Source organism: Bidens hawaiensis, unplaced genomic scaffold (assembly GCF_021521415.1).
Source record: "Bidens hawaiensis isolate Kalapana, Puna unplaced genomic scaffold, B.hawaiensis_p1.1 tig00033264_1, whole genome shotgun sequence".
Lineage (NCBI taxonomy): Eukaryota > Viridiplantae > Streptophyta > Magnoliopsida > Asterales > Asteraceae > Bidens > Bidens hawaiensis.
Genome location: NW_027495705.1, coordinates 90,830 through 153,881, shown reverse-complemented (window position 1 = coordinate 153,881; position 63,052 = coordinate 90,830). Strand labels below are relative to the sequence as shown.

Here is a 63,052-nt window from a genome sequence, read left to right as displayed (position 1 = left end):
CAGGTCCATATTAAGTACTTTAACACATGTGACCTGAAATCCAATAATAAACGTATGAAGTATCGATAGTTCTAGAATAAACAGTTAAAACTAAACAATAAACAAACTAAAACATATACAAATTAACCGACCATCAGGAGGTGGTTGTTGCCTTATGTTTTCAGTTTTGTCATTTAAATCTTCAATCTAGGTTATGACGATGCTCTGTTATTTGACGTGACAACCTATGTTGCAACCATAGTGGAGATATGAGTCACGAGTGTCATTTATTGATTTTGAGATTGATAATGTTATAGTTTGCTTCCATTTTTTTTTCATTTATGAATGAGTAGTGTATAGATTTTAAGATGATATGTTTTTTTATTGTGTTGCAACCTGGCGCAACGCGCAGGTTATAGAAATTCGTAATATTTAAATTATAGTGAATTGCAGTTTGCACCCGTGTGGTTAGCACAGTTCTGTAAGGCGTGACAAATTGAACCATCCGTCAAGTCAACTTCCCATTGACTGTTTAAGAAAGGTGTAATTACTATAATACCCCCTAACATTTATTAATAATAAACAATCCATTCTTTTCTTCCATTACACCAATTGAACCCTAAAGGAACTCCATTTCCACTCACGCCTAAAATTTTCGGGTGTGTGTATGTGCATGATCATCGTCCAGGCATTAGTAAACTTGCACCTCGAGCCATTCGTTGTGTCTTCCTTGGTTATTCACGTGTCCAGAAAGGGTATTAGTGTTATAGCCCTTCTCTTCAACGATACTTTACCAGTGCTGACGTCACCTTTCATGAGCCATGCTCTTACTTTCTCGAGACTTCCACTTGAATTTATGAGTTGTTTTTTGAGCCTTGTTTACACAAGTCACACATTATCCCCACTTTTCCTCTGTCATTTGTTCCATTTATCCCTCCGGTCGACGACACTGCTTTAGTTCCTGCATTTCCTGTGTTATTTTCCTCTACCCCTCCGGTCTCTAGCACCACAGTTCTGATCCAAGTTGCTTCTGGCTCACTGATATAACCCCCACCATTACTTTTCACACATGCTCAATGAGGTAAGGGTCAAACAACAAAAACACTTGATTTACAATCGGGCCATAACTATGGTATGTCCTCAGCTCCTCTACCTGAGACCGATCCACCCACATCCTTAACCGATAAACCATTACCCAATACTACACCCTTACCAAATACTATACCCCTGCTACACCAGATCCACATGTTTATGACCCTCCAGGTGCACCACTTCCCAATATACCTATTGCTTTACTTAAGGAACCTATAAACCACAGTCGTTACCCTGTTCATTATTATGTTGCATGCTCTCACATTTCTACTAAGTCCCGTTCCTATACCACCACCCTTGATTCCTACCCAATTTCTAGGAATGTGACGGAAGCTGTAGCTCACCCAGAATGGAGACATGATATGGAAGACAAGATAAGGGCTCTCATAGCTAATCATACATGTGATCATGTAACACTTCCTCATGGAAAACGTATTGTTGGTTGTCGTTGGGTGTTCACGGTTAAAATACACCCAGATGGTTCGTCACATCGCCTAAAAGCACGATTGGTTGCTATAGGTTATTCTTAGGCATATGGCATCGACTATGACGAAACTTTCTCTCGGTTGCTAAAATTTCGTATGTACGCATTTGTATTGACCCTCTCCGCCATTAATAATTGGCTGATCCATCAGCTTAATGCCAAGAACGTCTTCTCAATGGTGTTCTTGAGGAGGAGATGTATATGGAGCAACTACCTAGGTTCATTATCGGGTAGGAGGCCTCGAAAGTTTGCAGGTTACGTTGTTCGGTATATGGTCTTAAGCAGTCTCCTATGGCATGGTTTAGCTGTTTTTCTAGTGTTGTGGGAGAGTTTGGGATAGTCTGTAGCGCATATGATGGGAGTATTCTTTAGGCACCGGCACAACTGAAGGATTATTATTGTGGTTTATGCAGATGAAATTATCATTACAGGAGATGATGAGGTCAGGACCATCGAACTCAAACAGTTCTTACAGTTCTTTCAGTTCCAGTTTCAGATTAGCGACTTAGGTCGACTTTGATACTTCATTGTCATAAAAGTATATCTTTCTCCACAAGGAATACTTCTCTCACCGCGGAAGTTTGTTCTTGATATGTTTACTGAGTGTGGCTTATTGGGTTGCAAGCCCATTGATACCTCAATGCTTTCAACGGGGAAGCTCTTTCAAGAAAGAGCCCGAGCAATACAGACGATTGGTTGGGAAACTTAATTATTTGATAGCCACACGACCAGATATATCATTTGCTTTAAGTGTCCAAAGTTTGTTCATGAGCACACCGTACACTGGGTTTCTTTTCAAACGATGGAGGTATCTCAAACCCAAACCAGGTCTAGGAATCTTGTATTATGGATTTTCTTATGCGGATTGGGCAGGTTGTCCGAGTTCAGATTTTATGTATTTGTTTAAGGAAATCTTGTATCTTGGAAAAGTAAGAAGCAACACACGGATCCAGATCAAGTGCTGAGTTGGAGTATATAGCCATGGCAGATGTAACATCATAGATGCTATGGGTTCGTCGACTTCTCAGAGAACTCGAGGTTATTTCAAATGACTTGATGCGATTATATTATGATAGTCAATAAGTTATACATATAGCCAAGAATCAAGTATATCATGAAAGGACGAAACATATTGAGGTTGATTGCATCTTATAAGAGATCGAATAGTAGGCACCCAAAAAGATCAACCATCTATTCAGCCGATTCACGTGAAGACGGATTTTTAGCTTGTAGTTATCCTAGTCAAACCTCTCCGGAAAGTTTAAATCGATTTTATTTGTAGCAAGTTGTGCATGATTAACATTTATGCTTCAACTTAAGGAGGAGTGTTAATGTAAATAAATTATTTATAGATAGACCCTTGCATGTAACCTATATTTATGTATAGATCCTTGCATGTAACCTAGGTCCTTGCATGTAATTATATATAGCCCTTTCGCCATCTCTATAAATCGAAAGACTTATCTCTTGTAAACATACACACGTTTCATAAAATCAAATACCATTTTAAATATGTTAATATGTTGTATTTGAATTTTGACGAATTTACGTTTTGGGTTAGTTTCGGTGCCATAACTGGATACTGATTGAATTTGCGTAGGTTCGCCGACGCAACACGGGTGTATTCTTTTTTATAATTTTAATTATGTTAATTTGTTGTATTTGGGTGTTAACGAATTTGTTTTTAGTTTTAGTTCGAGTGCCGAAGTGTAGTCGGGTGGTAGAACCCGTGTGGTACGACAATACGTTTACTTTTTTGGGTTTTTTGATTTTATTTTTTGGTTACTGATACCAAGTTTATATTTAATACTGGCATTCTACATTGTCGTGAATTGGTGGAGTGTCAGAGGTTGGTTGTTGGCATCAGGTTATCTAGTAAAGAAGATGGGTGGAATTGGAATGATGGGTCAAATAAAATCTTCTCGGTGGCTATGGTTAAAAAACGGTTGAAGGGTGAGTAATTGGTAAGTAATGGTGACATTTATAAATGGTGTAAATGGCTCCCACATAAGTGTAACATATTTATGTTGAGGGCCTCTTTAAACCAGATTTCAACTAGGATGGCTCTTCGGAGGAGGAGCATTGATGTTGATGATTATTCGTGTGCTTTTTGTGGTGCATATGAAGAGACAGCGGATCATCTTTTCTCGGCTTGTGCGATTGCTATTGGGGTTTGGCTAGGTATAGTGGTGTGGTGTGGTATTCAGTTTCCTTTTTTGTTCTCGGTCAAAGATGTGTTAGATATTCATAGTCAAATAGTCAAATGGTGGTCTCGAAGGAGAAAAGAAAGGCTTTATACGGCGTTGCTATATTAACGTGTTGGCGGTTATGGAAAGCTAGGAATGAGTTAATTTTTTCGAGCAAAAGAAGAGGTGTGGCTTAGATAGTTTCGGATGTTAAATCTTTGGGGTATCTTTGGTATAGGAGTAGAGTAAAAACGTCTTAGGTAGATTGGAAAGGGTAGTGTAATTTTGATGTAATGTAATTATTTGTTTGCTTTTGGCGTCCACTATTTCCGTCTTGGAGATAGGGCGCTTGGTTTTAATGAAATGAGCTTTTTTTTTTTAAGAAAAAAAGAAAAAAAGCTTCCAACAAAGCCATCATAGTGCAGATTTAATGAAAATGTTTTCCGTTACAACATAGATTCCTCTGAAACTTCAAGAACAAGATTCAAGTGAAACATGTGATACACCCACAGATTCTGCCACCCTACATTATCATTATCATCTCATTTCTTAAAGAATCATAAAAGCCACAAAATCAGTATCTAATGGTATACTTTTGCCCCACAAAACAAAATGACACGTAAACAACATTAATGCAACATTTGATACAAAAAAAACGTATCAATCTCATTTCCATCTTTAAAAACTCAATCAACCAGCTTCATTTGTAATAATATTTGCTTACTTGCAACAATTAATGGCAGGAATAATAAACATACCTTTGGTGTTATTTGCTTGTTTTCTTGCTCATTTAATAATAACTCATGCAAAAGTAACCTCGATTATCGTGTTCGGGGACTCTTCTGTGGATCCTGGTAACAATAATCAAATGGCTACTATTGCCAAGAGTAATTTTCAGCCCTATGGTTGTGACTTTTTTGATGCCCGACCCACGGGTCGCTTTTCTAATGGGCGGATCGCAACGGATTTTATCTCCGAGGGGTTCGGGATCAGGTCTATAATACCTGCCTATTTGGACCCGCATTTTGGTATAGCAGATTTTGCAAAAGGAGTCAGTTTTGCTTCAGCTGGAACTGGTTATGATAATCTTACCTCTGCAATTATGGTAAGTTACTAACTTTTTTTATAAGTGGCAATGGACAGGTTAGGTAACGGGTCAAATTGGTAATTAGTGTGGTCGTGTGGGATACCGATTCGAATAATGGTCAAACATTCATGTTAAGTTGGTCAACGCACTTTCCCTTTCTTATTTTGTTATAGTCTCTATCCTCATTGAAACATCAAGATTTGGTATCTTAGTGAAGCTAATACAATGACTTTGTTTACTCATTAACAATTAAATTAGGTGACAATTTCGACATATTTGATAATGAAAGTGTCGATTCAGGCTATGTATTATCACTAACAGCTTAAAAGAAAACGTGTCAGACAGAAAGCCATCCAAAATGTACCTTTATTAAGTATGCTATAAAGAAAACTTTGCATAAAAAGTGTAAAAAGGAAATTATAACAGTACATTAAAGATTTATAACGATGTGCCAACGCGTTTTCTTTAACCAGTGTCAGCACATGTTTTTTTTCAATAGTGCGCGTTATATTGCTCCCAGAATTTCCTTAGATGCGTGGTGTCTTCTAATGACTTCTTACACTTTTTAGGTATAATCATTTTATTAGGATAACTCTACTCAGTATCTCTGTTACTAAGAAAAAAATATCATTAAATCATATACTTATGTAATCATTCGATACACAACAAGTACTTAAAACAAAGTAAAATAATTTTAGATAAAATGCGTTTGTCACTTATATTCAGAAAGTAATTGCAGTCGGTCATACCGCTATGGAGGCAGCTCGAATACTTCAAGGACTACCAAAACAAAATGATGATTGAATATGGAGGTGCAGAAGCTACCAAAATATTAAGTGAAGCACTTTACCTTATAAGTCTAGGAACAAATGACTTCATAGAAAACTATTATGCACTTCCAGTTAGACGAATGGCTTATTCCGTTGACGAATATGAAAATTTTCTTTTAGTGAAAGCCAGAAACTTTGTCACAGATTTATATAATCTAGGAGCACGTAAAATATCCATAGCCGGGCTTCCTCCAATGGGTTGTTTGCCGTTAGAAAGAACCAAACATTACTTGATATGTATAGATAAATACAATTATGTGGCTCGCGAGTACAATATGAAGTTGCAGCAATTGGTCACAAATTTGAACCAGGAGTTGGGTGGCATACAATTGGTCTACTCGGACATTTATACCATTCTCAATGATATCATCAATAATCCAAGCTCTTTTGGTAAGTTTTTTCTTTAACCTTGACGATTATGATATATATAATTAATGATCAAGTGCAAACTATGTCAGGGTTTGTGGTTGGAGAGAGAGCATGTTGTGCAACGGGAAGATATGAAATGAGTTACCTGTGCAACAAATTCAACCCGTTCACATGTGACATTGCGAATAAGTATGTATTTTGGGATTCGTTTCACCCATCCGAGAAGACGAACTTCATAGTTGCAGAACATGCATTGAACAACACTTTGGCTGGATTTCTGTAGCTAATCTTATATAGATGAGTGAATGGTTCGTGCAACATCACTAGATTGTATTATCCGAGTGCACAAATGCTATATAGCAACATTGCCATCGACATTTCCTACTTTGTTTTGGTTGTTTTAATCCGGTCTTCCATTTTTCCATTATAAAATTGAGATGTTAAGGGAAGAAAAAAGAGGTATGGGATGGTTAGGGTGATACAGTCCACTCAACATATATCAGAGCCTAAAGGCTAAAGAGATATTCAAACTTGAGACCTCTAGCTATCAAGTTATGTTCTGTATCCCTTAAATTGAGACTGGTCATTATTAACTAAAATGCTTATCGTTTAAGAAGGTCACAAATGTCCACTACATCACAAAATATACCGGCCATCAACAAAGAAGTTTGGATTTACGTTAATACCTAATTGACTACAGTCAATAACAAACGTATGCATATGCCTGAAATACTATATCTGTTGTTACGAATTAAAACCATTGCAAGATATGAGATTTGCCCCGCATCGGTTGTATGGGCAATTGATGTGGGGTTTATAAGTCAAATGGTTTCCTCACTCATTAGACTAGACTTTTGGGTTGAGTTCTTTTGTTTGGTTTGTACCATGTGTACATGTATGTATATACAAGTTTGTTTGTGTGTAATATGGATTCCTCAGTTGGTTCGGTTTGAATTTTCTTTTCAAAAACTAAAAATCAATTTGAGTATTCTGGTTCATGTCGCAAATAAACTAATAATTAATATTGGTTCGGTTTGATTTTTCTTTTAAAAGAAACTAAAAATCAATTTGAGTATTCTGGTTCATGTCGCAAATAAACTAATAATTAATAATTTTGCCCACCTTCCATAATAGCATTCCCATTCCATTTCATATATTTTCCCTATAATTTAGCTAAAAAACATTATTCCATAAATTTATCTATCATTTTTCAAAATTCTTCCACATACTATTCCCTATTCATATCCATAAATTAATTCTTTATTATTTTTTTCTCTTTTGTCTTATTATATAATAAATGGTGATTGGGAGATATGTGATATATTATATGGTATGGATAAAAAATGAGTCCCTATATTTAATGATTTACTTTAGTTGCCATATAACTCATCCATATAATAGAGAATGGATTGGAGAGGTGATTTTGATGGTTTTCTTAAAATTTACCCTAAATTATATGAGTTTGACAACTTTAGAGAATGGGTTGAGAATGCTCTAAGCAGACAACACAAGTCTAAGGTGCTGTTTGTTTTTTCAGAGGTAAAACATCTGCAGTCTGCGGACCATATCTGCAGGCATCTGCAGCAGAAGAGGTGGACCAAACATCTGCAGACTGTAAGAAGAAGACTGTTTGTTTTTTAACCAAATGAGCAATTTTTTGTTCATTTGTTAAATAAACGAATATCCTAACAAAAGTTTCATCAAATGTTCGGTTCATATACAGGCCTACTTAAGTTGATTCTGGGATTAAATTGCCTGGTCTGTTTTCTACTACTACTACTAGAAGCTTGTGTTCATGAACCAAATATGTGTCTGCAATGAACATATTTAAAATCAATGATATATAAAAAGTGAGAGATTGATTGATACCATCAGCAACAGCCATCTCGATATCTTCCATGGTTATAAGCCCCTTTTCCATAGCTTCCTTCTGGTCCTGTTCAGTAGATTATTCAGTTCAACAAGCTAATTTAAACATGGTAATAATGAATTAATAATACATAAATAGTGAATGAAAGAATAATACCTGGCGCCATTTCTTCATGAGCTTACGCTTACGCTTGCCGGAAATAGTGGTGTTTTGGGGCTTATGTTTCAGCTTTCCGGTAAGAGGGTCACCGTGCGCCGCTCGCTTACGGTCGGCGATGGCGGCTCTCCGCCGCTTCTGTACCACGTTGAAGACGGCCATCCCGATATCTGCTTCTCGGTGACTAGGGTTTCAATTGGGCGTCCATGGTTCCTTATTTGTATTGTCGATGGAACACGTTACACAATTTCCCCCTCATGTATTACGAGTGAAGTGTCTGATGATGAAGGAACAAAGAAGAAGAAGTGGAGAAGATGTGAGAAGTCACATGTACAAGACTTCTGGGAGAAGAGGGCGCGCAGACGTTTTTTAATGAAACGTCTTCAGAAAAACAAACGCACTGCAGAGCCCAACGTCTGCGCGCCCTCTTCTCAGTGCAGACAAAAGTGGTCAGGAAGAGCTTTTGAGAAAAAACAAACAGCACCTAAGTAAATAAAAAAATGTCATTACGGCCCAACAGCCGGAGCCTCTCCTCCACCGGTAACCATTTTTTCTCTTCTCCGGCAAACCAAATGGCCGGAGCTTCATCAAGATTACTACTTTTTTCATCTCTACTTCACCACCAACGCCCCATCAATCTCCTCCGTTTAGCTCGCCGCCATAATATTATTACCACCTTCCCATTCACTACCCACACCCGCCCTAATCCGACTGCAAGGTTTTACTCTGGAGGAACTAATTATGTGTTCCAGGATAATAATCATAATATTAATAATATTTCCCATGCTTCTCCACCGTCTCATCCATGGCCGGAGTGGTCCCACCTACTTGAAACCCTATCTATTGCAGGCTACTATAACGGATATAATAATATTAATATTATTGAGGATGAGTTTATGGAAAATGAATATTTATCCAAGGAATTTGTAGCTGCTGCGAATTCGTGTTTGGCGTTTGCTCGTCATAGACCTGATCTTTTAGGGTATGCAATACGAATCTCTTTCTACCTTTAGTTATACATTTGCACTGTACACGACTCCAAGCTCGCTTTGAATTAGGAAAGAGCTTTTTTTCAGGTTGGTTCGGGCTCGTTTAAAATATGTTAATTTGTATAATTTTTCAATTATTTGTATACATTTTGAGAAAAAAAAACTTAACGAGCATAAGCTAGGCTCGATCTTGTGTGCATACCTTAAACGAGCCAAAGCTTGGCTCGAGCTCCTCTGTGCAGTGTGAAATTCATAAGAGTTAAAACTTAAAAATACAATAGGCTTGTTAAGGTTCGACGAGCCTAAAGGAGCTTTATTTCAGGCTCAGACTCAGTAAGGGTTGGCTTGTCTCGACTAGCTCGCGAGCGGCTCAGCTCGTTTGCACACCTAGTTATAAGCCCTAAATTACTAGTTCATTAGTTGCTAAGCTAATAGCAAAAACTGAATCTTTTTTTCAGGTGGCTTCCAATGAAGGATATTGAAGCGATGATCAACAACGGATATCCATTTCTGTTTAAAAGTGCGGGTGAAACCAAGAGAAGAATGAGGTCTTTCTTACAGGTTACCTTCTTATATTATGTATATGTAATTATAATCTTGGATTTTTATGTGATCTCATTTGTTATGTTAAACTGAAGACAGGGATCGAATGAAGCATCATCAGTAGACTTGATGAAGTATATATTGAGTTATGCAAGCAATCCTCAAAGAATCATCAACGAGGCTACTGAATCATCTGTTAGCAGAGTGTTGCAAGAGATCGTTAATCTTGCCAATAGAGGCCGCGTATCAGAGCAGTATGATCAAATGCCAAGAAATCTTGGACCGAATATTACAATGAAGAGGGGTGATTGGGTATGCCCAAAGTAAGCTGCGCTTCTCATTTGATTCATTCATTCTTGACATTTTTCTTTTGAGTATTTGTATAAGCATATCTAGGCTAATAGTATTCTGTAAGTAGAGCTATGAATTTAAAACATGACTCAAACCTAACATGAAATTCACATCTTTGGGTTTAGTCTAAACGGGTTCATGACAATTTCTGCTTGAACCCTCAAAACACTTTTAGGTAAATGGGTTGTGTTTAGGTGTTCATGGGTTGACCCATTTAAGCAGCTTAATTATATATGTTTCTTTTAAAATGTATTTTATATCATATATTAAAGACAAATGAGCATCAAGTTTATTTGTTTAAACATAATTATTTTGTATACATTTGTACTTTCTTTCTTTTTTGTTTAATTTTGGATTACTAATATGTGAAAAGGTAAAATAATTTTTTTGGGTTAAACAGGGCGTTTCCGTGTTAACCCATGAATACACATGCCGTGTTTGGGTATGTGTGTGAGGCTGATTTACCTCTCACATGATGGGCCTGGGACGGTCTGGCGTGGGCCGGTTTGCATGTCCGGAACAACACGTTTTGGAACCATAAAAATTTAAATGTGTTGTCAAATTTCTGTACTTCATGTCAGGTTTGACCCATTTAACATCATTAACTGTAATTGTCTAATTTTATAATCTTCATGTTTCGTGCAGATGTAATTTCATGAACTTTGCAAGGAACACAAAATGCCTTGAATGTGAAGAGACAAGACCACAGAGAGAACTGACTGATGGGGAATGGGATTACCCTCGGTAAAAATCACTTCAAACCCTACATTTACAGGTTATGAAACCCTTGTTTTAAATCTGACACAATACCGTTCAATTTTTTTTTTCAGATGCAATTTCTTTAATTACCGAAAAAACACGGTGTGCTTGAAATGTGAATGTAGCCGACCCGATACAGCTCCATTAAACGGAAGCAACTTGGGTTATGTTCCGAGCAAGCATACTCAAGCTTCTGAGAAAGAAGATAAAACACAAAGATGGTTCAAGAAAGTAAAGGAGTTGCATGGTGTCACCGACTCAAAAAATGAAATTTCACTTGATATTCCCCAAATTACCCCTATACATAAAGAGGAAAACCGAGTTATAGATAATAACGGAAGTACTAGCAGCTTTGTTCCATTTCCACCTAACCATTTTGCCAAAAAAGATAACCAAGAACAACCCAATAGCACACATTCAACAACCATAAATCCAACAAATGAAAATCCTTACAGGAATCCAAGTAATGCCAGTTTTGATCAAAATCTTGTGCAAGAAACAAGAAACCAGTTTAGAACAAACGAGCCTAAACGTGAAACGTTGAAGGTTAGTCAACAAACACCAGAAAGTATGAATGGAAAAAGTGGGTGGACAGGAAAGAGTCTTGAGGGGTCAGCAGTGACAGAACCCGACCCGTTAGACATGTCAGAAGAGGCGAAGGCGGAAAGGTGGTTCAAACGTGTTGCACAAATTAAAGATATTTCTGAGTTGAGTCAAATTCCTGATGAAGACTTCCCATCGATCATGCCGATGCGTAAAGGGGTTAATCGGTTTGTTGTGAGCAAGCGGAAAACACCATTAGAAAGGAGATTAACATCTCCTCAGTACAGAAAGAATTTAAGAACAATGAGTTCTGATCCAATGAAAAAGGAAGGCAATAATGATGATTGAAGAATAAAGGTGTATGTTTTCAGTTAGTGGTGAAATGTATTTTGTTATTTTTGGAATTATGTTATAGATGAATGCAGTAGTATAGTCTTGGCAAATGCTTATGTGCTACTGGATAATGGATGTATGAATAGCAATTGCAAAAACACATTTTTCTTCATTTTTTGACAAAATGGTTTTGTTTTTGTACCAAATTAATGTGTAACTATTACATGGGCGGTTATTCATGTCACGTCACGAAAATAAATAGGTTTTGTGTAGTTTATTAAACAAGTCAACCTGAATACATGTTTAATAAACGGGAAGTTTGTTGATGGAGAATGAGATATACCAAAAAAAATGAAACAAATATAACTAAAAAAGACACCAATTACAAAAATGTTTATTTGAAAAGGTATTGGTTGATTCTTGTTGAGAGTTTGGCAACGAGTTAAAATGTGCCCATGATGAGAAGTTGAGAACTTGGCGTGGAAAAATGTGTTTAAAGGTGTTGAAAAAGGAATTTGGTTACACGGATTAATCGTTTAATTGAAGTAGAACTGCTGTCTCTTGATCATTACTAACAACTTCTTGTTTCCACAAACAATCAGATAAAGAAAACCCATGTGTTATCTCAGGCTCGGGACTTGGTCACCGGCAATACAACTATTGCTCCGACTGATGTACCCTGAGACAACGCATTGTCTGAATAGAGATGCCGAATCTATTTTACAGGAACTGTCAAACATGTAGTTTAACCCAAATCTAAGCTTTCTACTTAGCTTGATTCTTGCAGCTGCATAACCAAGTATGAATTTAATTATATTCTGCTCTGTTTATGTAAACTTGTTTAGTACACATTTCATGGAAAATTCAATCAGTTTTGTATCAAAGGTATTATATTATACCGTCTCCAACAAGATAAAGGGAAAACCTATATGGCTATATTTATATTCTCATCGAAAATTGTTCCCTACAGTGTTATTAAAAGCAATTAAAACCTGGCAGTTATACAACGATAAATAGAAAGGTCTATTGCATAATGTGAACTTCCACATGCATGAATCTCAGATAATGGAATCACTTCTGCACCTTGGGAAAATGCAGCTTTATTAGCCTAGGAAGTTCAGCTAGCTCCACCTGAGGTTTTCCCAACAGAATACTCTTCAGTTTTGCATCACAATTAACTATGTTTTTGTTGTTTGGATCCTGAATCACAAAAGCAGCAGCATATGCATTAGTAGCAACTAACAAAAACACAAGAACCTTGGTTAATGAATTAACAAAAAAACTAGACAAAAGGTTGGACTTTATGTTTAGGCAGGGGTGGCTCGTGCGACAGCGAAAACAAGTTAGGGCTTTAGGCCCACACTTAATTAAGACCCAATGATATATAGATATATTATAATGGGTAAAGTAAACCCAAAGTAATGTATTGGTGTGGTTGTAGGCTTGGTTGTTACTGAAGTATAGGTTATGAGTTCAAAATAATAAGCAAAAAGAATTTCCTTAACAATTGTCATGAAAAGGCCACAAAATCTTGTTTCGGTTTAGGCCTTCACATTCGTTGAGCCGGTCCTGTGTTTAGGTTTAAGTTTTAACGCAACGTCATTTGGTTGGATTTTAGTTTTTTTGTAAAACAAAAGGTTTCATTGATGTTGATACTCAATGATAACTCAAACCATGTGTATTAACCAGGTCATGCATATCATTAATGGATGCAGCCCCTTAATCCTGCAAGGGGTCTACGATTAGATTATTAGCTTATACGAGTGTTTGCTTTGCACATTCTAACCCATGTTAATGTGTAACCTAAAAAGTCTTTTGGTCTAGTGTAAATCTTAACTACACAAATGAATGATCACACAAAAGAAGCACATAGTTTAACCCACTCCCGACAGATGGAACTTGGTAATATTAAGTTTAACCAGGTCCGTATATATATATATATATATTCAAAACAACATATTGAAACTTCAATCATTAAAGGCACTTTGTGGCGTTATTTGCACATTGTATCAAGAGTATGAGCTTTTGGCTCCAAAAAGTATACTGCAATATGACAACGAAACTAAATTGATAAGATTAATACATACCTGGAGATTGTTGTCTTTTATGTAGGACCAAACATGTTTAAAAAAGCCTAGTTGAGAACTTTGAGACCGTCCAACAAACTCTCGAAGTGTCGAAGGCAAGTTAACAAGATCGATCAAGGTTGCAAGTTTCTTCGGGTTATCAGTGGCAACCTTCTTAATCCTTGGTGGTAACATTATCACTGTTCAAAGTACAAAAAAACACAATTCACAGCAAGTGCTCATAGTTATGGTAAACAGTAACTAGAATTGCATAATTGCATATAACTGGTGCAAACACAGTAAAAAAAATTTAATTAATATTTTATTGGCAAGTTTTCAGCAAAGAGTGGAATGCATTTCTGTGGGGCATTCATCGAACACCTGGTGTGCATTTGATTTTAATTCTGATATATATTTAAGAGTATAAACCATGAATGAACAATCACAAATTAATTACAATACAAGCGTGCACATATGATATACTATAATCTAATGAGTTGAAAATCATAGTTATATGAACTACTAAGAGGATTTTTACCGCAGTAAAAAGAATTAAGCAGTTGTAACAGTTAAGTAGAGAATGTTTTCCGAAGCATACCAGAGATTTTGACGGTTGGAAAGCAACCAATTGAGAGGCTTATATTATATATAAATAAATCGGCCGGTTTTAACTTTGCAGTCCGTCGCTAATAAGAAGAGAAGCAAGCGTGTGGTTATTATTTGCGTTATGTTAGTCTGAAAACTAACCACTAAACTTTGTGAATTTACATATCAAACACAAGAGAATTAGGTTTTCATTTTATGTACACTTACCAGGCTTGATCTTGAAACTTTGATGATTTGCGGTTTGGTTAGTTAAAGAGTCACGTCACTGTCACGTAGTCAGTGGGCTTTAACTAACCAACATTTTGAATAAGGGTGTTCTGATTTGACTAGATATTATTAAAAAGTAAATAGATTGATGGAAATTGGGTGGACCCCACGTTTTTGAGCCCTCTGGGCGTTTGTGGGATGACGAGCAAGGGGCACCAAGTTTGACGCTTGGTAGGTGTCTTTCATAAATTTGGAGACATATACACATGTCTTACACATAAAATGAAATTAATAAACGAGAAGTTGAACAACTTTCATAAATTTGGAGACATATGCACATGTCTTTTACATAAAATGAAAATAATGAACGACATATTCTTACACAAAGAAATTTTATGAAAATAAAGAATTAAAAGAAAAATATTTTCCAGAAAATAAATAAAGACTTCATGTCTTTCATAAATTTGGAGACATATACACATGTCTTGCACATAAAATAAAATTAATAAACGAGAAGTTGTTGAACAACTTTCATAAATTTAGAGACATATGCACATGTCTCCAAATTGGGTGGAGACATAAATTGGGTGGACCCCACGTTTTTGAGCCCTCTGGGTGTTTGTGGGATTTTGACGCTTGGTAGGTGTTGTGGTTTGGTGGTGGGTTAGGGTTAATGGGTGAGGTGGCATGGTTGGCGGCTTAGCGCTCCCAATCCACCACCTTAACACTTGGTCTTATATATATTTCAGAGAAAATGGAGGCACTTTCGGTTAGAGGTATTAGATGACATAAATTGTGTATTTTTGTGACGGAGTAGAAGAGACCTCAGAAGAGTTGATGTTAAATTGTGAGTGCACAAAGTTGATTTGAACTCTGGTGATGCAATGGATGTACCAGCCATGCTAGATCGATCCTCTATAAATCAGATGCTAGAAAGGGTAGCAATACTGAGGCTAGGAAAAAGAAGAAGTGAGGCGGTGCAAGCAGTGTTGGCAGTTACTTTTTGGATGTTATGAAAGGCTCAAAACGACATCATTTTTAACAACAAACCTCTTACATTAAGCAAATTGGTGGGAGATAACAAGTCATCTTCATTTTTTTTGGATTACTCGTCAAGATAACAAAGCTCATAACTTCAATATTCAAATTTACGACTTTAAATCTATTATATAAATTAGCTATCAAAATGCTTTTAACAGCTAATATAACATCATGATCATAACTCGTATCACCAAACAATGTTTTCCTACTGCCATCATACACACAGCACATTACAAGTAACATGATTGACAAACCGCTTTAGTCATACGGGTTACTGAAGTTCTTCAAAAGGTCGGGGATGTCATAACCGAGCATATCATCCACTGTCTGGATCAATTTCGGCTTCAGTTTCTCAAATTTGTCCAGGTTGTAACCGCTCAATCTCTCCCTGAAGCTTTCAACAAATGGAAAGTCTCCCGCTGGCAAGTGGTGCTCCCTTTGAACCTGTTTACAAAAGTCATTAAACACACAAGCATGTACATAGTGGTGTGTTTAATTCATAACCAGTGTCCTATGAAGAACTGCATTAACATATTTACATAAAGTTTCCATGAGAAAAGCAAAATTAAAAATATAAAGATGTTTTACTTTTCTTTCCCCACTCTTTCTTTAATTTTATCTACTTTCCTAATTTTCCTTTTTTAAAGTATAACAATGGGCATGTAATGTATATACATGCATTATATTAATACCATGTTTTTTTATCTCAAACATATTGAAAATCCACATGCACTCAAGTTATCTTATAAAACAAAAGTACAAGGGTTAACACAATTCTCAACATAATATTGGTTCTAAAATATATATTTATATGTAGAGAGAGAGAGAGAGAGACCTTTGCAAAAACATCTTGCAGGTTATCGATGAGCTTCTGTTGAGCTTTAGCCTTACCCATCATAGCCGGCATCTCTTTCCTAAGATGGCTGATGATGTAAGCATGAATCTTGGCTGCTCTTGCTCGTTTCACAAATTCATTAATCTGTAAATAAGATTGAATTATATACAAATATATAAATGCATATGATTAGAATCCCTTGTGCTTAGAGAAGGTAATTTCAGCCCGTTTACTTAATACGGTTTGATTTAGTTATTTTATCTCTAACGAGTCAAATAGGTCGGTAGTAATTTAATACTTTTAGACAAAGGGCAAAGTAGTATTGATTTGTTTATCCCCACATTTTCATTGTGGGGCCCATCTTCATGAAGAAAGAAGAAGATATGGGACCTTCAAAATGAAAATAAGAAAAATGCAATAAAAATGAATCTCACTCTGCGGTCACAAGCCTTCTTAGGTATGTCTTTTAAGTCACTAAGAAGATCTTCCTGTTCTTTCTCAAACAGCTCTGTCCCAATTGGCCCAGCAGTTACAGAATTTATGGGTTTGTCATTAAAAGAACTGTCGATATAAAAGAAATATGCCATAAGTTTCAAACTACGCAATCATGTTGTATTCGAAAAATCAAAAATTGGACATATAAAATATTAAGTGAAAAGAAACTTTATTGTTAAGTCTGCTGAATGTCTGGTACAAAACATAAAAATGAAACATATATGGCAAATTCTTTATATACAAATAAAAGATGTGTTACACATTACATGCAATTTTATATACACTATAATGCTAAGTTTAAACTTCAACACCCTATGTTTTACTATAGATGTAGAATTTACCCTCGGAGTCTATTATTATTGACTTTTAATGTGATAATCGGTGCCTGGTTGAATTTTGTAGATCGATGTGTGTAAATGAAAAGCAAACCAGATAATATCAAGACAAGATTGCAATGAATATTTAAAATACTATCACACTTATCAAATTGAAGAATTGTGAATCAATGTTGACATTATTAGACGAACATACCCGATGTAAACGCGCATAACCTCGGGAGTGTTTAAGACTTTACCAAGTGACCACATTAGGGCTCCATACACCCTCATCAGCTACAACATAAAAACAAAACAAAAAAAACCCCACTTATAATCAGCAAAACATCAGGCCAATTTAGGGAAAGTGTTATAGTTAATATCAAAAAGCATTTCATACTTGTTGAGTGTCAACTTGATCAGCCTTGTTCAAGACCACACGTATCTTGTCATCATTTCCTCTTAGGGAAGCTATAACACGTTTAAATTCATCACTAATGTCAAGTTTATGAGGATCAAAGAGAAGCAATATCATGTCACACTTGGCAGCAAACCAGGATGTGACACCTGTGAAGTCATAGCTTCTTTGCGTTCTTTGTTTTTCTCCTGATAATACTCCAGGAGTGTCCACAAATGTAATATGCTCGAGCAGCTTTCATTAAAAAAACACAGAATATGGTTTAGCATGAAGAAATAATGACTATATCAAACACGCATAAGTTTTGGCAAGATAACTAACAGGATGTGGCATTTGAGAGCATTCGAATTTTGACAAAAATGCTGTTCCAAAGTTAGTTAGACCGCTATACGGCATGTCTGCTTGAACAGCAACAGTATTTCCTGGAATACTTCTTTCATCAGGTCCATTCTGTAGAAAACAATATATAAAAATTGTAGTTTTAGTCTCCACTGTTGTGATGCAAAAAACTGGCCATAAGTTTGTCTGCCATCAAGGAATTGGTGTATAGATGACAAGAATAACAAATTATAAAGAAAAAAGTTGGATAAACAGTACTTCTGATAATTGAGATTTAAAACAAAGTATTTACTGTGCAATAACTAAAGTTTTGAGATTTGCATTTAGCTATCAAAAAGATTTTCAACCAAAAAAAGGTCTCAACTGTTTAGCTTTAGTAAAAGCCATAGATCGCAACATTACTTTTTATTATATCGAGTATGAACATGAGAATTTTGGTTGAAGATGGGACGTACTAAAACATGGTCGAGTCTTTTTTGTTTTTCAAACCTAATGTGCAGTAAATTTGTTTTTCTCGAAGAGAAGCTTACTACTTATGGCTTTTTTTTCATGAGCAACAAAGATTCTTTCATGTTGCATTTGATGTGTATCATATGCCATAGCATTTTATTAAAAGATACTCAAAAAACAAAATATCTACAATCCAACACATCCACAGATGAATACAATCAATGTAATCATACCAAGAAAGTAAAAGGGATATTCAAGGCATACCATAACAACAACAAATCTATCTGTGGTAGGCTCAGGTCCAATATGAGCTCCTGTTATAAAAACAGATAATAATTAAACATGTGATTATAGTGAGGCAGAAAGAATGGAATGAGTGAAGATTAAAAACTTGCCTGGATAACTACTTCTAAGCAAATGTTTAATGAACGTTGTTTTTCCTGTTGAGTATTGACCTAAAAGCATCACCATTGGTTTGGCATCAAAATCACTGTTTGTCTAGAAACATAACAAGAAACATTAACATGGAAACAAACCATAGGTGGTCATAATTCAAATGAGGAAACTGTATACGAAACACAAAGATTAAAACTATTTACCAATAAGGGGAAATCAAAATCATTAAACTGATATGTGACTTCTAAAGGTTTCAGCTTCTGAATGTACAGCTTCTTCAAGCCATCAATGATTGATGTAACAGCGGTTAAGGGAACCTAAGCAAGCATAAACAGTATGGAATGAAGACATAAAGTTTAAAACACAACCGTAACATGGCTATTATCCTCTAATGCTAATTAGTTTTTAAGAAATAGAAATTAAAATAAAACATGATAATAATCAAAGTAATGGCTAATTTTAGAAGCAGCTACAAAATATATTAAGTGTATGATAATGTGAAGATAGCTTGTATCATTAACGGCTAATGATAGATCTCAAGTATTGAAATATGTAAGCTCTATTTTGCATGATGCATGTTATATTAGAAGACTCTGTTGCATCTAGGACCAGGATAAGATGCCCTTTAAAAAAGCATCATATATGTGTTCTATGTGTTGAAGACAGGTATTTCTTTTATAAGCATGTATTAATCTAATTTCCACATTTTTAAACCTTACTCTACATAGTGAGAAAAATAAAAATAAAATAGGACATAACACATACCTTCTTTGCAGATTTTGCTGAAGTAAACCAACTAGATGATGCTGAGGGTGGTGACAGCTGTGAATTACCTAAATCAATGTTGAACATGAAGATCAAAAGGTAGAGACAAATTTTAATAATAACTATAGCAGTAAAAATCATTACCATTTGATTCAGATTCACTTTTTGGACGCCTTTTCCTCTACATAAATTGATAAGCAAGTTAGAATTCCAATGAAGAAAATATTTAGTTTCTAGGATCATAGCGACCCTACTGCTCTTTTTTTGTTAAATGAGAGAAAGGCATACATACCGCTAGTAAGACATCCAGACCGTTCATCACCGGTGGTTTCAGATTTTCAAAATCAACTGCGTTGTAAAAATTCAGTATTAAGAAAACCAACCAAATGTGAATATTACACATTAAAACTGTATTGTAATGAGAGAAAAAATGTGATTGCACTGCCTGCCTTCAGAATTTAATAGGTCATTACTTATTACATGTCCTGCTTGTGCCATAGAAATCAGCTGCAATTACCAAACACACCAGAGGTCATGTGTATAGAAATGATAGACGTAATAAAAAAGATAATGCCAAAAGCAGCAATTTACCTGCATTGCAGTAATAAACTCTTTAATGCCAAGAAAGCCTTGTCGTTTAGAGTCCGCAATTGCCCACACCTTATGTATTCGTATAAAGAGGTGGAAAGGATAAATAAGTAAGGATTCAAAAGTAGAATAACAATTGGCTAATTATGAGAAAATAGTAGAATATACTTAAAAGAAGAAAAGAGTGTCATAAAACAGTAGAATACTTTGCAAAATCTAAATTTTGAGATAGTCAGTCCACCTACTAATGTTTCTATCATGTAGTTACAGACTTATAGTTAGAAATTAGAATAGCTTTAGAACTTTAGGTAGGTCATTACTGCTTTGTCAAGCCTATCAAAGATCCTTGATTTCAACTTTCAAGAAATTGTAAATTTATCTATAGTGCCCGTGATTCATCTACCACTTAAATAGGTTGTCAAATTAACGAATCCTCATGAACACAACACCGGAGAACATACCAAGAACCATTATGGATCACTTGTGACATGTTCTTATGTGAATTCTAAATATAATGAATCACATTCCAATGGTGTTGGTTGTTAAAAGGTTGCATGATCTATGACTATGTCCTACTTTCATATGGGCATTGCTTCTGATGTTAGGTAAACTAGATGGGTGTTCATCCTTCTAATATTGAACACATGAACAGCTGCTATTCGTTACACATAAAAAAGCAATTTTAGCCTTCAATAACAATCTCAATAAAAACATCACATGATGCAAGGTCCCATAGGTGATCACTTTTCTATTATGTTCAAAGAAGATGTTTGTGTGACGCAAATTATTTGCTTCAATATCGTACTCAGTACTCAGTATATCCCACCAATAGCAATGCTATGGTAGGGTCTGAGGAGGGTAAGATGTAGACAGCCTTATTTGCTTCAATATAGTGCCATCTAATTTCACTTCGTCAAAAGGGAAGGGTAATCATATCTACTATCTAGGCACTGACACTTAATCAAGTATTTAGGCGTATGCTGTTAGTGTCATAATAGAAAGTGCAGGATGCCAGGATTAGCATAGAAATAACACAAATAAACGATAAAATCCCAAACTTGCCTGCATTTGTTGTAACACAAATAAACGAGCACTTGTTATATAACAGCGAACTTATCGAATAATACTTGTTAAAAATATACAATCAATAAAATCCCAAACACTTGTTTTATCACAAATAAACTCGCACACTTGTTAAATAGCAGCAGCTAACTGTAGTACAACAACGATTCAATAATCGAAAACACAAAAACCGATACCATCGTTTCACACCAGCACATACAACTTAACACTAATCAATCACATACAAATCACAAGCTAGAATCATCAACAAAAACAGTTCCTTTCAACACAAAAAACAAAATTAGGGCACAAACACAAACCTGCTTGAGATCCTGGCGAGATAAATTAGACATGACAAAGAAATTAGTAGCATCAGCACCAGTAAGACGTCCATCACCATCTGTAATCAAACAATACAAAACCAAATCTATATAAAAATCAACACAAAAACAGCTGAATCAAACAACAAATAACGAGACCTGAATCGGCTACAGTGAACCACTCGCTGTAGATCTTCTGGTGGTCTACAGAGCACCGACTAATCGCTGCTGAATCAATCTCCATTGAACTTGAATTGATAATAGCATGCAGATTAATGGATTACTGATTTAAAAAATATCTATAAACACAAATCCCTAATATCTCAGATCTGGCCGACGGTGAGAGAGGTTTTGTTTAAAACTTGAGTGGTAAATAAGATATTTTATTATTATTGCTTTGCTTTGGTGGTGGTGTGAGCGCCAAACCTTTGGCTTTGAGTGATATTAACTACAATGGGATGATGATTATTAATTAGTTTAAGTTATGTTTATGTTGATTGTTGAATATAATATTGGCATTATATGGTATGCGTATGGTTTGTTTTCCACTTTCCGATTTCGTCTTTACCTTGGTAATAAACTAATAATATATATTTACCCGATTAAAATCAAAACAAGATCTACTAATTTATAATATTTATCAAATATTGTTTTTATAAATAATTATTATACTTTTCTCCTTTTATAACAGATATTATAGTTTTCCAAACTCTAGTGCGTTGGTGTACTTTGGGACACCGTTTAAGATTCGAGCATGGTGGAATAGATAAAAGTCTTGGACTTTCTTTGGATTAAGAATAAGAGAAAACGTGAACTTTCTTGGAAGGATTGGTGTAGCTTTTGTTTGTAATATCTTTAGTTCGTTGTGTTGTTTGATAGTACGTTAGTTTCCTTTTGTTTTGGTGTTGTGTCTTTTTGAACGATTTGGTGTATGTATTAATGAAAAATGAAAAATCTGTGTGTTGGCGGTTCAAAATAATGCGAATGTATCATAATACAGGTCTTAATGAGGTATGTTGTATGTTGTTTTACTAAAATGAGTATGTCTTGATATTATGATTTTTATTGGCTAAATATAATATACTATCAAACTTTGTGAAATGTATGAGATTATCTTTGGTTATTAAACGGAATGGGAATCGACAAACTTGTAGCTTTGACAAAATTATAATTTTAGAAAAATCTACGGTGACCTTATTTTTAGACTCATTGGCAATGTATATATCAAGAGGGTGGTGATAAGATTTGTTTCATGTCAACATCAGATTATGGTATATGATTGTTTTTAATTGGTTAGTTTGTTATTGGTGGTCCCTAGTTTGTTACGATAAATTAATCTTTTTAACTCTTTTTTATCCCAATATACCTAATTATTTCTCATCATGACGCTTGATCCGGACCATTGCACATTTCGTTCTGGCCGAACTGTTTGATCCGGACTCATGTTCTCAATAAACATACATGCCCCCTTAATTCAGTGACATTCTTTGACATTAGACTTGAGGTTTAATTATATCTCATGATACTTTGTAAAGAATTCATACAAACCAAATGTAGTACAAAAGTAATCAAACTACTTCCATAGCATATTCAATCACATACGACACAATATGTTTCTTTGAAGCACTAACGTGTCAAATAGTCAATGTCATTCAATCTTCATGAAATTGAAGTTAAAGTTTGAACTTGTTAAAATTTTAGGCATGTGAATCAAGAATACGAACACGATATTTGTAGAACTCACTACGACTCTTTTATTAAGAAAACGACAAACGAGAAAAAATTAATAATTATCTAACACATTGAACCTAGAGTATATATAAACCCACAGTTCCTAATCCTATACTAACTCAAATACAGAATTTGAATATAAAACAAATAGGATTAAATAAAAAAAGACTAACTTATCTTATAATAATAAACTAATTATTATATTAAATATTCTCCAATATTCTAGAAGTCATCAATCTGAGTTTGTGTTGTACACGTTTAACACTCCCTCTCAACACCAAACTTCTTCTAACCATGACACACACGAAGCAATTCGACAATAAACAACCTGTGACTCAACACAACAGGTCACGTCTTCCGACATCGGCTCAAATGTTGAATTCCAACACTCCTTCTAGATTCATACTTATTCTTCTAAGGTCCTTCACATCCCACAATAATCGTAACTCTTTGGACTCGTCACACATCTTTACACGAAGTTGCGTCTCGGTCGGTTATTCCTTAATCCACACAAGATCTAGGACATATTCAACTCACATCCAAAATAGTAAATCTGCACAATCACACCAGATTGTTTCTTCTTCTTCTTGGACGAACAAGAATAGATTGCTTTGGCTCCAAGCTATCTCCACCAACATAATTGCAAACCTGCTGAACATATCAATATGTCTATGTTGATTTAGTCTCAATATTACAACTACAATTACCGAACAATCTCCCATTTATGGTCCTATTTAGCAGCCCAAAACTGCTACTATTTGCTACCGTTTGACCACTGGTTTCAGCCCAGTAATACCTCCCATGCAGCTTCCAAACACCTCAATTTGTTGCAGCTCCGTACTCTATGATTTCGTCATGAAAGCGAACCCGAAAATCTGATGTTTTTATCTCGTTTAGACAGCCCCACAACGCTACCACTCGGGATTGTTGGATCATAGATCCAACCCACTAAACTACCCGACATACGGAGATTTTATCATCCCGACACACGATCATGGCATAACATCATTGCTCGGCACACGGTGATTTAACCATCCTGACACACGGTGATGGCACAACATCACTGAAATCATTAAATCGATGAACGCCAAAACTAAGTTGACACAACCTCGTTGCACTCCGTTATACCGCGGACGTTACGATTTTCAAGCGGAGATCAATAACAAAACACCAACACCGACTAACGGTTGTTGGAAAGCTTTTCACCTTTATTCGACTAACGAATTCAAAGAACCTGAACTAGAATATTATTTGACAAACAAAATAATTTTTCTAACAATTACCAACTTGCACGAGAAAGTTTCACCACTTAAATAAAAAACCACATTACCGTGCAACCCATGTTCACTTGGAGACAATTCACCAAATAACTGAATAGTTTATCACCAATAGCAACCATCTTCGTGATGGACGCAGCATCGCTCGGAACCGCGGACACACCTTTAATCGAAAATTTACTCACCTCGATCTGAACCGTGACACACCTTTGTTCGATCGGAAACCTACCCCGAGTGAAACACATGTACCCTTCGATCGGAAATTCACTATGATCGAACCTTGCAATCATAACCAGATCGAGACACTGGATCGGAAAACACCGAAAATTCTTTGACACAACGGAACCAATAATTAATCAAGAACTAATCTTAATCAACAAAACAAGAGAAGCCTATGTTGCACTTCAATAAATTACGAAGACGGAGATACTAAACTTTAACTGATGGATATCAAATTCTTATTTGACCAAAGGAACTAGAATATTATGTAACAAACAATAATAATTCAACTCTTAGTAATGCCACTATGGCAGCTTTAAGAATTAATCAAGCAACTTCCTTAGATTCCTTGTTATTTTTCTTTCTCTGTTCCACCGACCAAAACACAACACCAAGACAGGATCAAACAATTAAACTTCAATGGACGAACAAATCTTGATTGACACACAACCAACAAACTTCAGTGTAGATGAACAAAACACTTTTTTCTTTTCGTCTTCAATAACACAGCCACAACCCACAGCAGGGGTTGCTCCCAGTTCTCAAAAAAACGGCTTTCAAAACCATGGCTCTGATCCCACTTGTTAAACTTTTAGGCAGGTGAATCAAGAATACGAACACGATATTTGTAGAACTCACTACGACTCTTTTATTAAGAAAACGACAAACGAGAAAAACTTAATAATTATCTAACACATTGAACCTAGGGTATATATAAACCCACAGTTCCTAATCCTATACTAACTCAAATACATAATTTGAATCTAAAACAAATAGGATTAAATAAAAAAAAGACTAACTTATCTTATAATGATAAACTAATTATTATATTAAATATTCTTCAATATTCTAGGAGTCATCAATCTGAGTCGGTGTTATACACGTTTAAAAGAACTCACTTGGATCGTTTTAAGTTTGAGGTTTCTACCTCTTGATTCGTGTGCACTCCTTGTCAACTTTCTAAGAAGTCAAACAGTCACTATTGTATATTTTGTGGGCTGTGGCAACTGGCAAGTGCATAGTTTATTAACTATTTGGTTAATTTTCATTGCTTGAACATCTAAACACACTTCAAATATGTTTTACTTAAGTGATGGGATTTAATTGATCTCAATGAAATATTCATTAGAGAATATAAACCTCTTGGTAAGAAGCTCGATCTTTATAACTAAAATTTACATAATTCGTTTAAATCACTTCTACTTGCAGTCTTAACTCTCCCAACAAATAAGGATTAAAGATTCCAAACACAACGGATGGTTAACCTAGCACCTAATGATTAAAGATATAAATTTCAACTTGGTGATGATTCTGGAGTGCTATCACTACTATAGTACTATACTACTATGTGGCTTTATGTTTGGATGACCATATTTATGCACAGTGTTTGGTTTATCCATGAAAGGCCCCTCAAGTCGAGTTATTGACTTTTGAGTCAACAAGGTAAATAATTATACTCTATGAATCAAATAGTTTGACTATTAAGTCTAAATTGACATGAAAATAGATACCAACACATCACCCAAGATTATTTATCAGTTTAATTCAATATCACATAAATTTGTTTTTCTCGTCATGCCACTTAACTATTTTGTTCTTAGCTTTATACAGCTAACATGTCACTATTACAGAACATAAGAATCAAAACAACGATCCATTATATAGACATAGAGTAACGATTCACCATAAAAAATTTCAGGACAATCTAATAAAAATTCAATACTCGTACATAAAGAAACGCCCTCTTTAAAAAATAAAAATAAAACATCACGCCAGCACAAGGCTTGGTTGACCATGCTACGTCATAGTCGATGGCCATTTGTGTAAAAACAAAACTCAAGGGCTACAATTCATTACTTTGGTAAGGTTTTGGTTATCCGGGCTAATCTGTTTTAATAAATTAAATAGGTTGGGTTTTGGTTGACATGTTTTAAATCATTAACCTAAGTTGATAGTATTCAAATTGTTCAAAATTTAACACATCGACCCATTAATCAAATATATGAGTTTTAATCAGGTTCATCAATTTCAACCGCCAACCTGACAATAAAACCCCTATGTGGATACCACATAACTATTCAACTTTTTTCATCAATATACTATTGTTATATAATATATCAAATATATATTTATAATAAAAAAAAAATCAATAATGCCATTACATATTAAAGCTGCTTTGTGGTTAAACAATAAATTAACTATAACAATATAGCAACTTGAATTTGTGAAACATGTGTTCATTTTCAGGATATACCACTTGATTGGAATCTACTTAATCATGATGTATAAATAGTTTAATCTATGAACAAACAACACGAAGCAGAGAAAAGAATGAACCAGCAATCAACATACATGACAATAATCAACAGACTTCTGTATTAACTAACCACGTCGTCTTTGCTACTCCTTTTAGACTTTTTTTCAACCCTCTTGATGCGCTTTTACATACATTGTTCACCTTGTTCTTCATTGTATATGCAGCCGTTGATGTTAACTGATCCACGAGTAACCAAACGTTTGCATTCTTTTTCCAACAGCTATGCTAACATTCTTGGTCTTAAAGTTGTTTTATTAAGAGATACCAATTGTTTTTCCAAGCAACCACAAGACCAATGACAACTCTATTGTCACTATAGTGTGTAGTGAAGTTCTATCCAGCATAAACCCGAATACCGTTATCCCAGCTCTATCATTCTCAAAATACGTCACTACAAAAAATTTCAAACCAAAGTCATTATCATTTATTTTAAGCTACTTTTTTTATTTTTTTATTTTACCATTGAACTTGTTACTTTTTAGCTAAAGAATAACTTGCTAATAAACTTACCTAAGGCTTGTCTTTTCTGAAAAGAGATTGTGCTATAAGCATACGCGGGTATGAGTCTAGTATTGTCCAACTCATCTTCTTCACTGCCAACCTCATCATAGTCAGAAGACGATGCTTCACATGGAAACACCGGGACGTCAACAACAGCAGCAACAGGTGGAGTCTCAGTATCAGCTTCAGGTGACTCAAAGACATCAATTGTTGCACATACATGCCACTTGGCGGCCAGACATGTCACGCCTTGTGCCTTGTGTGTGATCCTAGTCGCACTCCTCAGCAGTATCATTAGGCCCGCGAGCAGGCTTACAGAAACCAACTACAATACAAGAAAAACAGAACAACCATGTTGTTAGGTGGCTTAGACCGGCCTATATATGCCTGCGTCTAATTGTGCAACATTCTGTCTTTAATGGGTAAAAACGGTCATCTTTGAGAGTAGCGGTTAATTATTACAACAGTGTAATGTTTTCAATACAAGGCGACATTCATCGCATAACAGTATAACACTACATTACTGCGATAAAGGCTGTCTACATCTTACCCTCCTCAGACTCTACCATAGCTTTGCTATTGGTGGGATATACTGAGTACGATGATGATGATGATGACATAAATTGTTTATTAATGATTCGTGTATTTTAAAAATGTTACTTCTTAGTTCTTACATACAAATGCCTATATTATGTACATAATATATATAATTAAGTTAATTTGTTCATATGCTTTTTAACTTTTAATGTTTATCTACACATATGTACGTTATGTGTAAGTGATATAACCTTCACATGATTTAAATATGTGTAGGTTCTATAAATAGAGCGAAATTAATTAATACTTTTTTTGTTAATTTAAGGAGAGATGAAGTAATATTTCATTTCAACCATTTTCTTATGTTTAAAAAGTTTTAAGAATGAAAATGAATGACTTGTTATGCTTTTGCTTCTCGAAAAAACAAAAGAGTGTTTCGGGTCAACCCATTGGCCCATAACCCAACCAGCATACTTTGCTACCTCTAGACTTTTAACTAAAAAATCAAAGCTACAGAAACACTTACTGCAAGTTCACCGGATTTGAAAATGCTGAGGTCAGCAGTATGGCGAGTGGTATTAAGAAGTGATGCAAACTGACGGACTGTGACAATGATGAGTGAAAACAATATGAAAACGCGATAACGATGACTTGTAATTTTCAGGTGCCTTCTGATCCTGAGATGCTCCCTCAATACAGACTCAACATCAGATCTACTTGAAAAACTAGAGCAAAATCTTGTAGCCGGAGAATTTGAAGGTAACAAATGAGGCGAAAAAGCACACAAACAAGAAAAAACACCACAGTTCGATAGAGCCATGAGCCGAGTTCCAGGATGCACGCTACTGAGTCACTCACTACAACATTCCCCAAAAAAGGAATGGCTGTGGCACCTGAAGTGTACCACCAGATCTTGTATGCGCTCTCAGCAGTAAAACATGGGATCACGAAGATGGACAGGATTTTAAGTGATCTCTGCAATTATATAGTCATAAAAATCAGGAGCAAAATAAGAATGAAGCAGAGAAAATGAAACTTAAAAATCTTGGGTTTTGAAAAGTGCATGGAGCTCCGGTGCATTTTGGTCCAAAAAGTGGATCACGTATGCAAGGCGTATAGGCTCGCTAATAACTTGAATCGAGCCAAGTTTACACGAGCTTGAACCTGGGCTCGAGCCTAAATTTAAGCTTGTTTAACAAACAAGCCTGAGCTCGAGATTCAGTTATTGGCAAGCTTGCCCGCGAGCCCATTTAGAAATAAAAACTTTAATTAAGATTTTTTAGAACGCCGATTTTCTTGTGTTTTTTTAGGCCATCACACTGCCCAAATTGGAGAGCCTCGTTGCCCTCACTCTAGCCAAACTATCTTGTCTTAACCGTGCCCATGCTGGCTTCAAAGTTCCCCAGGAAACCATACGGCCGGCTGCTACTTGACAGCCGTCGTGTCGCACAAGAGCAGGACTCTCCAACGTAACACACGGTGGGACGAAAACCTGGGTGAGCTCGAAATTCGAACTGGCAACCTCCCAAGGGCTACCTCAAATCCTTCATTGCATAAAAATATCTAAACAATATATATTTTGTTATGTATAAAAACTATCATCAGAATATAAATATATAATTATGGGTAGTTTTTTCAAGCTCGACTCATGGGTAGTTTTTTCAAGCTTGAGATCGGATGGGGCTTGGCTCTTTTATTATGTAGTATTTAAATTTATACATAAATTTATACATTTATGTATAAATTTAAATACTACATAATAAAAGAGCCAAGCCCCATCCGATCTCAAGCTTGAAAAAACTACCCATGAGTCGAGCTTGAGATTTAGAGATTAGGCTTGAATGAGCCGATATTGAGCTTGCAGAAGGGTTCTTAAAAAAAATAAAAAAAAAATCTAAAAATTATTTATAAATAGTTAAAATAAAAAGATATGCTAATCAACTCTGGTCACAATTGTTCAATCAAAGGTGTAATGTATGGTCAGATTTGTTCAATCAAATTTAGAAAACCCATATTCATTAGTGCTAATTTGTTTAAGAAAAACAAAAAAAAAACTAGTTAATTACATAACTAGATCAAAATTTACACAAATCATAACAAAAAAAAGTCAAAAACCACAATCAACAACAAAAGATATAACCAAAACAGGGTACTTACATTAAGCTGTGCAGTATAGCCCATCCTCACCGTCTCACTCTCATCACACAGCTTATCAAAGAACAAAAACCTCCGAAGCCCATACACTCTCACAAACTGCGAAAGCGAAACAAACGAAAGCGTCGCAATCCCACTTAACGACAACTGAACAAGCGTGCCTAGCATCACAGTCACTACACGCAAGGTAGAAATGAGAGAACCCAGGGATTATGAAGGTGAAGACGATGAACATGAACCATGACAGAGTTGCAGTCCAACCGTTGGACTGGTCAACGCACATCCAACGTAGCCATGACCGGAAACTGTGGAGCTCGTCGTATGCGTGTGAGGCGGACCGTGCGAAGGCTCGTTTTTTGGAGAGCAGAGATACTCTTCCGTCTTCCACGGCCATTGGGTGTGATTGATATGACTGCGATTGATGATTTGATGTTGGCTCGATTTTTATAATATGGGTGAAAGTTTAAGACGTGTCCCTCAGGTTAAATACGTTGATACTTTACGCTTCAAAGTTTTTTTTTTCTTCTCAAGGAAGTAGTAGTTTACTAGTTTAAAACCAGGGCCTTTTAGAAAAATCTGAATTCGTATTTGAAATATACGGAAATCTGAATCCGAGTTATCCGAAAATAATGATTTGGATTTGGATAATGATTTTGAAAATTTTCAGATAGTTTGGATATCTGAACTATCTGAAATATTTTTTTAGGTATTAATAATAAATATTATTTATAAATTTTGGATGACTTTCAAATATGTTAGATATCAGAAATATTTGTAGACGTAGTCCTTTAAAAAAAAATTATAGTTATTATTTTGTTGGATATTTGGATATCCGTTTCACTATCCGATTGGATGTCTAAACTTTGGGTATCCGAAATTTCATATTCGAATAGTGAAATCCACCGTCCAAAAGGTTCGGATATTCGACTTTAAACACCACTACTTAAAACTAATAAGAGAGTAACACATGTTAAGATTTCTAACATTACATGATTTCCAATGGGTTATCATTTACTCAATCTTTGTATCTTCTCAATATGGTGAGTTGAAGATAAAAAGGAGAGGTCGAGTTAGGGGGTGAAAATATTGGTCGTGTGTACAAGCTTAAAGCTTATAAGGATTGAAGACATGTAGCTAATGACAAGGGGGGATTTGTTAGTGTATTTATTATATGTCATTACCTATATAAAGACACAGGTGAAGATTAATTGAAAACACAACGACAAAAACTAAATCTTGAAGAACTCCAGCAATTGTCAAGGACGAGTTTGTTAGTACACTAAACGTGGCAAGTGACGATGGTTGAACCAAATAGTCGTTTAGTCTTTGTATTATGTTTAAAATGGTGTTTAAAAGATTTATATAGTTGTATAGATACTCATACGCTTAGAATTAGTGATGGCATGTGCCATTTGCTTAAACATGAGCATGTAAAGGCTTATACGCTTTGAAACAAATGATACACACCCTCATACACTTAGCATGGTAGAGAATGGAGGTCGTTGGAGGCGTATGGGTTTTTTTTTTCTAACAAATAGTTCACTCTTCAAGCGTATGAAAGAAGAGAGCACATTCTTACAAGACACCAATTGTAAAGAAACCCTGCCGGAATTTCTAATCGAGCTTCAACGCGTTATTATTTACATCGTGTGTTCCTTATCGGTCGTTTTCATGTATCGAATATTTTTCTGCACGTTACGGTTAAAACATAGAATCAAATCGTGTTTTCGGATCCTTATCATGACCTACATCTTTCATTCTAAATACAAAGGATGTGATTTAGCATGAAGAGATAATGATTACATCAAACATAAATAAGTTATTTCACGAAGCTACAACATGTGGCATTTTAGAGCACTAAAATGTTGACAAAAAATACTGTTCCAAAGTTAGCAAGAGTGGTTTTACAATTTTATGCCAAACTTTATAACCCCTGGAAGAACTATAAAGAATTAATTACATGGATGGTCTATGTGATAAGGTTCCAACTTGCAAAAAAAAGGAAAAAAAACAGGTAACATATAGAGATGGTAATGGGTCAGGTTGGAAACAGGTTTAGGTAATCTCATCCCCGTACCAGAACAAAAACCCGTTGGATATCTATACGGTCGTTAATCGTCGGGTATCGGGTATGTATGGGTTTCGAGTATATTACATACCGTATTCACTTATAATAAGTCGGGCTGTTATATACAATATACACTTAAAATAAAACCGGGTTTCTTATATAATGTATATATGGTTTCAAGAGTCATTATACGTTACTAACTCGGTCAACCGGGGAGTTGCAACTATTCGGCTTAGCCGGGAGTATTCAGGGATTACTCATTGAGTGATCGGTTCCTATGGGCGATTTTTACAACCATGATTATATATACTTAAAATTTTAAAAGTAATATCTTACAGGGTCACATACCTGATACCCATGAAAAATATCAAAAATAATCTCATACCCGGTCACATACCTGATTACCTGATCATATACTCATCCCATATATTTTGGGTTTTAGGTATTCCCATCATGTTCGGCCGTTCGGGTTTCATTACCTCTTGTAGTAATATGTAATTTTATAATTTTAAAGAATGTCACATAATAATAAACAAATCTTCTTTCGAATGTAACAATATTGTTCGTGTCAACTCGTAAATATACGGGATGTGTTTATATTCATACGTATAACTTTATTTTGAGTTGGTGTAAAATTTATGCGTTTATATATGGTTTGACCTAGTATCGTTTGGTTTTCTAGCTTCTTGCGGATGTTTTGAAATAGAATTCACGGTTCAAACAAGAAAAAAAAAACTAAAAAAAGAGTAATACCACGATATTTTCTGTGAGATTTTCATGATATTCTTTTTAACTAACGGAAATCTCATGACACCTTTTTTTTTATTTTTCTTTTTTGCTATAAATGTGCAACTTCCAAAGCAAAAGGTATCTGTCGTTATTTTGATATTTTCAGTTTAATTTTATTTGTGGGGTGGAAACACATATATTGTCGTTATTTTGATATTTTCAATTTAATTTTATTCATACATGAAAGTGATGAATGACCATGGTATGTTTGGCATGAAGCGTTTAGGAGCTTTTAGGAGCTACAAGCCTCAAACTTTTAAGAAAAGGCCCATACTCAATTAAAAGTCTTGTTTGGTTCAAGGAGCTTGAAGCTTTTAGGTCAGGAGAAAAAGCTTAAAGCTTAAAGCTTCTACTAGTAGCGTTTAGAAAGAGCTACAAGCTTTTAGTATATTAATTTACTGAAATAACCTTTCAAAATAAATACATTTACTATTTTTGTTTATAGTTATGCCTATTTTAGTAATTTTATACATTTTATTAAAAGCTTCAGCTACTGTGCCAAACATCTAAATATATCTAAAAAACTACAACTACCAGCTTCCAGCTACAGCTTCCAGCCACCAGCTAGCAGCTTTCAGCTATTGCCAAACATGGCATAATCGAATGGAAAGAGCAACCAAAAAATAAAGGAATTTTGTGTGGGTAAGTTTTGTAGTTAGAAATAAGAATTGATAACTTTTTACCTTGTTTTCTGTTTCAAGTCTTCAACTATTAAGTGCTTTTATATAATAACTAAAACTGAATTTTAAGTTTACTGGTAATAATAGTTTTTTTACCTCACAAGTTACTCTTCTTTGGATTGCCGGTTAACTAGTTGCTAACATGTTACTATTTCTTGAATTAAACGAGTCTTACCTCATCGTACTGTCGTACCTTCGAGTGAGCGTTCACGGACGTCGTCCTTAGGTGAGGGCCCAACCGGAGGCGAGTGTATCCTGATGTGGTGAATTTCACCAGTAGCCCATTTAAAAACTTCGCCATTCAAAAAAAATAATAATAGTTGCTAATTAGAACGCCAGCTGGAATCATCGGGTTAGGTTTGATTGACATGAGAACAACTGTTGGAAAAGTGAAAAGAACAATGAAGAGTTGCTATAATTTGATAAGTTTCTTGATCTTTAAAAGGGCATTTTACATTATGTGTAATTTTATTAAGGGGATTTGTATAACTTAGGTTTTGGTTAAGCTTTACGAATGGAAACAAAAAATATTTTTAGCTTAAAAAACCTTTTCAAAAGATATAAAATTTTAATTAAAAATATTATAACTCGAAATATAAATCAAAAACAAAAAAAATGTAAAAAAACTAAAATATTTCTCTCATCGTCCTCGTTAAGAAAGACACAATGTTGAGGAAAAAAGATCATTATATCTTTTTATTTATCATTGTATTTTTTTTTATTTTCGTCATTAATTGTGTATTTTTTCCTTAACATTGTGTCTTTTTATATTGTGTTATATTACTTAACATTGTGCTCGACATTGAATTATATTTTGCGATTTATTCTTTCTTTTTTTATTTATAATTGTATTTTATGTATATTTTCGTTACTCTGTCTTTTTTCCTCGACACCGTGTATTTTATTATTACTATATTTTGAATGATAAAGAAAGGGGAAACATTTTTGTTTTGTTTGTTATTTATATTTTCAGTTATGATTATATTATAATTTTTCTTGAACCTTTTTAGGGTTATTTGTTAGATCATAAATCTTTCTCATAATTCTCGTTTTTATCTTCATTTATATTTTAACTTTTTTCTAAGAATCTTACGCATATGTATGAAATCAAGTAAACATGGGCAAATATGCAATTCTACTACGGGCTCATCGGATATTCGTTTCACCTTTTAACTTATCTTTTTTCCGTATCATTCTTTATTCACATCGGTAGGTTCGTAAACCTTTTATTTAGGTCGGCTTATTAGTTGAAGTCAAAAGAGGAGACGGTCAAGGGTAGTCGTTCCTAAGCCTTGCCTGGTTGAGATAATTTGTATAATAAGTTACAAACACTAGTTGTTTCTCTCTATATATGATCTTATGTACTTGCAATCGTTTGTCACTTGATAAAAAATATCCTAGTTGTCACCCGTTGATGTATGTTAGTGTAGACCGAACCACGTTAATTTCTCGTGTCCTTATTTATTGCTTTCGTGTATTCGGCTGTGTGTGTCCATATCCTAACGCACATTACTTCTTTTACTAACACGGTAATGTCAATGCTAGAATCATCATAGTTGAAAGTTTCTAAGATCATTTTTTTTTTCTGAATATCATTAAACAAGCATTATAATAAAATACAATGTCGACGCATAATATAAATAAAATACTAGCATAACAAAATATATAATCTCTGTCTAGTACTACAAGTGTACAACAACTTAGCGTGCATTTAATTAACAAACAATAATATATTTCTATTTATTTCGTGACCTCTCATTTAAACAAACAATAATATATTTCTATTTATTTCGTCAAACTTATTCTTTGATTAAGAAAATAATATCCGCCGACACTTGTTTCTCTCTACATCCTTTCCATTTTTTAATTTATACTATTTAAAGAATAAAAAACAAAAAACGTAACAGTTTTTCGGCGGAGTATATGTTGATTCAAATATCACACGTAATCTGAAATAGGAAAACAAAAAGTATGAGTGAGTGGTCACATGTTAAGATATGAGTGGTGGGAAAGCAACGGCATGTGACATGAATATGATAGTATCTATGGTTTAAGTTGTATATGGGTCATGTGTAGGACAAAATATCTACAACTGTCTGATTAGGTTGCCTACTTAGATGTCAATGTTGTCAACACGGTTGTAATTTTTATGTTCTTCACTTCTTCTATCCACCCTAGAATCTAGATCATTTAAACATTTTAATTAGTTTTTTTTGGACTCAACATAGGATATTTAGACTAGCCGTATAAGTTATGACTTGTTACACCTTTTAACACTTGACTTTGATATGATATTAGATTGATGAATTAATGAATACGAGTATTACATGGTTGATTAATACTTAACAAGGTGGTATGGTCTTTATCAAAGATATTGACTTAATTTAATAAATTCAACCGGAATGAGTCTTAGGCAAAGTTGATTATATAAAATGGCCGTCGACCACCTTGCCTCACCCCAAGGGCGGCCCTGTTATTTTAAGAGGTATATAACTTGTTGCTTATTGTACAACATACTATGCATAAATTTAAGAAATTTTAAGGGTAATGTTGTCTTTATAGCATAATATGGTTACTTTAGTTTCTTACATAATAGTTTCAAATTTAGTCCTCCAACTTTAATCAAATTTTGTTAATTTATAGAATTATTACACATTTACCCTTTATTTAAAACAAATTACCTCCACGACTTTTAAACGTTCATAACTTTTTCACACGTTAAAATTTTTTTAAGAAAATTATTCTATAAAAACGAACATTTTATTCTCTTTCATTTGAGTATGATATTGCTAGAGTTTATTAATTTAAAAAAAAACCATTTACGTGATTACCTTTGTAACGAAAATGGGCCAGGTCGGGCGGTTCGAATCATGGATCAAATCGAATTAGAGTCGGAACATGTCAATACAAAATACAAAAGCTGGTTAATTTGGTTCAGACCGATATTTGTCCAAGTCGAAAGGGGTCATGTCAAAAGGGTATCGGGTGGAAACGGTGTCTGGTTCAGATAGGTTTTAGGTCAAAACGGGTTGGTTTGAAAATCAATTTGCTTGAAATTGTTGTACATTTTAGGCATCAGTTACGTGATGAAATTGTTTACACGTATAAACACGTGTCCAACACCACGTAACAAGCGTTACCCAACCTTGGTAAGGGCCCAACAGTCAACACCACGTAACGCACAAGTAATCAACGTGAGTTACACACATGATGTCAGTTAAGCATGTTTAATGCATGTAACATGTATTCAGGTGCCAGTTATGCATGTTCAACTGTCAGTTACACACGTACTGGCTTTGCACGTGGTAAGTGTCTAATTTCGAGTTACGAACGCACCGTCATCGGGTTTGCGCACGTACTCCGCTGCATAGCACGGGCACCTGACTAGTTTGTTTAACAGGCTAACTGTTTAATAGCTAGGGTGACACGCGTTGGTGGCTAAACAGATTTTGATTCAAATGTAGAAGACGTCAGTGACTCAGGGGCAATTGGGCCTACAAAATAGAAGGATGATTTAGTAGAAGTTCGAATCAGTTTTAGTACAAAATTAAAGTTAACTAGTATCAAGACCCCCCGCGTTGCGGAGGGTGTGAAACCGTAATTCATAATTCCATTAAAGAAAGTCTTAGAAACCGTAATTCGTAATTCCATTAAAGAAAGTCTTAGATGACTCAGAAACGCTAAGTCTTAGATGGCTCGAAAACCCTAGATCAATGGGTGCATCGAAATTGGCATGTCAAAACAATGAACATAGCAGTTTGCTTATATATCGTTTCAACGCCATGAATGTCCAACTCTAAAAACTGAACTATGATTCAACAATTAAGTAAAATTTTATAATTCTCCTCATCATCTCCAAATGTTTAATTCAACAAAGATCATCATCGCCCAAAAAACCAAAAGGTGCAAAGCATTATGTTAAAACACCTTATGTGCAAAGTGCATAAGCACATAAAACCATCACAGCCATTTAAAACTCAAAACGGACAGACACGCATTTCATCGAGCACCGCACAATTGATGCAACACACTACACGTTCTAGTTCTGTCATCGCCATAGACGCAAGACACTGCCAGCCGCGGGTCAACACCCTGCTGCGTACAGGCGGTTATTTCATCCAATAGCTCATGTGCAACACATCTTAATGTCATAATAGCAGCAAGGCACTACACGTAAACTTTTAGTTGCAGGTGTTTCTTTAACAACGATTTTTTTGTTGCATTTGATCGAACACCTTGCAGGCAGTAATTAGATACCAAGAAATGAATTAGGCGATGAGAATTAAAAGTAGGTGCAACTGAACATAAAATGGAGGCTCAGACATCATCATAGCCTTAAACATACAACTTTCATCATTATCAACAACAATTTTAGTGGTTCAGATGAGGAGCTCATCATCATAACCTTCATAGAGGTGATGGTGCTCTAATCTCTGTTATTAACTTCATAGATGAACACGTGGGTTAATGAGGTGTAAAATATAAAAACACACGTGTAAGGTTATGGATGTGTACAACAATAGAAGCTTGTCTTTTAATATATATACTAACTAATATGCTTTATAGTGTCTACAAAGGAAAAAACAAAAGACACTAATATTGGATTAATAATACAAAAGTATTAAGAAAATTAATTTTGATAAGGAGAATTAAAAGGAGGAATTAGATATTGTTGTAACATAGTATCCTCCAATTGAAAGAAAATCGAACCAAAACCTAAGGAGTCTACTGTCTACGTGGGATTCCATCACCACCAACGCATTGTGAGTAAGATATACAAGGTGTAGAATTTTAGAAGGGATACAGTGTAATTACTAATTAGATCATATCACGCTGGATTATCGATCAACGTTTAATATGAGTGAAGTATGATTAAAAAGAGTTATTAATACAGTTTTATATCATTTAATGTTTTTTTGTCATTAAAGTACAATTTAAGTGAATTAAAATCCTGGATACTGAAGAAGGTTCATGTACAAAATAATTAACATGAGAATGCAGGAAAACAATACCACTATATCAAAAATGAGAACGTAGAAAACAATATTAACTAAAATACCAATCTACATAAGCAATGTTTTAGAATAACGAAGAAAAAACCCTAATACTACAACAAAAGAATCAAAATTAGCAACAAAATAATAACATAAGAAACAAACTTAATAACAATAACAAATTGTAAATCAACAAATACTTATAATGTCACATAATTAGAAATAAGCAAATACAAACAAAAAACAATAGCAAACATTTATAAAAAATCTAATAATAACAAATTATTATCACTGTTTTCACGCTAAGAATAATTTGTATTGGATCCTGAATCTTAAAATTCTTAACATAAAAAATGTTTGGTAAACACGATCAATTTTTCCAAGTTCGGTAACAAAGTTTTGGGCTTTTGGTTGAAGACATTTTGGGCCTTCTCTAGTGTACCCATGGGTTATCCGTATTGACCTATTGTTCATCAATTTTCGGCTCTCGTTAGCCCATGGGATGTTAAAAGTGTGTTATGTTTTGGGTTCTCTTTAGCCCATGATTTGTTAGAATTTTTTAGTCTTGGGCTAGCCAATGGGTTGTTTAAGGACTTTGCTGAACATAACTGGTGACTAGAGAATCATTATCATTGGTGTTACAAAATCTGAATATTTTATACTAAATTATTAATTAATAATATTAAGCAAATTTAATTATTTTTAATTAAATCACAATCGTTTGGAAATGTGACTAGAATCATTTATCACTCGTAGCGTCCCTTACTAAATTTAACATAGTAGAGTTGAATTGCAGGTAGCTGAACAGGTAAGCCTTTGGATATCCGTCGAAGTGATGGTCTTGGATTCAAAGTCCTTCAATTTTCCAGGAAGCTTAGGTGCATAACAACATCATATTCATTTTTTACTCATATTCCACGTATTATGATTGATCAACTATTTTATTGTTTATATATCTTTTTCTATTTAGGCCTAATAACAACCGTAAAGAAGAATATGTTGCTTTACCGGGTTATGCTAATTTATTTATTGGAATTTTACGTAATGAGTAAAAAAGAATATATTCCTTTAGTTTTGGCGTTGTAGTTTTTCTTTACCTTTTTTATTTTCTTAGATACTCGAAACCTGATGCACCCAACCCGAAAAAACACGAACCCAAATAACCCGAACCCTAAAAAACCATGAGAGATTTAGGTTGGGTTTCGGGCTCTATAGTTAAAACTTTAAAACTTAAAAAACCCGACCTAAGAAACCCGAAGAACACCCCTAATTGGATTTAAGCGATTCTTATAATCAGGTTATTTATTTTTTCGTGAACGGAAATTACACACCCGTGAACTTAAAACGTCTTAATACCATTGGCTATGCGCCCTTTGGATACGCATATATGTGCTAAATGAACATGAACGATATTAACCTTGTTGTACATGTAAATTCAACTAAAAAAGAAAATGAACAATTTGATACTAATATGTCGACTCGTTAAGGACACAAGGAAACATGTTTGTCCGTTTTTCATTTATACTATTCATTCACGTGTTAAACGAACTTAAACCAACTTTTTGTTTCCCCATTTAGTTAATTTTTAGCCCAAAACTCGTGCGTACCAAATTAATTTATTCATATATTTTTCTAATTTGATACCATTTATATACACATGTATAGGTTTTATTAACATAACAACCTTACTTATATATATTAGCGAACAATTAAGCTAATTTAAAGGGTGACAACCGATACATAACATGTACACCGCTTTCTTTTAATTTTTTTATGATCCAGAAATGAATGGTTATTTTTTTATTCTGCATATTCTCGCAATTTATTATGTTCCATATTGTCCTCTCCTGAGCTTTTATATGGGTTTTAGATAGCTCTAAATCTAATCTATGCAAACATAAAATGAAACTAAAGAAAAGTTACTATTTGATTTGTTAAAACAAACTAAAACTATATAGCAACTTATCGATATGCTAAACTGTGTTCCTCGTATCGTGCCTACTACATGTAAACCAACTAATATTCGGTGTTAGATATAAATTACAATGGACCAAGTGACCAACCAAAACAACTAATATGGAAATTTAGACATTGTGTTAAGGCCAATAACATTACTTTGCATTTGATTTCGTCATGTTTTGGTAACTCTTTGACCCCTTTTTTCAACACCGTGCACACGTAAGCATCTAGTTAATGGGTTTTTGTTGATGCAATAGGTCTTGGGTGGTGAGAATGACCTACACCAACAACCAACCACCCAGACTACATGTAATTAATAAAATGTGTGATATTTGTTTTTATATGTTTTAAGTCTAGCAATTTTTATATAACTATCCAAACAAAGTTACATATAATTTTATAGGTATTGGATCATTTCAGAAGTTTTTTTTATAGTGAGAAGTGCGAGAAGTGAAGGTGTAACTCCATTATCCCTAATTTCACTCACTTTCTAATGTGTAGGTGCGTTGTGTAGGTGCGTTGTGTATGTGTAGGTACGTATGTTTGTATATGTGTATGTGTGTAGGTACATAGGTTTGAATGTGGCTCGATACATTTATATGTTTGTAGGTAGGTTTGAATGTGTAATTAAGGCATAAATACAACCAACCTACATATATGTATGTAACATCATATGAAATTGAGTGAAATTAGGGATTAATGGAGTTATACATTCACTTCTCACACTTCTCGCTGTAATATTACTTCTCGCATGATCCATCCCCTAATTATATAAACATTACAACTATTATTAAACACTAATCAAACATGAACTTTGTTACGGATTCTTATATTATAAGATCATATCTACATCTACATAACACGGATGGTTTATCCTTCAGGAAATCATCATCCTTGCTTTTGTTATTGGTTTACTAGCTTGCACAATTTTGTTTAACAAACTAACATACTTGCCTACTTGAATACTTGGTATAGTCAAAACTAACATTTCCTACAAATAATATTTTTGATTTGGAAAAGGCAAAGATCAACACATCTCTTCCCATAGTCTAGATTGTGTAGACAAAACACAACACGCTCAAGTCCAACTGTCTATACTCTCTTTGATAAAGAAACATGATTGTGTATTCCGTATTCGTGTGGCTTATCATAATAAACTTTTGTATCAATTGATCTTTACCATGTTAGAAAGACAGTATAGCGATCTATACAAAGAATAAGAAGTGAAATAATCTCCACATTGATCAATAATTCAATATCACATTAAAGTGTGATAAACTGTCATGAGCACTAAATAATTTATATAGTAAATTAGTAAAAAAAAAAAAACTGAAGATGATAGACCAACTGCCTAATAATTGAACAAGACAACGTTATAGTTTTAGGCATATATATATAACTAGCTTTTGAACCCGTGTATTACACGAGATTTGTCATATAATAAAAATAAAAAGATCCATTATCTGAAAGAAATGAACAAAATTATAGGTAAAAAGAAGATAAAATATATAAGAAGTCTAAAATCTCAAATTTACAAATTTGATTTTTTTTATATACAATATTTGCAAAAATTGTTTTGACCAATTACCCGTGGATCCCATGACTCATGGATATGTAGGATAAATAATATGAGAAATTAGAGAATTGGAAATGAAATTATAACTCATTTGTCAAAATTATTTTGGCCATGACCAATGGATAGTTAGGATGAATGAAATGATAGATTAGAGAATTAGAAAGGAAATTATAACCCATTTGTCAATATGGTTTTACTTCATAACCCATGAATAGATAGGATAAATGAGAAGGGATATTAGGCCTATAATGAATATGGGATTGCCACATCATCCTTATTATTTTATTTTATTTTATTAGTATAGTTAGATTAGATAAACATAATAAAAAAATGAAAACTGAATATTAAGATAGCTATAAATCCGTCCTATATGACTAGGAAAGGATCTATCCAACTTACAAGAAACAGTAAAGTCGTAACAAATACAAGTCACCAAAACCTAACAATATATCTTTCTAAAACAAATAACAATATAATAAAATAAGAAATACTTCAAAATCACGTAAAATATCTAGTTAACCAACTCCACCACATCTTCCTCTTGTGTTTAATAACCCGTCGGAAATTTGCAGCTGCCATAACCTGTAACATTAATCAACAACAACCAACAGTTAATAATAATTCTATTTAATTTATCTAAATTAAATCCCAAAATATAACCATAATGAGAAATTATAGGACATATACGTACGAGGAGGTTGAGTAACCACATAAGCAGCTCCACCAAAATCACACGACCCGCTCGCACGTGCTTGTTTCTGGTAGTAACTATTAAACGCATACGAAGCGTGCGCCTCAAGCGTATTCGGATTATAACACTTGTCACCCGATTGAATCGGACGGCAATCAGCACCTCCTTCTCCACAAGCGTAATCCAACGCATCTTGTAACTTCTTCTGCCCTACATTCCCGTTAGCCACACACCACGTATGCCCTACGTTACCGTTACTTGACGGCAAAGGCTCCGGTGCAGTAGCCACCTCAGTCTTGCTACCGTTACTAACGGCCGAGGGACTATTGGCTAATTCTTCCACACTAAACGGCACATTATACACCTTTTGCTCATTCGGGTAAAACAACCCGTAATTACGCTCAGAAGTCGGACCCGTCTTCTGATTCTCGTTGAATAAAGCAAATAGATAAACAGTTAACGGCTCGTTAGGCCGCAACGGTGATCCACCGCCAGTGAGCACTCTACGGACCAGGTTTCCGTTATACTGTGCCGCATTATCCTCCCCAGCTCCGATTTCATTCGAATCGCCCTTCGATGGCCATCCGGTTTCGGAAACCACTAACTTAACGTCGCTAAATTGTAATGCATCCATTGCTGCGTAAACAGCGTCCACCTGTGCTTCAAATAATGATTTGTATTTGATTCCGGATTTCGGGTCCGGAACTCCTTTGTTGTCTCGTAGCAGAGCGTAATCTAATGAAATGGTGTCGCTGTTCGATCCGTAAGCGAAAAACGGGTAGATGTTTACCATGAGGTATGAACCGGTTTGTTTAAGGAAGCTAAGCATTGGTTTTATTACCGGTTCGATTAAATCCGGTTTGAATGAACCGGAAGATGAAGGATACGAGGTTCCTAACGCGCTTAACGCGATAGGCGAAGAAACGGTGATGTTAAGTTTGTTTTTGGCTAGTGAAGCGTAGACGTTTTTCATGGCGGGTACGAGGAAGTTCGTAATGTTGTTTGGATCGACGAATACTTCGTTACCAACCGCAATTGCTTCAATTATTGTGGATGGATGGTACGGCAGGACATTTGATTGCACCCAATTATCGGTGTAAGATTGATCCGCGGCTGCGGATTTAAGTTGTTCGTTCGGGAGGCAGACGGTTACACCGATTTTGGACCCGGATAGGGCCTTGAGGACGGTCGAATCGGTGTCGAAAATTTTGATGTGGTTGATGGAGTTGGATTTTAGGAGTTGGACGACTTTGGTTGGATCGGGTAGGTTGTCGGCTATGCGGCCGTAGTTGACGCCGATGGTGCCCGTGGCGGACGTGGAGGTGATGAAGAGGAGGAGGAAAGTGATGGTGATTATTGTAGGTGCAGCCATTGTAAAATTGAAGATATGGAGGTTGTAATTTGGGAGAATGAGTATATATAGGAGGTAACGGGTATGTATGAAGTTGGTAAAACCGATAACTACTCTATAGAAGTGGGGCTGGTAAAATGGTAAATCGTGGAGTCAGTCGTTATCTCTTACGGTTGCAATTACAATTACGAAAGTTTGATAGACAGTTATCCTTGTTACGTTAATGATTTGTATAAAGATTAAAACGAGTAGTTTAACAAGAAATATTACTATTTGAAGTACGTTTATGTTGATTTAAAATAAAAACATATAATTAATCGTGCAAATCTTGTATTACATTGAGATTGAGATATTTCTTTCTTTTTTAATTATACACAACTCAATTCTTATACGAAAATAACTTAGTCCTTCAGAGAATTATACATTAATCATATGTATAAAGGTAACAAATTTATATCCGGGAATATATGGTTTTTTTTGTTAAAAGTTTATTAAATGATTTCTATATTAAGAAAAATAATTATTTTCTGAAGAAGGTTAACGTACAAATGAAATTAGCGTGTTAAACGTGAGAATCAAGTCGAGTAATATTTCTTGATTCTCACATTTAATTAGCACGTTAATTTTATCAGTATTTGATCCAAACTTTTTATATGTATATATTAAATGACGATACTATTTCCAACATTGGTATAACAAACTTCAACAAGGATAGGTCACCATTCAAAATTGTGGTTCAACTTTATCTTTTCTTTCTTCAATTCGGTTATTTTACGATTTTACAGGTGTTAAAATAAATAGGTCTATCTAAGTTGAACAATGGTAAGGTGGTTTGATATATAATACTAATAGGAACTTAAACTTGAACCATGAGTAAAAGAAGTCCGTTTCAATATTTAGTCGGCCATCATTACACCTGTTATTTTTTCTTCAATAAAAGATTACGTGAGAAGCAGTTGATAGTAAATTCATGTGATCGTACTTTAGCTATCCATTGAAGTATTGAACATTGTTGGTGACTTGGTGTGACGTGCATGCATGGTTATATGGGCGTTATATTCATAGACTAATATTATATTTGTTTTTCTTATAATTAATATTACAATTATATAACCAATCCAATACTCCAAGACCGGCCATGGCATATGGCAGGGTAGTCGACGGTCATAGACCCGACTACCCGCTAAGCTCGAATTTTTTTTTTTAAATTATATGTATTTTGATGAAACTATATCTATACTTAATGTTTTAACACAATTACATAACAACTAACTTGGTCTAGTGACAAAGAGGTATAACTTCCAACCAAAAGGTTTTGAGTTTTAGCCTTATTTGAAACATGTTTTAGCCTATAAATACATTAGTTTTTTAAACAACCCAAATTATAACCAAATAAACCAATTTAAAATTTTAAATTGTTTAAACCTAACAAAATACTATTTTTTACTTTAGGCCCAAAATATTTGGCGAGAATTTTTCAGTTCTCGGAGCAAGCCCTACAATACTCATTTGGATTTTTTGATCAGCAGGACCCATTTAACTAGCTAGAAAAAGAGAAATTAATGGATATTGTTATCAGAATGTGAAAAAACAAAAGTGGTTAAACTAGCAACAAAAAATTAGGAAGAAGTGGGTAAAGGCAGATAAGAAAACATAGAGAGGAAGTGTTATGAGTGGGGTAGATTTGGGCCAATCTTCTCTGTGTTTGACTTATGATATATGTATACAAACTGGTTAGAAACCATGATTGGTTATCTTCTTTGAATATGTTTACTTTTAAAACTTAGAAATAAACAGATTGTTAAACAATAAAGACATCACCACCATCGTTCTTTTTCATGGTGGTGAACATTTACGTGTTCTCGTACAAAATTTTTACCTGTTTTTGTACAAAAATTTTGAACCAAGACGCATAGGTACGTTGCATATTTGATAAAGAGTTAGAAAAGTACTATTTGATATCAAATTGCTCAAAGTTCCAATCAAGTTGAGGCTCGATTGTTTTGGGTCCGGTTCAAGAGAACCATGGAGCAGAAAATTAGAGATTAAATAGGTTGGCCCGCTTTGTTTTAATTAAAGCCCATATTAGTTTTCTTGGTGAACAAGTTGTAAACCCTAATCATGTATCTATATATTTAGACTTGTACTTGTAATTCCCCATCACGAGTAAGGCAGTAGCAATAATAAAATACCCTGGTGCAGCATGTGGACGTAGGTCAGTTTAGACCGAACCACGTTAAATCTTGCGTGTTCATCTTCGTTTTTATTTCTCTTGCAGATTATATTGTGTTTGTGTGTGTTGAAATACCCGAATTCCTAACAGTGGTATCAAGAGCCGAGGTTACGGTTACACACGAGTGAAACACAACGCGAGAGAAGTTGTTTGGATCAAATTAGGGTTTCGTTTCGGCAGCCGGCCATCAACCCAGTAGTTTGATTATCGGAAGCATCAGGTAACCCCGTTTACATCAAAACAAAAAGAACGAAATATATATATTGCAATTTGCAATATTTGTTATTTATTCTTGATTTGTGGTTTTGAGTAAAAGTTACCCACCACCAAGATATTATAATATACTATCATTCAATCATGAGACAAAGATACAGCCACCAACGACGCCATTTAAATTAAAAAGTCAACAAAAGTTTTTTGTTGTGTTTATATCATTCCAAGAAAAATAAAAAGTGCAGTGGCCTTTTTATTTTAAGCATCCATCACGAATCTATATTGCTTTGTTTTTTAAGCATCTCTAATTAGAAAGAAACCTCGGAACAGGTTCGCGTTTCTAATTCGTTTCAGTTTCTAATTATTGATTAGGTTTGGGGTTGGTTCGTGAGTTTGCAGCGGGTTTTGATTATTGGGTTTTGGTGTTTATCCAGCAGTTTAGCTGGGTGGTTTTTGTTGTGGTTGTCGGGGGTTATTTTTGTATTCAAGTTTCGCTTAGTCATTGTCATGGTAGAAGACGGAAAAGTTATGATACAAAAGTTTGACGTACAGAAATTTGGTTGGTGGAAGATGCAGGTTGAAGCGCTACTTTGTCAGAAAGACTTGGATGTAGTGCTAGAAGATGAAAAACCAGAAAAGATGTCAGAAGCAGATTGGAAGAAGTTAGACAAGAAGGCTCGGACATGTATTACTTTGTCGTTGTCGGAAGATGTGGCATTTAACATCATGAAGGAAACCACAGCGTGTGGCATGATGGATGCACTATCCAACATGTATGAGAAGCCCTCTGCAGCAAATAAGGTCTATCTAATCCGAGAGCTAGTGACTACAAGAATGAAAGAGGGTATGTCTATTGCAACGCATATTAATAATCTTAATTCGATCATGTCCCGCTTAGTGTTATTCGACATTAAGTTTGATGATGAAGTTCAAGGTCTTTTGTTATTATCCTCTTTGCCCGACAGTTGGTCTCAAACAGTGACTGCGGTTTGTAGTTCGTCTACACAAATTACTTTTGATGGGATTCGGGATTTGATTCTTGGAGAAGATTCAAGACGCAGAAGTTTAGGTGAATCACCAAGTAATATATTAGTCACAGAAGGTAGAGGTAGGGGAAAACAACGAGGCAGTGGGAGCAGGAAGAGGAGTCAGTCTAGGACTCGTAAAGATATTGAATGCTGGGGTTGTAAAGAGAATGGACACTTTAGGAATCAGTGTCTGAATGATAAGAATGAAAAGAAAGAAGTCAACACTGCAGAAGAACTTTCAGAGGATGAGTTTTTAGTTCTTAGTGTTGAGGATAATGTTGATTCCTGGGTCATGGATTCTAGTGCTTCATTTCATTCTACCCACATCAGTGAAGCATTGCAGAATTTGAAGGAAGGTGATTTTGGTAAGGTTAAACTGGCGAACAATGATGTTCTTGATGTTACGGGCATGGGTGACATGAATTTAGTTACTTCAGCCGGTTCATGGACCTTGAAGGATGTCAGAGTGATTCCAAGCTTAAAGAAAAAGTTGATTTCTATTGGGCAGTTGGATAAACAGAGACATGAGGTTAAATTTAGGAACGGGCAGTGGAAAGTTGTTAATGGAAATCTTGTCATTTCTCGAGGAAGAAAGAGGGGTTCATTGTATATGGTTAGTTTATCATCTGAGGGAGTGACCGACCTAGTTCAGAAGAAGACCAAAGTCCGGTTCACAGAGTCTAGTGGGCAGAAGAAGATTTGTTTTGCAAGAGATAAATCCAGAGCCACATGTCAGATTCAGGTTGAACGTGCTAAAAGAGGTTCAGAAAAACCAGTCAGAGGTTTTCGCGGCAGTGGGAGCACTGGCAGTCAGTCAGTCAAAGCTTTAGCCAGAGTTACCAGACAGTGGGTTAAGAGAACCAGTATTTCAGCAGTTAAAGTCTCTCCAGAAGATTACCTGCTTAATATGGAGAGTGTTGTTTGTTCTCAATGTATTCCAGGATTCGACAGTTCGTGTAAGTGGGAGCCGGTAGGGACAGAGAATGAGTCGGTGGCAGTTGTAGCCATGACTGATGTGTTGGAGCTCGGGGGAGCTTCAACGGGTGTTCAGGTTAACTGATGAGAAGACAGATGCAACCAAGAAGATGAGAAAGATTACAAGAGGTACAAGCGATCATCGGTAGGCAGTTTGAAGTTTATCAAGCCTCAAAGTGGGAGATTGTTGGGTTTAATGTGGAGGCTCGATTGTTTTGGGTCCGGTTCAAGAGAACTATGGAGCAGAAAATTAGAGATCAAATGGGTTGGCCCGCTTTGTTTTAATTAAAGCCCATATTAGTTTTCTTGGTGAACAAGTTGTAAACCCTAATCATGTATCTATATATTTAGACTTGTACTTGTAATTCCCCATCACGAGTGAGACAGTAGCAATAATAAAATACCCTGGTTGCAGCCTGTGGACGTAGGTCAGTTTCGACCGAACCACGTTAAATCTCGCGTGTTCATCTTCGTTTTTATTTCTCTTGCAGATTATATTGTGTTTTTGTGTGTGTTGAAATACCCGAATTCCTAACACCAAGACGCATAGGAACGTTGCATATTTGATAAAGAGTTAGCAAAGTACTATTTGATATCAAATTGCTCAAAGTTCCAATCAAGTTGAATTCTATTCAAAGATAGGGCTCATTTAATTAAGAGCTAGGGCATGACATTCATACATTTATTTTATACTAGCTGCGTGCCCGCGCGATGCGGCGAAGGTATGCACGCAAACATGACATCGGATGCGTAACCGGTGTTACTGTCTCTGTATGTGCGTGATTCACAATAGTGCATGCATAACCCGACGATAGTATGCTCATATTGCGGCACTGGAACTTTAACCAGTGTTAGTAAGCACGTCACACAACAACTGTGCACGCTTAGTCAGGTGTTGGTGTGCGCGTAAGGATACATTGAACTCGTTTTGACCCACAACCATTTCGCTTGACAATGTTCTAATCGAAATTTGTTAGACTTGACCCCTTTCAACCCAAACCCGTCCCGACCCAAACCACATTAACCTTTATATATCGACTCATTCCAACCTTAACCTTTTAGACCCATAACCCGAACGGCCGAACGCCCCGTTTCGTTTGCTGGTCTTTAATGGTAATTGTAACACGTTAAGTTTTAAAGTGAAAAAAGTATAGCAATACCATACTCAAATTAAAGAGAATAAAATTCTCGTTTTTATGGTATATATTTTTTAAAAAAATATTGGTGTGTGAAAAAGTTATTAACGTTTAAACATCGTCGGGGTAGTTGGTTTAAAATAAGGGGTATATATGTAACAATTATATAAATTAACAAAATGTGATTAAAGTTAAATGGCCATACTTGTTATTATTTTAGAATACATTAAAAATAAGCCGTAACATGATTTTAGTTTTGCTAAAAGACAAAATTGTTAAAAGACAACATTACCTCTAAAGTGTCTTAATCTTATGCATTGAAGATTGTACCTAAAGCAATGAGTTTGATACCTCTTAAAAATTAAGAGGTCACTCACTCATACTTTATACATAGTATAGATATAATTACAATCATAACTGTGTACAAAAATAATTAATAACAATAGAAAAATTACTATTAAATACTATGAGTCAACTTCTAGTTATGTGCCTAACGAGTGAAAATGCTTTTTTTTTAAAATAAAGTGCATGAAGTCCTCACATGGACAATCTAGAATTATAGAAATGATCAGACTTTCAACAAGAAGAGATGGCAGAATTTTATGATTCTGGAAAGGTTAAAGATGCAGTCCTTCAGTTAGGGGTTATGGCGAATCACCGTTTAATGTTGTAACTAATTTTTTGTTTCTTTGTTAGTAAGTTTTCCTGTGACACCCGGTAAATTCCCAATCCCTTAAACTAAGTAATCAACCTAATAATTAGGTGATTGTAAATATTAAGCGCGCCATGTTAGTCAGCGCGTGCATTTGTTATGTGCGCCCTGCGCGAGCGCGCCATGTTAGTCAGCGCGTGCATTTGTTATGTGCGCCCTGCGCGAGCGCGCCATGTTAGTCAGCGCGTGCATTTGTTATGTGCGCCCTGGGCGAGCGCGCCATGTTAGTCAGCGCGTGCATTTGTTATGTGCAACCTGCGCGAGCGCATGTTAAGAACCAGCGTGAGCATATGTTATATGCGCCATGCGCGAATGTTTTGGCTTTATGTTTTCATGTAACTTAAACGTTATGTTGTCTATGGGTTGACCATCCCGCATGATGCTAAGGCGGGTGCATCCTACATCGTTTATGCGCGTGCGGAAGGGAACTAACCTCCCCGCATGGCGGGAACATTGAGAGCTAGTTTGTCTGAAGCTCCAAGATGGAATTGACTTCAACATGACTGATCACTATGTTGAAATACCAAGACCACCTGGAGAATCTACAAATGAAACTCAATATCCCCAACTGCGAGAAGGTTACGCACCTACCCGCAGCAAAGAAATGTCCTTCACGCAGAAAGCTATGCGCACAAAGTGATGCGCACAGAACACTGTCTATTCTCCAGACATAAGGAGATTACTCCCGCCCAAAAGGAAACAGTAGCGTGTTTCAGAGATTTTCCACTTTTTACTGTACACTGACAAAAGTACCTGAAAAAGCACACTGTAACATGAAAAGTCAACTGTCAGCCACCCTATTCTCACCAACCCCAGACCTGCATGTCCTGTCCAAATCAAATCAAGATCTTTTGTCCACTCCTCCACTTTTAAGTAAACAATAAACAATAATAATTTCCATACTTTATCATCATTACACCTAGATATGAAAAGATTTCAATCCCCTAAAGCAAGGGATTGTGTTCCCTTGAGTTTGCCTATAAATATGTAACCTAAACTATCACTCAAAACACACTTCAAAGAACTACAAACTTGCACTAATCCTCTCCCAAGCATCCGTTGTTTCCAGCTCCGATCCTGTTACTAGACCTTCGATTCCGAGGCCAACACCAAGAAAACCCGAATCTCGATTAATCCCTTAACAAGAACCACAGGTGAGTCTCACAGCCCCTATTTTCACTGTTTTCACTATTTTTAAACTGTTTTCGGGGCGAGGGACACGTACTTAAATAATGTTTTATCATGGTATACTTACAAGCTATGCAAGCGATTATGTGTTTAAGTTATGTTTCATGATGAGTAATGCAAACGGTTATCTAAGGTTTTCGAAGTATGTGCGCTAGAACTCGAGTAAGTGATCACTTTACCATTGGAACTCTAAGGGTAGGGACTGCTGGTTTGATCCACCCACTCGTAGGGGTCGCACCTCTTTGCATGGACGAGTGCCTAGTATGGTCATGGGGCAGTACTATGGGTTTGAGCCCGCTCGTAGGGGGCGCCTCTTTGCATGGACGAGCGCCTTGTTTTCCGGCACAACGTCCGCGCGTAACCCGCGGGACGGAATTATTATTTTAGCTCGTAGTGGCAGCGCCACTTTGCATGGACGAGCACATGTTCCTGAAACGTTCGCGCGTAACCCGCGGGACGGTATTACTTATTTTAGCTCGTAGTGGCAGCGCCACTTTGCATGGACGAGCACAGTTCCCAGAAATGTTCACGCGTAACCCGCGGAACGATTTTATCAGAATATGTTGATATAACTATGTTTTACCAAGCATGTGTTTTAATGATGCTATCAGAATTATGTTTCAGAATGATTTGTATCAAGATTATGATGCAATACGATTTATCAAGTTACTAAGACTTGTGAACTCACTCAGTTTATACTGATTCAAATGTTTTTACGTGTCTTTCAGGAGATAACTAGGTAGCGCATGGAGTCACACTTAGAGCACCTCACGCTGAACATCTAAACTAGCTTTTTGGAAGATTTTAGTTCTATCCCTTCGTTGCGCGTGGTTGTTCCCGCCGCGCATGGGGATATGGCGTGGAAATCTTCAACAATTTTTATACTTGGATGTTTTTATGTAAATTTTAAACAATGTAATGTATTTGTATTAAACTTTTCATGCGCAATGAAAATCTTACTTTGAATGTTTGCAATGGCCCGTGCTTAAGTATCAATCCCCACTCGTGCGCGCCCGGCTGTTTCCGCCGCTCAGGGCCGGGTGTGACAGATTGGTATCAGAGCACTGGTTATAGCGAACTAGGAAAAGAAGTTTTAACCTAGACTATAACCGTTGGGGAATCGCATGAAATATTTTTCAAAGAAAATATTTTCAAAAGAAACTATACACACACTTAGGAACACGGGTCACACTGTCTAGTAAATAATGATAACATTATGTGCTCAGAGTACATGCGCTAAGTCTGATATATTTTCACTCTTTTAAAGCAAGAATGCCTCCAACTAAAGCCAAAGGAATTACCATGACACCCGAGGAACTCGCGGAAATAATCGCGCAGGCGATTGCGACACATGAGGCCAGCAAGGCCGAATCAAGTCAGGGTCGTCAGAATGAGACCCCAGAACCCGAATCAGGAGCCTTGGACAAAGGATGCTCCTATAAGACATTCATGGCCTGTAAGCCTTGGCCATTCAAGGGAACCGAAGGGGCCATTGGGCTCTACAACTGGATTGACAAGATGGAGACAGTTCTTTCCATTAGCGGATGTAGTGAGAACCAGAAGGTCCTTTACGCGACCTGCATGTTCCAAGAGGCAGCTTCGTCTTGGTGGAAGCTTCAAACGAAAACTTTGGGGCGAGAAGTTGCTCTCCACAAGACCTGGGAGGAACTGAAGGAGATGATGATGAGAAAGTTCTGCTCTCGCGCAGAAATCCAGAGTCTACAACAGGAATTCTGGAACCACACCATGGTAGGAACGGATATCGACGCCTACAACAACCGGTTCAACGAACTTTGCCAGTTGGTGCCAGACATGGCAAACACGGAGGAAAAGAAGATCGAGAGGTATATTTTTGGGTTACCTCCTGTTGTTAGGGTTCCGCTCAACGCCGCAGCGCCTCCAACCTTTGATGAGGCGGTAGCGCGGGCCATCACCCTTACAAGGGATACGATCCGTGCAGGTATGTTGACTACGCGCGGAATCGAGCAGCGAACCTCTGATCCCAAGAGGAAATGGAACTCTCACCACCGAGGGTCCGACTCCAAGCAGCCACCGTTCAAGAAGCAGGAAAGCGCAAGGGTTTACGCGATTCAGGCCGCGGAGCCACCACGAAAAGGATACAGCGGGCCTCGCCCATGGTGCAACAAATGCAAGTACCACCACGAGGGTGAATGCGCAAGAATCGAATGTGCCAAATGTGGAAGACCAGGGCACAAGACGATGAATTGCCGTGTCAGAGAAGCTGGAGCAAGCGACAACTGCTACGCATGCGGGAAGCCAGGGCATTTTAGTCGGGATTGCCCGCAAAAGGGGAACCAAGCTCGCGGGAGAGCTTTTGTGATCGGCGCAGGCGAAGCTAAAGAAGAGCCGAATGTGGTAACCGGTACGTTTTTGCTTAACGGACATTTTGCATCTGTCTTATTTGATACTGGCGCTGACCTAAGTTTTATATCCGCTGAGTTTAAAGACTCCCTAGGCCTAGCAACCAGTAGGCTAGACACGCCTTATACTATAGAACTAGCCAATGGTAGGCAGTTATGCGCGAACGAAAGAACTGAACAATGTGTTATAGTCATGGGAGGTCACGGGTTCAATATTAACTTGTTGCCAATAGACTTGGGAAGTTTTGACATTGTGGTAGGTATGGATTGGTTAGTCGAGAACCGCGCGGAAGTTATTTGCCATGAGAAGCAGGTTCGGATCCCACTGTTGAACGGAGAAACCTTGGTAATTCAAGGGGAAAGAAGGGGAGTTGCGACGAAACTGATTTCGTGCCTAAAGGCGCGAAAGTGCCTAAGGAAAGGGTGCTACGCCTTCCTGGCGCATGTCGTAGAGAAGAAAGGAGATGAGCGAAGAATTGAAGACTTACCAGTAGTGCGCGAATTTCCAGAAGTTTTTCCTGAAGATTTGCCCGGATTACCGCCGCCGCGACAAGTCGAGTTTCGTATTGATTTGGTCCCAGGAGCTGCGCCAGTAGCTCGAGCGCCTTATCGATTAGCTCCATCTGAGATGCAAGAGCTATCCAATCAGTTACAGGAACTATTGGATAAGGGTTTCATGCGCCCAAGCTTTTCACCTTGGGGAGCTCCAGTACTATTTGTTAAGAAGAAGGATGGTTCGTTCAGAATGTGTATTGACTACAGGGAGCTGAACAAGCTGACAGTCAAGAATCGGTACCCCTTACCGAGGATTGACGACTTATTTGACCAGTTGCAGGGATCCAGTTATTATTCGAAGATAGATCTACGGTCAGGATACCACCAACTTAGGGTCCATGAGGAAGATGTGCCGAAAACAGCCTTCCGAACTAGATACGGCCATTATGAGTTCTTAGTGATGCCTTTCGGGCTAACTAATGCGCCAGCTGTGTTCATGGATCTGATGAACCGCGTGTGCAAACCATACTTGGACAAGTTTGTGATTGTGTTTATAGATGATATTCTGATTTACTCACGGACCAAGGCCGAGCATGAGCAACACCTGAGATTGATTTTGGAATTGTTGAGGAAAGAAAAGTTGTATGCGAAGTTTTCCAAGTGCGAGTTTTGGCTTAGAGAAGTTCACTTTCTCGGTCACGTTGTAAACGAGAAAGGAATTCACGTTGATCCTTCCAAAGTCAAGGCCATCGAAAACTAGGAAGCGCCAAAAACCCCAACTGAGGTGAGGCAATTCCTAGGACTAGCTGGCTACTATCGACGCTTCATTGAGAACTTCTCCAAAATAGCTCTACCTCTGACCGCGCTAACTCAGAAAGACAAGAAGTTTGTTTGGGGCGAAAATCAGGAAACAACATTTCAAATGTTGAAACAGAAGTTATGTAGTGCGCCAATTTTGTCTTTGCCCGAGGGGATGGATGACATTGTTGTTTACTGCGACGCTTCACATCAGGGACTTGGATGTGTCCTTATGCAACGAGACAAAGTCATAGCGTATGCCTCACGCCAACTCAAGACCAATGAAAAGAACTACACAACGCATGATTTAGAACTTGGAGCGGTTGTCTTCGCGCTAAAGATTTGGCGCCATTACCTCTATGGTACAAAGTGTATAATCTTTACGGATCACAAGAGCCTTCAACATATATTTGATCAAAAGGATTTAAACATGAGGCAACGAAGATGGGTGGAGTTGTTGAACGATTATGATTGTGAAATTAAGTACCACCCTGGAAAGGCGAATGTGGTAGCAGACGCGCTAAGTAGGAAGGAGCGAATAAAAACGCTACGAGTCAAGGCTCTAAGGTTGACCATTCACGCAGATCTCTCTACCCGCATCCGAGACGCTCAGCAAGAAGCCTTGAAACCAGAGTTTGTCAAAAACGAATGCCTTGGGGGTATGGTTAAGAATTTGGAACTTAAAGAGAACGGCAATCTATATTTCGCTAACCGCATATGGGTCCCTCTCAAGGGAGGATTGCGCGAGCAGGTATTGAACGAAGCTCACAAGACGCGGTATTCCGTACATCCTGGCGCAGACAAGATGTACCAAGATGTTAAAACGCTGTATTGGTGGCCCAATCTTAAGGGCGCCATCGCGACGTATGTCGGTAAGTGCCTGACGTGTTCAAAAGTAAAGGCTGAATATCAGAAACCATCAGGGTTGCTTCAGCAGCCAGAAATTCCCATGTGGAAGTGGGAACAAATCTCTATGGACTTCATCACCAAACTGCCAAGGACACCTGGGGGTTATGACACAATATGGGTTATTGTGGATCGGCTAACTAAGTCAGCGCACTTCCTGCCGATCAAGGAAACCGATAAGATGGAAAAGTTAGCCCGACTGTATATTCGAGAAGTAGTTTCAAAGCATGGAGTCCCAGTGTCCATCATTTCTGATAGAGATAGTCGGTTCACATCAAGGTTTTGGAGATCGTTACAAGGGGCTTTAGGTACTCGTCTTGACATGAGTACGGCGTATCATCCTCAAACGGATGGGCAAAGCGAGCGAACAATCCAGACATTGGAAGACATGCTACGCGCGTGCGCAATCGATTTCGGAGGTAGCTGGGATACTCATCTCCCATTGGCTGAATTTTCTTACAACAACAGTTATCACACAAGCATCAAGGCTGCGCCGTTCGAAGCTTTGTACGGGCGCAAGTGTAGATCCCCACTGTGCTGGGCTGAAGTGGGTGACAAGCAAATGACTGGTCCAGAATTGATCCAAGAAACAACAGACAAGATTTTTCAGATAAGGGATCGCCTTAAGACAGCGCGCGATAGACAGAAGAGCTACGCAGATGTGCGAAGAAAACCATTGGAATTTCAAGTAGGGGATAGAGTACTGTTGAAAGTCTCTCCATGGAAAGGAGTCCCCCGTTTCGGCAAGCGAGGAAAGTTGAATCCGCGCTTCATTGGACCATTCGAGATCCTGGAAAGGATCGGTCCGGTTGCTTATAAACTCCGTTTACCCGCCGAACTCAGTGGAGTTCATGATACGTTTCATGTGTCCAACCTCAAAAAGTGCTTATCTGACGAAACGTTGATTTTGCCGTTGGAAGAGATTCACATCGACAAACAGCTGCACTTCGTAGAAGAACCTATAGCAGTAACCGATTGGAAAGAACAAAAGTTACGCAGGAGCAAAATCAAGTTAGTAAAGGTTCAATGGAACTCGAGGCGTGGGCCTGAATTCACTTGGGAAAGAGAAGACCAAATGCGCAAGAAATACCCACACCTCTTTCAGAGCATGGCTTCTGCCAGCAACGTCTCCTAAATTTCGGGACGAAATTCGTTTAACGAGGGGAGAATGTGACACCCGGTAAATTCCCAATCCCTTAAACTAAGTAATCAACCTAATAATTAGGTGATTGTAAATATTAAGCGCGCCATGTTAGTCAGCGCGTGCATTTGTTATGTGCGCCCTGCGCGAGCGCGCCATGTTAGTCAGCGCGTGCATTTGTTATGTGCGCCCTGCGCGAGCGCGCCATGTTAGTCAGCGCGTGCATTTGTTATGTGCGCCCTGCGCGAGCGCGCCATGTTAGTCAGCGCGTGCATTTGTTATGTGCGCCCTGCGCGAGCGCGCCATGTTAGTCAGCGCGTGCATTTGTTATGTGCAACCTGCGCGAGCGCACCATGTTAAGAACCAGCGTGAGCATATGTTATATGCGCCATGCGCGAATGTTTTGGCTTTATGTTTTCATGTAACTTAAACGTTATGTTGTCTATGGGTTGACCATCCCGCATGATGCTAAGGCGGGTGCATCCTACATCGTTTATGCGCGTGCGGAAGGGAACTAACCTCCCCGCATGGCGGGAACATTGAGAGCTAGTTTGTCTGAAGCTCCAAGATGGAATTGACTTCAACATGACTGATCACTATGTTGAAATACCAAGACCACCTGGAGAATCTACAAATGAAACTCAATATCCCCAACTGCGAGAAGGTTACGCACCTACCCGCAGCAAAGAAATGTCCTTCACGCAGAAAGCTATGCGCACAAAGTGATGCGCACAGAACACTGTCTATTCTCCAGACATAAGGAGATTACTCCCGCCCAAAAGGAAACAGTAGCGTGTTTCAGAGATTTTCCACTTTTTACTGTACACTGACAAAAGTACCTGAAAAAGCACACTGTAACATGAAAAGTCAACTGTCAGCCACCCTATTCTCACCAACCCCAGACCTGCATGTCCTGTCCAAATCAAATCAAGATCTTTTGTCCACTCCTCCACTTTTAAGTAAACAATAAACAATAATAATTTCCATACTTTATCATCATTACACCTAGATATGAAAAGATTTCAATCCCCTAAAGCAAGGGATTGTGTTCCCTTGAGTTTGCCTATAAATATGTAACCTAAACTATCACTCAAAACACACTTCAAAGAACTACAAACTTGCACTAATCCTCTCCCAAGCATCCGTTGTTTCCAGCTCCGATCCTATTACTAGACCTTCGATTCCGAGGCCAACACCAAGAAAACCCGAATCTCGATTAATCCCTTAACAAGAACCACAGGTGAGTCTCACAGCCCCTATTTTCACTGTTTTCACTATTTTTAAACTGTTTTCGGGGCGAGGGACACGTACTTAAATAATGTTTTATCATGGTATACTTACAAGCTATGCAAGCGATTATGTGTTTAAGTTATGTTTCATGATGAGTAATGCAAACGGTTATCTAAGGTTTTCGAAGTATGTGCGCTAGAACTCGAGTAAGTGATCACTTTACCATTGGAACTCTAAGGGTAGGGACTGCTGGTTTGATCCACCCACTCGTAGGGGTCGCACCTCTTTGCATGGACGAGTGCCTAGTATGGTCATGGGGCAGTACTATGGGTTTGAGCCCGCTCGTAGGGGTCGCGCCTCTTTGCATGGACGAGCGCCTTGTTTTCCGGCACAACGTCCGCGCGTAACCCGCGGGACGGAATTATTATTTTAGCTCGTAGTGGCAGCGCCACTTTGCATGGACGAGCACATGTTCCTGAAACGTTCGCGCGTAACCCGCGGGACGGTATTACTTATTTTAGCTCGTAGTGGCAGCGCCACTTTGCATGGACGAGCACAGTTCCCAGAAATGTTCGCGCGTAACCCGCGGAACGATTTTATCAGAATATGTTGATATAACTATGTTTTACCAAGCATGTGTTTTAATGATGCTATCAGAATTATGTTTCAGAATGATTTGTATCAAGATTATGATGCAATACGATTTATCAAGTTACTAAGACTTGTGAACTCACTCAGTTTATACTGATTCAAATGTTTTTACGTGTCTTTCAGGAGATAACTAGGTAGCGCATGGAGTCACACTTAGAGCACCTCACGCTGAACATCTAAACTAGCTTTTTGGAAGATTTTAGTTCTATCCCTTCGTTGCGCGTGGTTGTTCCCGCCGCGCATGGGGATATGGCGTGGAAATCTTCAACAATTTTTATACTTGGATGTTTTTATGTAAATTTTAAACAATGTAATGTATTTGTATTAAACTTTTCATGCGCAATGAAAATCTTACTTTGAATGTTTGCAATGGCCCGTGCTTAAGTATCAATCCCCACTCGTGCGCGCCCGGCTGTTTCCGCCGCTCAGGGCCGGGTGTGACAGATTGGTATCAGAGCACTGGTTATAGCGAACTAGGAAAAGAAGTTTTAACCTAGACTATAACCGTTGGGGAATCGCATGAAATATTTTTCAAAGAAAATATTTTCAAAAGAAACTATACACACACTTAGGAACACGGGTCACACTGTCTAGTAAATAATGATAACATTATGTGCTCAGAGTACATGCGCTAAGTCTGATATATTTTCACTCTTTTAAAGCAAGAATGCCTCCAACTAAAGCCAAAGGAATTACCATGACACCCGAGGAACTCGCGGAAATAATCGCGCAGGCGATTGCGACACATGAGGCCAGCAAGGCCGAATCAAGTCAGGGTCGTCAGAATGAGACCCCAGAACCCGAATCAGGAGCCTTGGACAAAGGATGCTCCTATAAGACATTCATGGCCTGTAAGCCTTGGCCATTCAAGGGAACCGAAGGGGCCATTGGGCTCTACAACTGGATTGACAAGATGGAGACAGTTCTCTCCATTAGCGGATGTAGTGAGAACCAGAAGGTCCTTTACGCGACCTGCATGTTCCAAGAGGCAGCTTCGTCTTGGTGGAAGCTTCAAACGAAAACTTTGGGGCGAGAAGTTGCTCTCCACAAGACCTGGGAGGAACTGAAGGAGATGATGATGAGAAAGTTCTGCCCTCGCGCAGAAATCCAGAGTCTACAACAGGAATTCTGGAACCACACCATGGTAGGAACGGATATCGACGCCTACAACAACCGGTTCAACGAACTTTGCCAGTTGGTGCCAGACATGGCAAACACGGAGGAAAAGAAGATCGAGAGGTATATTTTTGGGTTACCTCCTGTTGTTAGGGTTCCGCTCAACGCCGCAGCGCCTCCAACCTTTGATGAGGCGGTAGCGCGGGCCATCACCCTTACAAGGGATACGATCCGTGCAGGTATGTTGACTACGCGCGGAATCGAGCAGCGAACCTCTGATCCCAAGAGGAAATGGAACTCTCACCACCGAGGGTCCGACTCCAAGCAGCCACCGTTCAAGAAGCAGGAAAGCGCAAGGGTTTACGCGATTCAGGCCGCGGAGCCACCACGAAAAGGATACAGCGGGCCTCGCCCATGGTGCAACAAATGCAAGTACCACCACGAGGGTGAATGCGCAAGAATCGAATGTGCCAAATGTGGAAGACCAGGGCACAAGACGATGAATTGCCGTGTCAGAGAAGCTGGAGCAAGCGACAACTGCTACGCATGCGGGAAGCCAGGGCATTTTAGTCGGGATTGCCCGCAAAAGGGGAACCAAGCTCGCGGGAGAGCTTTTGTGATCGGCGCAGGCGAAGCTAAAGAAGAGCCGAATGTGGTAACCGGTACGTTTTTGCTTAACGGACATTTTGCATCTGTCTTATTTGATACTGGCGCTGACCTAAGTTTTATATCCGCTGAGTTTAAAGACTCCCTAGGCCTAGCAACCAGTAGGCTAGACACGCCTTATACTATAGAACTAGCCAATGGTAGGCAGTTATGCGCGAACGAAAGAACTGAACAATGTGTTATAGTCATGGGAGGTCACGGGTTCAATATTAACTTGTTGCCAATAGACTTGGGAAGTTTTGACATTGTGGTAGGTATGGATTGGTTAGTCGAGAACCGCGCGGAAGTTATTTGCCATGAGAAGCAGGTTCGGATCCCACTGTTGAACGGAGAAACCTTGGTAATTCAAGGGGAAAGAAGGGGAGTTGCGACGAAACTGATTTCGTGCCTAAAGGCGCGAAAGTGCCTAAGGAAAGGGTGCTACGCCTTCCTGGCGCATGTCGTAGAGAAGAAAGGAGATGAGCGAAGAATTGAAGACTTACCAGTAGTGCGCGAATTTCCAGAAGTTTTTCCTGAAGATTTGCCCGGATTACCGCCGCCGCGACAAGTCGAGTTTCGTATTGATTTGGTCCCAGGAGCTGCGCCAGTAGCTCGAGCGCCTTATCGATTAGCTCCATCTGAGATGCAAGAGCTATCCAATCAGTTACAGGAACTATTGGATAAGGGTTTCATACGCCCAAGCTTTTCACCTTGGGGAGCTCCAGTACTATTTGTTAAGAAGAAGGATGGTTCGTTCAGAATGTGTATTGACTACAGGGAGCTGAACAAGCTGACAGTCAAGAATCGGTACCCCTTACCGAGGATTGACGACTTATTTGACCAGTTGCAGGGATCCAGTTATTATTCGAAGATAGATCTACGGTCAGGATACCACCAACTTAGGGTCCATGAGGAAGATGTGCCGAAAACAGCCTTCCGAACTAGATACGGCCATTATGAGTTCTTAGTGATGCCTTTCGGGCTAACTAATGCGCCAGCTGTGTTCATGGATCTGATGAACCGCGTGTGCAAACCATACTTGGACAAGTTTGTGATTGTGTTTATAGATGATATTCTGATTTACTCACGGACCAAGGCCGAGCATGAGCAACACCTGAGATTGATTTTGGAATTGTTGAGGAAAGAAAAGTTGTATGCGAAGTTTTCCAAGTGCGAGTTTTGGCTTAGAGAAGTTCACTTTCTCGGTCACGTTGTAAACGAGAAAGGAATTCACGTTGATCCTTCCAAAGTCAAGGCCATCGAAAACTAGGAAGCGCCAAAAACCCCAACTGAGGTGAGGCAATTCCTAGGACTAGCTGGCTACTATCGACGCTTCATTGAGAACTTCTCCAAAATAGCTCTACCTCTGACCGCGCTAACTCAGAAAGACAAGAAGTTTGTCTGGGGCGAAAATCAGGAAACAGCATTTCAAATGTTGAAACAGAAGTTATGTAGTGCGCCAATTTTGTCTTTGCCCGAGGGGATGGATGACATTGTTGTTTACTGCGACGCTTCACATCAGGGACTTGGATGTGTCCTTATGCAACGAGACAAAGTCATAGCGTATGCCTCACGCCAACTCAAGACCAATGAAAAGAACTACACAACGCATGATTTAGAACTTGGAGCGGTTGTCTTCGCGCTAAAGATTTGGCGCCATTACCTCTATGGTACAAAGTGTATAATCTTTACGGATCACAAGAGCCTTCAACATATATTTGATCAAAAGGATTTAAACATGAGGCAACGAAGATGGGTGGAGTTGTTGAACGATTATGATTGTGAAATTAAGTACCACCCTGGAAAGGCGAATGTGGTAGCAGACGCGCTAAGTAGGAAGGAGCGAATAAAAACGCTACGAGTCAAGGCTCTAAGGTTGACCATTCA

At 37.2% G+C, this 63,052-nt stretch overlaps 5 protein-coding genes and 1 pseudogene across 7 annotated transcripts; 2 read left to right on the top strand and 4 right to left on the bottom strand.

Annotated features, from left to right (window-relative positions):
* Positions 1-4,331: 4,331 nt before the first annotated feature.
* On the top strand, positions 4,332-6,363 carry LOC143584726 (GDSL esterase/lipase At4g26790-like). The gene is made up of 3 exons (XM_077066710.1): positions 4,332-4,846; positions 5,568-6,048; positions 6,117-6,363. The coding sequence occupies exons 1-3, from the start codon at positions 4,478-4,480 to the stop codon at positions 6,308-6,310; spliced, it is 1,044 nt and encodes a 347-aa protein (XP_076922825.1). The 5' UTR covers positions 4,332-4,477; the 3' UTR covers positions 6,311-6,363.
* A 2,262-nt stretch (positions 6,364-8,625) lies between these two features.
* Positions 8,626-11,759, top strand: LOC143584725 (zinc finger protein VAR3, chloroplastic-like). The gene is made up of 5 exons (XM_077066709.1): positions 8,626-9,035; positions 9,501-9,603; positions 9,685-9,908; positions 10,582-10,680; positions 10,767-11,759. The coding sequence occupies exons 1-5, from the start codon at positions 8,626-8,628 to the stop codon at positions 11,584-11,586; spliced, it is 1,656 nt and encodes a 551-aa protein (XP_076922824.1). The 3' UTR covers positions 11,587-11,759.
* A 366-nt stretch (positions 11,760-12,125) lies between these two features.
* Positions 12,126-14,378, bottom strand: LOC143584723 (upstream activation factor subunit UAF30-like). Of its 2 annotated transcripts, none has more exons than XM_077066708.1 (3): positions 14,176-14,353; positions 13,659-13,837; positions 12,126-12,771 (listed from the first exon to the last, which is right to left on the bottom strand). In XM_077066708.1, exons 2-3 carry the CDS (start codon positions 13,830-13,832, stop codon positions 12,643-12,645), a joined length of 303 nt encoding a protein of 100 aa, XP_076922823.1. In that variant the 5' UTR covers positions 13,833-13,837; positions 14,176-14,353; the 3' UTR covers positions 12,126-12,642. The 2 variants fall into 2 exon arrangements, with proteins under 2 accessions (XP_076922823.1, XP_076922822.1); XM_077066707.1 differs by having other exon boundaries at positions 12,128-12,771; positions 14,236-14,378.
* Positions 14,379-15,568: 1,190 nt separating this feature from the next.
* Positions 15,569-21,940, bottom strand: LOC143584717 (EH domain-containing protein 1-like). Its single transcript, XM_077066703.1, has 16 exons — positions 21,633-21,940; positions 21,474-21,553; positions 20,095-20,163; positions 19,953-20,010; positions 19,796-19,851; positions 19,648-19,684; positions 19,504-19,571; positions 18,942-19,055; positions 18,738-18,840; positions 18,607-18,656; positions 17,875-18,003; positions 17,536-17,787; positions 17,353-17,432; positions 16,761-16,887; positions 16,327-16,470; positions 15,569-15,935 (listed from the first exon to the last, which is right to left on the bottom strand). The coding sequence occupies exons 1-16, from the start codon at positions 21,715-21,717 to the stop codon at positions 15,750-15,752; spliced, it is 1,638 nt and encodes a 545-aa protein (XP_076922818.1). The 5' UTR covers positions 21,718-21,940; the 3' UTR covers positions 15,569-15,749.
* Positions 21,941-27,081: 5,141 nt separating this feature from the next.
* Positions 27,082-30,604, bottom strand: LOC143584722 (uncharacterized; annotated as a pseudogene). The gene is made up of 4 exons (XR_013144411.1): positions 30,213-30,604; positions 28,582-29,030; positions 27,528-27,843; positions 27,082-27,408 (listed from the first exon to the last, which is right to left on the bottom strand). The product of XR_013144411.1 is annotated as an uncharacterized LOC143584722 (transcript).
* An 11,990-nt stretch (positions 30,605-42,594) lies between these two features.
* On the bottom strand, positions 42,595-44,369 carry LOC143584716 (glucan endo-1,3-beta-glucosidase 13-like). Its single transcript, XM_077066702.1, has 2 exons — positions 42,967-44,369; positions 42,595-42,857 (listed from the first exon to the last, which is right to left on the bottom strand). Exons 1-2 carry the CDS (start codon positions 44,336-44,338, stop codon positions 42,823-42,825), a joined length of 1,407 nt encoding a protein of 468 aa, XP_076922817.1. The 5' UTR covers positions 44,339-44,369; the 3' UTR covers positions 42,595-42,822.
* Positions 44,370-63,052: the final 18,683 nt, after the last annotated feature.

Coding starts and splice junctions, on each gene's coding strand:
- LOC143584726 (XM_077066710.1), top strand. CDS start 4,478: ATGGCAGGAATAATAAACATACCTTTGGTGTTATTTGCTTGTTTTCTT. Junction 4,847..5,567: donor ATCTTACCTCTGCAATTATG/GTAAGTTACTAA, acceptor AAGTAATTGCAG/TCGGTCATACCGCTATGGAG. Junction 6,049..6,116: donor CAATAATCCAAGCTCTTTTG/GTAAGTTTTTTC, acceptor AAACTATGTCAG/GGTTTGTGGTTGGAGAGAGA.
- LOC143584725 (XM_077066709.1), top strand. CDS start 8,626: ATGGCCGGAGCTTCATCAAGATTACTACTTTTTTCATCTCTACTTCAC. Junction 9,909..10,581: donor GGTGATTGGGTATGCCCAAA/GTAAGCTGCGCT, acceptor TGTTTCGTGCAG/ATGTAATTTCATGAACTTTG. Junction 10,681..10,766: donor GGGGAATGGGATTACCCTCG/GTAAAAATCACT, acceptor TTTTTTTTTCAG/ATGCAATTTCTTTAATTACC.
- LOC143584723 (XM_077066707.1), bottom strand. CDS start 13,832: ATGTTACCACCAAGGATTAAGAAGGTTGCCACTGATAACCCGAAGAAA. Junction 12,772..13,658: donor TAAAAGACAACAATCTCCAG/GTATGTATTAAT, acceptor TTTGTGATTCAG/GATCCAAACAACAAAAACAT.
- LOC143584717 (XM_077066703.1), bottom strand. CDS start 21,717: ATGGAGATTGATTCAGCAGCGATTAGTCGGTGCTCTGTAGACCACCAG. Junction 21,554..21,632: donor GTTCACTGTAGCCGATTCAG/GTCTCGTTATTT, acceptor GTTTGATTACAG/ATGGTGATGGACGTCTTACT. Junction 17,433..17,535: donor ATCAAGTTGACACTCAACAA/GTATGAAATGCT, acceptor TTTATGTTGTAG/CTGATGAGGGTGTATGGAGC.
- LOC143584716 (XM_077066702.1), bottom strand. CDS start 44,338: ATGGCTGCACCTACAATAATCACCATCACTTTCCTCCTCCTCTTCATC. Junction 42,858..42,966: donor TGTGGTTACTCAACCTCCTC/GTACGTATATGT, acceptor TTAATGTTACAG/GTTATGGCAGCTGCAAATTT.